Raw genomic sequence first — 72089 nt, 5'->3', positions numbered from 1 at the left:
AGAGCCGGGCTCTGTGAGCAGCAGGCGACCCGACGTGACCACTGGCTGTAATTGTCTATGATATGCAGCCAATGGTGAGGCACGCTCGCCAACCATCCAATAGCTGGGGTCGCTTGCACTAGACGCTTGAAATTCGTGGGTATGTCGGACAGCCCAATGTCAGATAACCGAATAGACGCGAAATGTACAGCTTTTAGAATACGGCGCTACTTCGAAAGTCTATACATCTTTCCTTTTGTAGGGATAGCTACATTACTCTAGCATTTCGAGCCTTCAGTGTGGCGGCGCAGCCACGTGGTCACATGGTTGGTCACGTGGTGCAGAGCAGCTGCCGGCGGCGCGGCGCGTCGGCGAAACTTAGTGGGGGGGGGGTGGAGAGGGGGAGAGAGAGGGAGAAAGTGAATCACGTCCTAGAAAGTTGAAAGAACGCCCAGCGAAACGCAGCAGCGTAAGACTGACCATTCGACTGAGCAAGTTCCACTCGGCCACCTGTAGCGATCATGTCACTCCAGGTTTAACTAGAACCAAACAACACTCATTGTTGATGTGGCGTTTAAAGCTACGTATTTGTTTTTTTTTGTCCACCTGCATACTTAGTTTCCTTTTGCTGTCTCGTTTTGCACCACTGTGAGGCAACGCTCTTCTTGAACAAGTACTAATATCTTAGCTGCATATTGGTTTTCATCGAATCTCATGGGGCATTTTTCAGAAAAAATTATTTTGTCTGTAATTAAGCACGCGCATTAAACGATGCCCACCACATGCCCATCCGCTGCTGCCCCATTCCTGGTATAGCCGTGAGCACCTAATATGCACAACCAGTCAAAAGTACACTTACCAAGGGGTTTCCTTGTGAGGCCTGCTGTATGAATCTTTATGCATCCTCAGCGACCCTAACCTCTCGAAAGAAAAATAGCTTCGCGTCCTCAATCGTACCAGGATTTAAATTGCTAGTCGCCGAAGGCGAGACTACTCATGCTGCAAGTTTCTTGTAAAGCCGGCTGCGACCAGCTCTCACAAAACGGTTGTTCTGTAATCACCTGTGCAGCGATACGTGCAGCGCAGCTCAGGCTCGTTAAAACTAAGCACAGTAGATTTTTCGAATAAATCATGGCTACTCAAAGCGAAGCCAGACATCTGCAAAACTGCGTATTCCTATAGTTTTCGGCGTATTATGCACATTCGGAGAGAAATGCAGGAATAAATGTTACAATACCTGCGTAAAAACTATATCGCCTCGACGCCTGCTACATGGACGGAAGCCATTTGGAGGAACATAACTCGAGGAATGCCAATATGGACAAAACATTCATAGGGCACCTAAATCTGCTTACGTGGATGAATGATGTGCTTTGAGGAAAGGAACAGATGCAGTAACTCTCAGATCTTGAGATCTCGGTGGACACCTCAGCCGCGCCATAAAGCATGCAACTGTAGGTGCATATGTAATCGGCCGAAGCCATCGTCCATTCTATCACGTGAGTTGAAAATTGCATGAACTCTATTACAATTATTAATTAAGCAGTTGTTTAATTACAATCTTTATTTTGCTAACTCTCACACGCTGTACCTTGTCTGTCCACGACTTAGACAGTTGCATTAATTTATATGCATTAAATAATAAATAATTAATATTTACATTTTTGCCAATTTAACCGCAACAAATTTTCTTTACACACTAAATATTTTTTCACCAACACATTCACACAAAACGACGCTTCGAACGGAAACATAAATTGTTAAATCAATGACATTAACTAATAATAATTGGTCAAAATCACCGCTGCATACTACATACTCATTAATGTATTACCCAACACCAACAAAGTGTTTTACATTCATCCATATCAGGCGACGTTTTCGAGCCGACAAATTTTGCTGACACATTTTGCTTACACTTTGCCCCGGCAGGATGCGGCCATATGATTATTTCGCATTAATAAAGGCGTCCCTCACAGTTTATAACAGCCACCTGCTGATATTCTTCAGTCGGTTTTCTTTCAGTACATCCAGTTGGGATTTAAATTCCTGGAAGCTACGCCTGCATATCTTTGCGACAGTATCTTCGAAGTATATAAATCTGTTTTCTATACCCGGGAAGAATGAATTGAGAAAGAAATTTCACTGGCTAAATACTGAATACGGCACAAGCAGAAAAGCCGGTGTGGGCGTGGTCGACGTTGGAACAGAAGAACTTAAAAAAAAAATCTTGTGCAGATACAGTGTATCGGTCTTTGAGAATGCGAGGCGAGCACCCGCAGAACACGCTATGAAGGCTTTTTTTTTCTTTCAGCATGGTGTTTATTACAGGCGTTTATATGCAGAAAAGAGCTGTATACATTATTTACAAAGTGATCACCCAGTAGCCAAGCAAGTGAAATGGAAACAACACCACACCTGCTCGGATTGCACAGCCTGTGGAAAACGCGCACGTTGGACCGGAATGCTGAACATATCGTCTCCTTCAGCACACATTTCGGCCAGATGGTGTACCGGCTGAAACACACGAATACACTGACTATCAACCGCTCTTGTTCCAGTTATTTATCTCTTATCTTTTCTTGCCATCATTTTAGTTGAGTTGTGTTGAGACATGTGTTTTAGTAGTATGGTGTTGTGTTTCCACGCTACGAAGGCTCCTTAGCTCGAAATTAGTAAAAGTGGATCTAGTGAATGCGTTGTGGTCTTTGACTTCGGGAAGTGTCCTGTGTACTGATCTGTACTGTTTCTTACTGATATATCAGTAATACCCTGACAGCGCCACAACGAGCTGTCGCGTTCCACTGCTAAAGGCGAAACTTAAGCGTCCTCCAATTTTTTGAACCAAACAAATGGGCTACATTGCGTGTTTATAATCATCGGCGGCAGAAGAATACAGCGAGCAATCAACATCTCTACTTTTTTAACGATCAAGTTTGCCTTTTTACACGTAGAAAAGAATATTCTGAGATTGATCTGTACTCAAAAGGCAGAAAAGAGAGCACTCCTTAACCGAATTTTTTAAATATTATTTGCCATTTTTTAAATAAACGTTAGCAGTTGGTGCTACCTGACAGAACTGCCTTCGGTCTCCTTCCGGAAAGGTTGCATTGAATGGGCCCGCTTCCCTTTTTAAACATCGCAAATTCGCTGCCATGGTAGACAGACCGCGTTGTGACAAGCGCATATACTCTATAATACATCTTCACAAGCAGCAGGATACGTGAAATCACGAACGAACGATCGGTCGCCCTTCAAACCTCTGCCTCTCGTACGAGTAACGCGTGCATCTATATTGTCATCAGATACCCCGTACAATCTGATCCACTTTTTTTACATTTCCAATAAAAGGCATCAGCTCTGACGCGTAAGTACCTCCGAAAATCAGCACTGTTCTTAGGCAGTGTTTATTCAAGAACTACGACAAAAGCTACGCTCCGAGCAGCTTACCAAGATTAATGTTTCCGAATTGGCTTTGTGCTTTCAGCTGTTAAGTAGCACTCAAATGTCTCGCGCTTTGCCATTAGATTATTTTTAATATCCATTCAAGAAATAAATTATTGGGCATGTATTTATATATGCCTCATAAGAATGCCTTGCATGTTTATAAAGGCACAGAGCCCAATTAAATAGCGCAAAGAGAAATTCCAGAAAAAACTTCTGGGCTTAGACCTGTGGCCCTGAGTTCAGATGCATGTTTTTATGCGCTCCAAACAAATCGAAACTTACCGCGTGTCTGACAAGGTTGTAGGTTACTTAAGGGCTATATTCTGATGTATTTTGTCATACACATAGAACCAGGTACAGATGCGGCCATAGTAATACGGAGCACGCGAAAGGCTGCAAAACTCGAAGAAACTGAGAAATTGCAGATAAGCGCCAGCTAACGACGTCATGAAGGAACACCTGGCTCCGCGCGCAGCAGAGTGCCCGCCACTGTGCCCCCCCTCCTTCCTTCAACCCTGACGTTTTCAACGTTCGAAAGATGCCCAGTTGTTTCGAACGCCAGCAGTAGTTTCCTTCTAAACGTGTTGACGTTAGCGTCGATGTCGAGCTGCGTCAGCGTAGGTGAAGGGATGGCCGCACGGTTGCGAACGGGCTAGATAACTGCTACTGCCAGACGGTAGTCTAGCGCGCGTTTCCAGCGCGAGCCGCTGGATTCTTAATGGGAGCGACGAACTGCCCGCTGCTGCCAACGGAGTATCATATAAGCGGCCATGCCGGTAGGCCTGCCGGCAAAATGTACATAGGTCCCTGCCACCGAGCCCTCTATGCATGTCTAAGCATAGATGGCTCATGACGCCACAACTAGGCAGCGCGTTGAAACAGTTATCTGTAGTTCTGCGGCAGTTCCTGCGCTCCGTATTGTTCTGGCCGCTACCGTTCATAGCAAAGTTGAATCCCAAGTATCTACCAGGCTAATCACGACCGCCAGAAAAAATGCCTGTGACTGTACTTCAAGTATCTGTCGCCAAACGAAGAAACATTACTTAAGTGAGCACATATTACTACAGATTGTGAGATGAAAGAAAGAAGCAGAGGGTGCCTTAATTTTTTAATTTTCATTGTGTTATATTTGAAAGTTTGAAAAAAATATTTAGGGACTAAGAATTTTTTTAACGAAGGTTTCACAAAAGAATAAGCGTTTTTAAAATATCCTAAGAAAAACAGGAATCTGATGAAGTTGACAAGCAGCACTAAAACAAAGCAAGTCATAATGTCACATTTTTCCGCCACACCGGCGCGAAAGATATCTTATTTGTAGCAGATACAAGCAGAGTAAATATGAGACGGTGTAAGAGCTAAAACTTTTATTAGTTAACGCGGAGAGAAACTGGGAAACAAGCACTGGAAAACAGGTAAGCATGGGAATTTCCTTGGCATTTTTAAAATAAGCATAAAACACGTACATTGCGTAAACAGAGTTAAAATCTCAGTAAAGTAATCGTGGACTTTGTTCCGCGGACACAATTTGTAAAGGCAATCATGACTGCGAGCATTTTTGCCATTATAGCAGAATTTTCGGTGCCTTAAGCGAGCACGTCGGGATCTAGAGTTCTGAGAGCCTCCTGCAGACCCTTGTACTGTTTAGAATAGCGATCCTCCTCTTCGTAATAAACGGCTCGTACACCCTTGTGCAACGCTTCGAGGCGCTCATCATATCGCCCATCGTAGGGTTCTGAAAATGCGTGCTCTGCAACCTCACGCAGCCTCAAGTTCTCGAAGACGTTCTGCGTCTCCTCGTCCACGTCGTCGGAAGTTCCAGCCTCTCCTGCTTCGGACAAAAGACCAGCCGCAAGTTCTTTTGTGAACACAAGTTCTGTTTCGATCTTCTCAGTGCTCCACCCAGTCAGAATCATTATCCCCTTTCTAAGTTCGGGCAGGTCCTTAACTCGATTAAACGTCCTGGAGCGAGGGCGAGTGAGATGCACGTCGTAGCCAACCTCACCCCTGCCTTGGGGCAATTCTCGTTGCTTAACCAGGTCGGTGACAAGCTTCGCGGCGTCGCAAAGCAACTTCTGGTTACGTCTAAGCACAGCTAGGACTTTATCAAGGAAAACTTCTTCACGTCCCGTGCCGTGGGTGACACGGAATTCAAGCAGCGAGGAAATGTACTTCAGTGCATTAGGCAACTGAGCAATGAAAGCGCCATTGCCTTTGTCGGCCACATTGGTCATGTGAATGTGCAGACGCTGCAGGGACTTGTTTGCCTGGCACATGTGTTGAAAGAAAAGGGGAGCAGGAGAAGCAAGGCCCCAGCCACTCATTGTAAGCGAGCGAATGGACACGCTGTCGGCCAGCCCTTCAAACAGGAGGATGGAGGTGATCTCGGAGGAGCTGTCGCCGAGCGTCAAGGTTAGGTCCACAAGGGTCTTGCTCATGCAGGCCAGCATGGCGAGACCCACGGCTCCTTCATCCGGTATTTCGAAGGAATTCGATTCGATGGATACTGACTCAAGCGTGTTCAGTGTAGTGCAGTAGGGAATCAGGGCAAGTAGGTGTCCGAACTCCATTATTCGAGTGCTGCGATCTTCATCAGGATTAAGGAGGAAAACAAAATTTAGTTTTTGGAAAGTAATGTCCCTGCGAAGCGCCGAGATTAGGCGCACAAGTTCCTCGGGGAAGTGGTCTTTTACCACTCGGAAAGGGGCTGTAGGACTCTTCTCTGAACGGGCAGATCTTTCCAGCAGTGTCCCTGTCAAGTCGTCCACTATGGTCTTGGTGACGGCCCAGTGAGCTGTGCGCTCCGTTGCAGAGATTGCGCCGACATCCAGGACTTTGAGGTATCGGTTGTACTGAAGGCTTTCTACTAAAATACTGAGCTCGTCGCAAGAGAGGTTTTCACCCCTAAGGTGAAGCTCTTTCAAGAACGGTCGCTTTTCGGAGTCTTCCTTGGTTGGACCGGAAGTAGCCTGAAGCTTTCCGTTTGTCTTCAAGCCTTTAGCTATGGCGCGTATGCCTTTCTCTGTGAACAAAGTATTGTGGAACTTGAGCACGTCCAGTGCTGCCTCCTCTAGGAATGTAAGCAGAAGAGCCTCGTACGATGCGTCTTTCAGCACAGACTGCATGTCAAGGGAAACGACTAGACGCTTGAGAGCGTTCTCCAATCCGGAGTTTTCCAACAGAGGTATGAGGTCCCGTGCCACTAACATCTTGCGAGTGATCTCGAGCTCCGTGATGCATTGGTTTATAGCAAGGTCTTGAAGGAAGTTGTGATACGATGTATCAATGTGGAAGCGCAATTTTTTGAGGTAGGGAGGCTGGTCCAGCAAGCTTTCGAGCTTCGGATCTTCGCTGCTAGAAGCAGGCTTCTCAATAGACAGGACCAGCTCTTCGAGGTCTGGCAGCCGTGAAGCAGCGTGGACGATCTGTTTAATGTTGCTAGAAACGAGGAAACAAAAACAAGTGAAAAGAGGCTTGTTGATTGTCGGCAGGACTCAAAATTGTACAATTGTTGGCTTTGGCTTTCAGAATGTGAGCTAATACATAATGAAATCTTGGCGCAATTACGCAAGAGCACCGCTGATTGATGCAAGTATAAAGGAACGCGCATGCCTCATCCGCAAATATTTATAGGGCGCGACTTGTTTACGAAAAAAGCGGTGCTATAAATTTCGCAGACTAACTTCGTCCATGCGTATGCAAGCAAACAAAGCCATCGCGTGAAATTTTGTGGTTAATATATGTATCATTTATACACCGAGATGCAAGCGCCATCATTTGGCAACTATCATGAAAGTCCTTATTAAACCAGTACTGAAGCATTCGGTGTCGAATGACCTGTTCTTTCAAAGGTATGTAAAGACCATGAAATTTTCTATTATCTCTGCTTAGCCAACGTTACCAAGTTCACGATATATTAGGCATTTTCAGCACTAAGCATTGAACGTGACTACTGTCGCGATTGTCTTCAGTGCTCATTTCTGATCGGAGAAAAAGTTTTGTTTCCGTTTTATTTTTTGTATATCATTACAGCGGTTGCAAATCAGCAAAAAAGCACTAAAAAGAAACCGCTGCCGAGTTGGGTTGCTCTGCCTTTCAGTCGCGAGCTTCTGCACGCCAATTGGCTTACCTGTTACTGTACCTACACTGACAGTACCCCATCGTTAAAAAGTCCTTTGTCTGCTTTAAGCACAAGATTACAAATATCTGGCTTTCAGCTACCTTTTGCCTCCTATAGAATCTTCTCAGGCTTATCAAAGACAGGAAGCCCTTTGGCAATTTTTAGTGCAAGCCCCATCGTATTACCTCATTCTCCCATATGTGTCATAATACAAACACAAACCACCCCAGTGTTCTCTTCTAGCGTCCATGACAATGCGATATCCATGTGCGAAATTTTCGCTAGGCTATTAATTTCTGCAATATGAGTAAGCTGAGCACGTATTAATAAAAAATCCCCGCGTAACTTCGCGAGCCATTCCTGATTTCATTTTCTCCACCAAGAAGTCGCAGCCTCAATTAAACAGCCGGAAATGTATTAATACAGCACAGCGGTTTGAGGCCTGAGGCAATTGTGGGAGGATGAGAGTCTGTAGCAAGAGGTCTACGCTTAAATTAACCGGGGCTTAAGGAATTTGCTCTCATACGTCGGGGTGCACTGGCAGTTTGGTATGGCGGCCTTTCGTTCGGTCTCTGCTGCTCGCACGACTATCTTGGCTACGAAGGCCATTCGCTTCAACCTCAGTGGCGCAATTACTGAAATTTTGACGTCACCGCTCTTCGTAGGCAGCATTCCTAGCTTAATCTGGGAGGCGCCGGCACTTAGCTTCAGCGCAATTACGCGGCATCTCAGAAGAGACTCGCGCAACTTCTCGTGGCCTAAGTGCTACTGGTAGGTGTGAACTTACGGCGCTGATGAGAGTTGAAGTTTATATAAAAATTGTAACCATGTTTTTAATGCTTACAACAAAACAAGCGTCGCATGGGTCGAGTATGTGGCACGTGATAACGAGATCTGTCAAACATCGACGCTAGACCCGGTAATCGCGCTCTTAACCACTGCGCTGCAAAATTTCTTCCGGTCCCTAAAATAACGGGGCAGCGGTTTCTTCATTATGCACCCGATCCGACCAGAGAGTTTACAAGGCGACCACGGTACCTCTGATGATCGTGACACCGCTGAAAAGACAGCTTACGAATCCGACTGTTTGATACCACTACGCTGCGGATCCGGACACCATCCTCTTCGTTGAACATGTGGATCCCGAACAGTGAGAGCTCCAAGAGATCCGTAGTGTCGCAGAGGAGATTCGTGAATTGGTGGCAACGTGGCGATTCGCGTCCGGAAACTCCAATGTGGATGCTTCTGTAATTTCTGTGAAGTCTGAAGGCATCGCAGAATTCCGTTGGAGATTCTGTGATAGCCGTAAGGTCTAGGCTGAGGCAGCGAATACAACGGTGAACACGCAGCAACCACTTCACAAGGGCCTCCCGACGAAAGTCCAGTGCTGCATAGGAAAAGGTTCGTAAGAAAGTTAGGTTGACACTCTTAAGCATTTAGGTATTACTAAGATAGTGTATGGTAAACTATTTAATGATTTGTGCTTTGCGTTCTGTCAAATTGATGTGCTGCACAGTGTCGACACTTGTCGGGTTAATTGCCAGTGCCATTCAAAAAGAACAAGGTACTGCTACATTTAGGTTGAACTGGCATTTGTATTTCGGGAAAGCATTTATGCCGATGCTTTCCAATGTCAGGATGTCTACTCGACATTTTAACTTTCACAGCGAAGTGTGGCAAGCAATAACGAAATATGCACAAAATGCTCTGTGCACTTCTGAAATAAAACTTGCAAAATCTATGAAGTAAACGTCCTCCCAAATTTTCACTAAGTGACGAGGTTCCCATTGCGCAACGCAGAAAGAATTTCGACCTTCATGAACTCCACACGCTCCCTGTAATTGCTGCACAAAGTGTCGATGAGAGCAGTTATAGGGCTACTTCGACGGCTAGTTTGTATGTTGTAGCTGCTACAGTCTATTCCCTTCCATTTTTAAGCGGAGCATAGATTAAATTTAATAGGCGCAGAAATTAATATTGCCTCAAAGTTTTATTTGCAGTATTATATCTTAAGATTTGTTACGGGACTACAACGTCAGCCAACTGGTGGTTGCAATTTATTTCGCGTCATGCGGGAGATTGTGGGAATCAGTATGGCTGGCATCAGTGTGTGTGGCTACCGGCGAGCTTACTGTTGAATTCTTGTTTAAAGCATGCTGAATGCATAACATAAATTTTCTCCTTTTCGTGGCTGCAGAGCAGGAGGCTACCTATAAGATTCTCTATGAGGAGGTATTGAATGGCACGGAAAACATGTAGGAGAGTTGGCATACAACTTCTACGCAGTTAATAGATTTACCTCTGGAGATATGGAGAGAAAAACTACGTCACTGCAGTCGTCATTCCCCTCTTCATTAACGGCTTTGCCAGGGATGCATTGTTTGGCCGTAAATGTTTCAGAAACAGCAAGAAAACAAGCATACGGCAAGCCATGTTCAGTCTCCAAAGATGAAAAAGACTCCGTCAAAGAGTCACTATTCCTTGACCATCGTAGCTGTCTAGGAGTTGCAGTTAAAGACAAATCATTACCGGCGGTGTGCTCAAATACAGTGGGAAAGAGGGCCACAATCATTTGCTCTATTGGAACAGTGCAAAAGTGTGAAAATTTGTGTTAACAAAATCGCCGCTCACGTGTGTTGGGGCTACCTTCCGATGTCATGTCGTGTCCCAGATGCCGCAGCGTGTAAGTGTTACGGTGCAGCTCGACGATCTCAAGGTTGTGCAACACCAAAATTTCGTTCAGGGCGTCCTCATGCCTTAGGAGCCAACAAGCATTGTACAATGTCTGGGTGCAAAGGGAATCCAGGTCTTTGTCATCGCGCTCCTCCATGGTATGACCGATGTTCAATATGGAGCGAAGGGCACTCTCAGGCTCCGGGAATAGAAATGTTTGTTCCTTGTGCAGCAACGCCGAGAAACTACCCAGGTTCTGCATCGTCGCATCTGACTGTTTCTGAAATGAGATATAAAATTGCACCAGAAGCAAATACTGGTTCCTTTGTTTCTTACAAAGCCGCGAGATGTTTCGCACTTCAACAACTTTGAAATACTGCACATTTAAACGAATATAGGATGGGTTTTTTAGATACCCAAGAAAGCTCTCTCACTTGCACTGCCTTGAGCTTAGGGGTACTTTCCATAACTGCATGACACTTTCCATGTGAACAAACTGATATCCTGCTCTGTCGATTCTAAATCCTTAAATACTTTGCTTATTGCTCAACAACAATCGCCGCACCACAACTACGCACTACGAAGGAATTCCTGTGAATATTAACTACACCGGGTTCTGCTTATGGAACACGCAGAAAACTGAAACTTGGTGCAGTTAACGCAAAGCTTTCGGAGAAATTGATAGACTTTTTCCAGTGCCCAGCAACGGAGTCGAGCACTGATAGCTGTCAGGGCAAGCCTTCAGGGTAGAGTCATGATATGGCAGTCAGCGTTGAGATTATTCAGCTCGTGAGACCGCGGTTGCTCTTCCCGAGAAAACTCTCGCGAGAAATCATTAATTTAACTGCCACCTGTCACGGTGGGCGGTTTGCCGACAATCTGACGGCAGGTGGCTCCCGGCCACCTAGGTAGTTTCTCTTGAAATGTTTGGTGGACTTCTCGCGCACAGCCAACCACGACGATGCTGGTTTTTAGGCTACACAGCCTTCATAACGCTTTCGCATTAAAAAAAATAATGGCAGATGGTTTAGCCTAGGAAAGCGCGGAATATAGTGCAGTAGTACTACTTATGATGGGCACTAAAGGCGCTTACGTGATAAAGACATTTAAACGAACGGCCTTTTATTTTAAGGCCTTCTACGTAACGACCTTATGCCTAAAAGCCTTTACCAGCAAGGCATTTACCATGAGGGCCTTAACCCTAAACACATTTACCATAAGGCATTTGACCTAAAGGCATTCACCTAGAAGGCATTCACCAAGTTTGCGCTTCACCCATGTGAGGGCCTGACACGTGTACCTGCCTTTCGTTGCACAAAGATTTCGTTGGCTCAGTTTCATGAGTACCGGCAATTTCTCGCATGTATATATTTGCAGTATGCCGAGGAGTGCTTTCGGCAGCAGCCTAAAAAGTCTTTCTTAAAAGGTGCGAGATAAGAATCAGTGCGTCATTACGGTACAAAGAAAGGAGACGGACGGACGAGGCGCTGAATTAAGCAATGACCAATAATCTTATAGTAACGCCATCAAAGTTGTAAGTGTAAATGGAATTTACCAGGCTTCACACAAAAGAGAAATACGGCCCGAATATTTCCTTTACAAATCTGTTTTCTTTTCGCTGTAACTACACAGCCAGGTGCGAGAAGACTGTGCGAGGAGACTGTATGCGGCGATTACGGACTACAGAATACAGTTTATGCACCTCGAATTAATGAGACTGGTCACTGGGTGAGGCGAGCAAAGCGTATAGTGAGTGCACGCGATAGTTCAGCTTCTCTTTTTCTGCAAACAAATTCAAGGCTCACCAGATCGACTCAAAGATTGCCATTCAACCAACATCTTTCAAAGCATTCTGCAAAAAATCGCCACAGCCCTTCCTTACCGGAACTGGCACGGCTTCTTCGTCACCCGACCACCTTCGCTTTTGAGGAGAGCGCTGGAGGGAAGATGGAGAGGTCGAAGGGCTGCGGCGTGTACTAGACGGGACGGGAGGCACAGGAAAGGGACGTTTGAACACTCCATCATCGGAGGCGGGTTCAGGCGTTGTCGGCGGTGTTTTTGCTTTCTTAGCTAAAGCCCCTTCTTGGTCCTTGTTGGAAGCACTGCTGTCGCGTTCGCTAGCGGCATTGCTCTTCAGTGGACCTGGAAAGCTGAGTAAAAGATGCATAGTGCGTGAAAACCTACAACAGGTAAAGCGTTTAGCTCACTGTGCATAATTGGGGGCAAATGTAAGAGACCTCCCCTCTAAGTTCTGGCCCGTGCCTCTCTGCTTGTGGGCGCCACCTGACAAACCACTTCTGGCGTCGAGACCGGCGAAGTGAGCCCGTTTAAACTCGAGTGGCTAGATTACGCAACTGTGGCAAATTCTGTCACACGTTATTGACAGTGACGTCAAAATGACGTCAAGATGAGACGTCACCACGTGACGCAACGAGAAATCAGCCAATTACAGCAGGGCAGCGTCCCGAGAGCATTCGAGGGACCGTCTGCTTATATTTTGTAAAAAGAAATCAATAAGCAACGATGAAAATAACTAATATTTTATTTGGTCAAAACATTGCGTTGAAAGTTCGAAAATACTAAGCAAAACAAAAATCGTTCGAAGTTGTGCTGTTCAATTAATTGGTGGGTAACTTTCGTTGCCGCGGGGGTGTGCTGACGGCAGTAAAATGGCCGCTTTGCACGAAAGCAGCTGTTTCACGCCGTGTTATTGTTTTTTTGCGCGGCGTCTGGAATCGAGCTACTGTGCGGTTTACCCAAGTGCGCAGAAAAATTTCAACGAATGCAGTGAAGGCTACGTGACTACCGAGCGAACTTGCGAACTTGCGAGAAGCGCTTGGTACGAAATCGACGAAGACAACTTGTTGAAGTCTATTGTACGGCTCTTTCGATCGATGAAAGAAATACAAAAAGGTGAGGTGTTGCAGTATGTGATGTGTGGTTGTTTCTTTCCCCTTGGGAAACAGAAGACGACCACGAAGCGCCATTTGCTGGGAAAATAAAGTGCTTTGCCAGCATAAGCGTGTCTTATTTATATATCTGTGGCACAGACGTGACGACGGCACCCACCACTTCTGCGCACTAACTTTACAAATTGCCTCCAATAGCTGCCGCACGCATTTGCTCACCATCGGTTGTGCGATGCCGACGTGCGCCTCTCTACCAACGTCAGCCTGAAAGCAGCCCGTGGCAAACAACCGCAATGCACGCAGCACCTGCCGCCGTAACGACAGCGCGCTCGCACGCAAACCTCCCAGTTCATAGGTGAGTTCGTCGCACAACCACTCCACAGTCTGTTTCTCCAGTCGAAAAAGGCGTCGAAACAGCTCGTCCGGCAAGTCAAACGCGTCTTCGTGCGCCCTCCTTCGCCGTTGATCGCGCCAGCGCATCCGCCTCTGTCGTATCGCTGCGTACACCGCCGCCATTTTCTGTCACAAACTCAACGGTTAAATTGACAGCCTCAAAACTGACAGAAAACTGTCAAATAGCGGCTGCATAATTAGGTGTGCAACGTCATCGCTTCTGCCATATCCGTGACGTCATTAGCAGCCACCCTTGACACAAAAAGCAATGTGGCCGCTGGTCACAACCGACCTATAGGAGCGAGGCTTATTAACACCTTTGTGACAAGTTTTTGACAATTTTCTAATTGACAGTTAAGTAATCTAGCCCCAGAAGTGTTTTGTGAGATGGTGCCACTACGCAGAGTGATGAAGTTGATAGATTTTTGCGGCGCAAGGGCATCTATGGCCAAAGACCACCATAGCACAAGGTATTTTCGGCTTCTCATGAAAGGTGGGGTCAAAGACCCATTTTCCATATATTTCACCCTAAATAAGCCGAGCTCCATACGAGGGGAAAGCTTGTACCCATTATATCACCGGTGGGTACCCGGCGGCACTGGAGATCGAGCCCCTCATCTCCCACATGCGAGGCGGATGCTCAAACACTTGGTCACCGCTGCTCTCCTACGTAGACTGGCTCCTGTCGGAACTTGGAGGCAAGGGGGGGGGGGGGGGCTCTTACATTAGCCCCTGCTGGTGCACGTTGTGTCATTAGAAAGGAAGAGCTGATCGAATAAGCCAAGTAGTAAATATTCTACTCTTCACGTTGAAGTGTTAGTCTTTTGAACAATTAATTACACTGAAAACTCTGAAAAGCTATTTTGCGTATAGTTGTCATCTTGCACTACAAGAATATTGTGAGCGACACACGCGAAGGCGTGGCTGCTTGTCATTGTTATCGGCTTCGCGTAGCAGCTTGCGTGACTTCAGCGATATTTTATTTTGTTATCAGTTGGCTTTTTACCGCGGGGTTTGGCCCATTTTGTTTTCAGCAGCACGTGACAGCATGAGGACAGGGCATAGAAAGACAGAAAAACAAGCGTTAATATCTTGTCGCATTCAAGGATATCTATAGTTCAGCGGGTACATTTTAGTTCTTTGCCTCAGCGCTTGTTTGCCTTAGTGTATTTCTGTGCACTGTCCTCGTGCTTCCATGCGTTGCTGAAAACGATTTAACACCAACTAGCTCGACAGCTTGTCCTTTCCCTATTTGTCGAGGTTATACAGTGCGACTGGTCCACCTAAATTAATTGAGGTTGCACTGTCACCAGATGCCCCTGCAAGAACCCCGGTTACCACGGTTCATTCTAGGCGCCTCCCTATCTGCCTAAAAACGAAGCTAAATTTCGCTTCGTTTTAGGTCTACAGTTAAATCAGCTTAAAATACCACGTCGCAAATTGCCAACTGTGCTTGTGTAAGATTTGCAACGGGCCGATATATGCGGCGCGACCTCGGATCTTTAAACGAAAGAAATAAACTTCCTTTAGGTGCCGTTTATGGTTTATGGGGGTTTAACATCCCAAAGCGACTAAGTCATTGAGGGAAGCTGTTGTGAGGGGCTGCGGAAATTGGTACAACCCGCGGTCCTCTAACGTGCTCCGGCATGGCACGGTACATGAGCATCTAGAATTTCCCGTCCATCTAAACTCAACCGCCATGGCTGGGATCGAACCCACGTCTTTCGGGTCAGAAGCTGAGCGCCATAACCACTTGGCCACCGCGGCGGCTTTTAGGTACCCTGAAACTTCAGTCGGAGAGGTGACACTTTGAAAATTGTGCTTTCTGCTGTTATTTAAGTTCCCATTCTTGCGCAAAGGAAATAGCTGAGCGTCACTAAAGATCAAACAACTAATATTAATTATAAAAGCACAGGTTTGAGAAAAAAATTCTCAAAGTAATGAACATTAATAAATATGGTTAGGCAGCATGAGTTCCTTTTCGCAATTTGATTCGAACAGAAAAGACACTAGCAAAAGTCGATCAGCCCTTCAGGCCCTGCTGGCGTGAGTTGACACAGAAATATTCCGCTCGCGTCTAAGTAACAGAAGCAAATTCTAATGATTCTTAATAGGATAGTTCGTCCGGAATACTCGTTGCTACCCACATCGCTGTTCCAACCTTTCCATTCAGCTATGCGGTCGAAGGAAGAAGCGTATAGCGAATTTACAGATTCGGTGAGCGGCGGCAAAGGCCAATGGGCTCCTGGAAGACGGCCCACGCAACCATTCTTTGCATTAAATGTTATTCTCCCTTTTTAAATCTCAGTAGCCATTCCTTATGTTCTTGTCAGAGCGTTAACCGTCTTGTGTTTAAACCGATTATCGAAGCATATATCCGCGTCGCAAATATTATTGAATGCGTAGAGCCTGCACTGCAACACGTGGTTGACGTGCGCGATTATGACACCACCGGGGTTCAACAGTGGATAGCGGCCGCTATTGTCTGATAGCTTATCTTTCTAGAAGGAGTTTTGGTACTCTTTTTGCGGATGCCCCATATACTGAAAAGTTTGTTGGACTTCTGGAATGAATTTTTGGCGCGGAAAGTAGACGAAAGTTTTTAGCTTTGTGATGAATTTGAAAATTTTAGCTATCGTAGAAGGTGAGCTTTGGGATCTAACCTCGAAATGACAATGCGGATGTCGGTGAACACTAGCCGGAGCAAAGAAACTGGGGGAAAAAAATGTACGCCTGACCTTTGCGCTTTTATTTCTTTTTTCTACCGCTTTCCCCCTCCTGTGAGCTGCAAAAAGCTAGGGTGGCATTTGCACTGCAACTCAAGCACCGCTGCTCATGCGTCACAAGCGGAGCACCCTCAACGCTGGGAATGATGGTGCCCGTTTGGCTAAGCGTGCCGCTTTCTCTTGCGCTCTTTTCCATCATTCTTCATTTGACCTTGCTCTTATCGTAGACAGGTTAGTGTACACCCTATTATCCGTTACGTAAGCAACAGACCTGCTAAAAACGTTCTTAGCCTACCTGGAAAAGTGCATTGCAACGAATGGAGGCTTTCCGAACATCTATATCGACCTTTTCTCTCGTGCTTTTAAAAGAGCTGCAGTGGCATTATGCATGCAGCCCAGCACAGCCACGTGCTCAGCAGAGACGAGACACAGTGCATGTGGCTCTGGCCTGTATTCGAACCAGGTTGTCACAGTGTAGGAGTTAAATCAAAGGGAATACAATCTGCAGTGTCTGCATCTGGACCGAATGATGTGTAGTATAAAAATGCTCATTTATAGCCATTATAGAGCGGTGGTATTCTGTGCACAAGACGAAAGCAGAACGTGTTTACGAGAGCACCGTATATGCTTGTAGGCAGCGTATGTAGCGGTTTGTAAACAGCCGAATTACTTTGCATTATTTACAGCGTTGAGGTTGCACACTTGATGCACGAGCGGTATTGCATGAGCTGCAGTGTACATAGCCACGCCATTTCCTGCAGCTCACTGGTGATGATCGCAGGAGAGGAAAAGAGTGGTGTGAAAAAATTAAAAGCAAAAGCCCTCTGGTTCTTTCATTTCAACTATTAATTATCGCCGTCCGCCGACGCCAATATTTGCATTGGCATTGCGTAGCCAGACTCAATTGCTTGTTTTGTACCATACCCTTTCGCAGCAATACAACAAACTTTTAGTACCGGAACGTATGTTGAAAGGTAAGCAGAAAATTCTCTAGGACAGACGGGATGTCACCATTTAATGGCCACCAGTGGCAACCATTGAGTCCTGATGGCATCAAAACCGCGCATGTCAGAAATGAACGGAGCGATGCCATTACATATCCGAGCACATACATTTTGCCATTTTGAGCCTCGGAAGTTATTAAACACAACCTCCAAATATAGACGGTAAATTGGCCATCTGCTCACACTTAGACTTATCCCTTGCACAGGAGTGGTGCTCGAGTGCTCCTTCAATCTTTTGTCAATATTCTGTGCCGACATGAACTTTCTTAGAAGTTAGAACGCATATAAATACTCCGCAGTATGAACAAAAAATCGTGCGACGGCTATGCGCCTCCAAAGCGAACGTGAGCGTTAGCTCTAGTTTGAGAGCAAACAATTTTTCAAACGTAGCTCTCTCAAAAACAGCAACGGACGAATCCGGACTAATCCAGGACTGTAGTGCTATGCTGCAGTGGGCTCCGTTGGGTTTAGAACCAACTGTCTCCGGCAACCGAGGCTGAAGGCCAAGCCACTAGTCCCTGAGTCACTTCAAACCCTCTGTTCGTTTTTCCTCCCTCACTTTCTATCTCCTAGGCCCTAAAATTGGTGAGGAGGACTTGCTTTCTCCAAGTGGCTACTTTCCAAGCTAACGTCTCAAATTTATTACCACATGCGGGCAAATTGAGATTGAAAGAAATAAGCACGCGGGCGGCCAGTACTAGGAAGCAGCTGACCATTTTAAATCGAGGAAGGCATAAAAGGGTATATGACAGATTCCGCCATTGTAAATGTAATCTGTGAAAACGAACTGAATTTAATATAAAAAAGCTGCTGATCAGTACTGAACGCAGGGTTTTGGGCAAACAAAAGGATTTTGAACTAACCCACTACGGCGATGGCGTCCCCTGTTCTTAGAGGACAATACGGTATGTGGTTTAACACCCGAGAGCTATGCAAGGTTTATGACACGCGCCAAAGGTTAGAGCTGCACCATAGTTAGGCCACCGGGGGGGGGGGGGGGGGGGGTATTCAACATGCACGGACATCCAACCACATAAAACAAGGAGTTTTTTGCATTTCGCCTATGTGTGGCCGCCATGGCCGGGACTCTGTCCCATGTCATTGGGCTAAACGGCCGAACGCCTTTGCCACTAAAGCACCAAAGCTTATAGCTTATCTTAGATGACAGCCATAAAGATGTAGGAGCGATGATGTCCAGCTCAATACATTTAACAGTGCAGTCAGCATGCATATGTGTGCATTCATAAGCTGCCCACAAAAGCAAACATAGACACGCCTAAGCATTGAGTGCCAACTCCTGAAAAGAAAAACAGACCGCGGAAGCACCAAGTCCACTCATAGTAATAGGGATTGGATTTAAATTATTAGAGAAGGCTTACATGAAACGAGCTTTCTGTACATGTAGCGATATGTTAGTGATGCATTGAAAATCACGTAAAATTAATTTACAAAAGCTTGCACAAACCGTGTGGCTGCTGCTTCTGCTGAAGGAGCCTCCGCAGCGGATGACGGCCCTGACGCATAGAGTGATGGTGCGGTCTGAACTTGCGGGACGCCAGCGCCTGGCGACGTCACAGGGTCCGGCGGGGAGAGTGATTGCACTGGTTCTGTGAGGCCGGTACGCAGGCGACTATTCACTCTTTCCAAAATCGCGTGACCTTCCCGCCAGCACGACAAGAAGCGCCACAGCTTTGTCATGTCTTCCCCGTCGGGCAAACCTACCCTTTGTTGAATGCTGCAATAAAAAGGACGCCGTTAAGATTCTGACGCCTGTAACTTACGATCCACGTATATAGCATATATAGTGACCCTTGGATATGTAAATTTTTTTCAACATTTTAAACAGCAGAATAGCAGCCTTTTAAGGACGTTTAGTGTCGTGAAAAGCCATTCGGAGACTTCTTATTGAAATTCCTTCATCTATAGTAGTTACGGTCAGAGCACTGTTTCCTCTTCTTTTCAGTAGCTGTGAATAAGTTGCGAGTCAGTGGGCGGGATGTTTGTGCACATTGTGCAAAGAAAAAAAAACCAGCCGATTGCTAACCACTCAGAAGGGAAGTAAACAGTTTTCAACGCTTTAACGTTACAAACAATACTGATCAGTACAAACTGGAGAAATGAGGGTGCCTGCTTTTCCTACCTTCTTTGAACGTGTCATTTTATTAACATAGAACATTAACCAGCCCACAGAAACAATTTTTGTATGCTGCAGAAGATGTTTCTACCACATTTCGGAAAGTGATGCTCGTTCAAAAGCGTTTAATTGCAGAACATCCGGCACTCAATTTGCCCTCCGGGCGCAAGGCGGACAGCTTGCAAGTATTTGGTCCGTGTACTTTACCAATGATTGCAATTTTGATTGCTTCCCTAGCTCATTAGGCCCCATTTGAGTCCTCAACGTAAGACAGAGACATGCATTTGTATGGAGTATCTCCTCTGTTCCGCGAACCGTTTTCTGCGCCGACGATCCTTAACACCTCAAGAAATTACCTGCCTGCCCAAAATTCACATGCTTCAACTACACCTTGGTGGTTCCACGTAAGATTGTACAAAGGGTGGCTGGAAAACCTCTTAAATTTATTTCATATTTTTACGTATTGTTGCCTAATCACTGGAAAAAAGCGATTCGCAATTTTTTTTGACCCTGAAATTTTTTTGAAGTACGCGAAATTATTAATGAGGGAGAGGTGGAGTTCCGCTGTTTTGACCAACATTGTTTATGAATTACAGAAAATATTACTAGGTGCCTGAAAAAAGTCAGTAAATATACTGATGTTTTTACTAGCTCTCCGCTATTTTTCTGTCTCAAGCTATAGAAGTTTTTATAAAAGTTCTCAAACTCCGCCCAAAGAACATTACTCAAACCTCGTTTACATGTCGTTATATCCAAGACGACTTGTAGCTTAGTGGCAGTAATTATGCGTTATCTATGCAAACAGACCTATCAGACTGCTGAAGTTGATATTTATAGCTTTTCGATAGAGAGATATGTTCGCTCAAATTGCAGGAAAAGCACTACAAGAAAATTTGACAACCGTTAAAAACGATTTTTATATTTTTAGACCTTGTTCATATGTTCTCCTTTATATCAAACTTTGATATCATTAAAACGCGTTGAATAATTTTGTTTGTCTAGTTGGTGCAACTTTTCCAATGAGACCCTTGAGCAAGGATTGGCAAATGATTAGCTCATGCTAATAACTCGCCTGTTTCTACCACCTGGAACCTACGATGTATATTGGAATTCATGTTCCAGGGCTAATTGCGGGCTAAGAGGTTGGAGATGAGAGATTCAGATTATTTGCGACAACCCGGAGTTCTTCCACGCACTGACATAGCGCAGCAAGCTACAAGGCCACGTTGAAATAGAACGCTGCCGCTGTGCCTAGAACAACGCTTCCAATGAGCAGGCACTAGAACGACTGCACGTTTCGAAGCCATGGACTGCGCTCTTTTACCTTTTATACTATTGTCGCTTCCATAAAATGGTGACTGTATGCCCTGTCTTCTAGGGGTCTGCACCCGCTCTTCTCTGTGACCCGCATTCCTTTAAAAACTTCCCACTCCGCGTGACGATGGAATTGCATAAGCCGTCCCGGTGTATACGGCCTGATCTCCGTGACCAGAACGGACAACGCACTCCCTCACCAGAGAAGGATTTGGCTACTCCGGTGTAGTACTTGGCCATATCCTTCCATGAACAAACCAATTACCCTCGGCCCTCAGTACCCAGCGGCTGCGGAGCAAGTTACCAAGGCGGCGGTTAGACCTGTGACGCCGCGGAGGGTGATAACAATCTCTGTCTCCGGACAGACCACAATTGGAATCTTAACCTGGCAAGGTTGAACGCTAGAACCTTGTCTAGTGAGGCTAACCTAGCAGTGCTGTTCGAACAACTAACGGGCATTAAATGGCATTTCAAAGAGCTTAGTGAAGTATGGAGGACAGGTGAGGTGTATACAATACTTAAGACGGGCACGTACTGTGCTATCGCGGATTAGCGGATAGACGAGAACTAGGTGTGGGATTCCTCATTAATTAGGATGTAGCTGGCAACGTAGAGTATTTCCATAGTATTAACGAAAAGATGGCAGTCATCGTAATTAGGCTTACAAAGAGGTACAAGCTGAAGGTGGTGCAGGCCTACGCGCGTGTAAATAAAATTACGATGACCAGGTAGCTGAAAGCTTCTATGAACACGTGGAATCGTCAATGAACAAATTAAAATCATTGCACACTGCACTGATGGCTGATTTTAATGCGCAAGTGGATGGGTGAGATATTTAAATGGGCAAGAAGATGGCTGGAGACCAGGCGGTAGGTGAATATGGGACAGGTTTTAGGAATAGCAAAGGAGAGCTATTAGTAGAGTTGGCAGGTAGATGCAATTTACGGGGCAGAAACGTAGAGGCCAACGAAAAGGGTTCAACTTAAGGACAACAGAACGAGCCATGGGAAAGAAAAAAGATAGGTGTAACGTTAAGAGACCGAAAGTGGGCAGAGTGGGATGTCATTAACGAGCGCGTGTTATAGACATCCTAGTCGAAATCAAGAGAAATAAATGGCCTTGGGCAGGGCATCTAATGCGAAGGCAAGATAACCGCTGGTCCTTTTGGGAAATGAAGTGGATTCCAAGAGAAGACAAGCGTAGCAGGGAGTGGCAGCCGACTGGGTAGTTTGATAATAGGTAGTTTGCAGGCATAGGATGGGCGCAGCTGGCAAAGAGCGGGGTTAATTGGAGAGACATGGGGGAGGCCTTTGCCCTGCAGTCAGTGTAGTCAGGCTGATGATGTTCTGATGAAGAATCACGCCAAAAATTTATCGCGAAAAATTAAGCTACCTGCAGATTTTATGAACTACTTACTTGTCTTCCCGGGGTTCTTCCAGCATTCTTTCTGCCAACCAGGCTGCTTTAGCCCCTTGAAGGTAAGGAACTGTGCTCCCTAGTGAGCCCAGATCTGTGGTGGAGGCACCTGCCGGTGTCAACAGCAGTAAGAGTTAGCACGATAATCCCTACAACTTTGGTAATGTTGAATACAACATCCAGAGAAAACAGCCTCTTCATTTCGGCACTTCAATGCGTGTCGTTTGGTTACTTTGTCGCGCTTAAGAATAAAAATATGAAAAATTCTTACTAAAGCTGGAAGAGCTTGTATTAGGCACGTCAGAGCGAAAACGCCGATTAAGTATCACTTCTTGAGGTGACTTGAATCGGTTCATATCATGTGAATGTTGCTCTGAATGTATATCAACTGTCATGCATCAATTACCATGCAACTCTGAATGCATCAACACACTGGTCCACTTAAAGGGACAACGCGATGCATTCCTCACTGCAACAAATCTCATTAAATTGATTCGTCATGAATTCAAGAGAGCAGTGAAAAAAGAGTAACTTGAAACGGAGCTTGAATACAAACGAAACTTTACAAAGTTATACAAACGAAACGCTTTTCACTCACCCAGTACTGAGAATGGGCGCTACCAATCAGAACCGCATCTAGCACACACGCAGAGGAACCTAGCATGAAAATGTTGCTTTGCTGGGGCAGTCCACAGCCGGGCATTTTGAGGGCGTCGTCCCCGTTGCAGGTGCCGTAGATAGGGCCCGGGTGATTAACTCAACAAAGGAAGCTCCCTGATGTTTCTTTGTTGGTAGAATTGGAAGGCTGCCCTCCCCCCTCCCCCGCCCTTGCCTCCTGTCTGGCATTTCTTTTCCCATTTTTGGGCAAGGCGTGCGGACCAGATTTTTTTTTCGCTGATTTCTTAGTGTGGTTAACAGAGCCTGCACCCTCAAAAGTAAAGCGGAATAGATAGTGTCACCTGTGGCGTTATTCTTGTTAGTTCTCGTTCCCTCTCCCTGCTTATTTTCAATTTTTGTGGCATGCGAAGAGCTTGCAGCACTCGGAGACATACTTTGGATCCATTTCCAGTGTATAAAGAAGCAATATTCAACCTAGACGTCCATATAATCAGAAACGCAGTGCCCAATTTTGATGAAACCTCATTTCCGCTGTCGAAAGTGGTCGCTGCGCTTCGACATCATCGGCTGGAAACGAGCGTTTCTAGAGAAATTAAAACATTTATTACCATTTCGGTCATCTCTTTGGACATTCAGGCGCCACAACACCCCTTATTCTGCGTAGAAAGAAGAAAGACTTCATGCTTTATCGACGTCGCAGGGCCCCTTTACGTTCTAAGGGACCTATAAATACTCAATGTATGAAAGTTAAGGCAAGACTATCAAAGTATCATTTCAGCAGAACGGCACGTTTACAAAGTGCCTGGGTTCAAGCTCCAGTTTTGTGACGTCATTTAAACATACACTCTCTTGATAATTTCGGACTTACCTTTATTACTTGTACGGGTGGTCTCCGACGTGGGATCGCCGAAACATTCAGAAGGTTCGCTCACTTGTTTTGGGTGCTCTCCACCTGCATCATTTCGTTCTTCGCTCTCCTGCGGTGAAAATGAAAAGGTTGCCATCAGCTCCCGTATCGCGAAGAGCAGTATTCACGGCCTTGTGTTTCGAGCGTTAAAAACGTTACGCTGTACGTAATGACGACGTTAAGAAGCTGAGAAATTGCCAAGTAGCTCGGTGTTAGCTGGTACTTGTATGTGCTGGCAACATAATGACAATGTCATCTCAACGTATTCACAACAGCTGCCGTGAAGACTTGAAGGATGTCGACCTTAAAATTATTTTCTGAAGTGAATTTTTGCATTTATAAATCATTCAGAAGAGAAAACGGGAAGAAAATAACTAACTTTTTTTTTCCTTTTCAGCGGCCCTGTGCTCTGCTATAGACACTGACTTCCGGATCAGTGAATCAGCTCGAATTGAAGCTGTTCGTATCTTCGCAGTCATATCTTGACGATAATGGAATTTACTAGTCAAAGGCAGCATTAGTCAAAGAGCGCCGTAGTACAAAGTATTTTCGTCTGCTCAAGGTGGGGAAAGAACTATTTCAAAAGATTTCGGCCCAGATAGGCGGAGCAGCAGGCTCAACGAAACCTTGTACCATTCTATCACCAATGGGAATCCGGCGGCAGTGGAGATCGAGCCCTGCACCTCCCGCAAGCCAGACTGATGGTGAAACCTCTACACCACCACTGAAATAGACTAACTCATATCTTGGCACTCAACTCACCCTCTAGATGGGTCTTTATTAGGCAAGGATTGTACTTTGACAAAGAACGTTGATCCTGTAATATAATCAAAGTATACAACAGTCCCCCAGTGAAGTACTCACAACAAGTGCGCAGATGCAAGTGAAAAAGTCGCAAGGAGAGCGCAGACTCACCACCGTGGTTTCGCAACATACTCTTTATTCAACCCCTGGTACAAACGTGAGAGAATGTCATATTGATTGCGTAAGACAGTAGAAAAACAACGCATCCTTAGGGTCGGCACGCTGAGGGTTGAAGGTGACCGGTGACAGACTGCAGCGATCAGGAGCTTATCCTGGTAAAATTCGATGCATAGGACTGCTGCCGCAACCGCTGCAGATATTGGCGATGGCGAAAGATATTCGCGAAGGCTGTCGATGCGTTAAGCAGTGCAGCGGTGTTTGGCTTGCCTACCTGTATCACAGCTATCGAACAGTAGCGAGCGATCCGTAGTTCTTGCGTAAGAGCACGATGAAGACGTCTTCTGCAAACCCCGTCAAGAAGAGGCCGCATTATCGGCCTGCTACAAGGTGCTATTCAAGGTTGCTGGTTTGATGTATGCAGTTATAACGTCCCAAAGTGACTCAGGCTGTGAAGGACGCCGTGGTGAAAGGCTCAGGAAAGTTCAACCACCTGGGGTTCTTAAACGTGCACTGACATTACACAGAACATGGGACAGTTATATTTCGCCTGCATCAAAATGCGACCGTGATTAAATACGCGTATTTCAGACCAGCAGGCGAGCACCATAACCACTTAGCCGTCGCAGCGGTTGTCCATCTTGCGGCTGAGACCCAGGACATCACGGATATCAAATGAAGGACAGCTTGGCGGACTGCACACGAGAGGCAAGATCTTTAAATGGTGTGCTTTCGGTCAACGTTCTCGGCAAAAAAAAAAAAAAAGCTTCCAAAGGTTGTCCTTGCAGACGTCCCAACCAGTCAAGGCTTTCTCAAGCGCACCCAGGCGAGCGTGCTATCATCCAGTTTCGAAAGGACATTCTCTAGCATGACTATAGCGTCCAACCTGTTATGTCTGCGGACGCATTCATACATGACAAGGCAGCCGTCTACATTGGTGCTACAGAACGGCATCGGATTCTACAACTTGTAGCGGGGTTCTGATATGCGAGTCTGTGGAGGTCTTGAGGCCTCAGACGGAGCTCAAACCTTCGGAAGGACATTATCACAATTGTCCTAAGGTAGCGACCTTCCCAACCTTCAGGCTGTCATTGTATAGTGCACGTAACACCTCCATCAAATTACTACTCTGAGTTATCAAGGCAGCAGGTAGGGCAGCCCGCCGCCGGGAACATAGAAAGCCTGTTTACCCTGTAAGTAGTTCCAATGTCGCGTATTAAAGAGCACAGATAAAGACGACGGCGTAGTCTTGTGACTCCGTACCGACTCAGTATCTTTCGCTTCCAAAGTCATCAAATATGTTACAAAATATAACCATTCTTTACGGGATTGAAGACAGGTAGTGACCGGAGATTCGTACCAAATGTGCCCATACAATTAAAGCAAAATCCTCAACAACAAGTGTACAACAGCTGTGTCTTAACACTACTCATCGATCGGACAGAAACAGGCTAAACCAAGACAGCACAGAGAGGTAGGGAAAAGAAAATTATAGGTGTATCGTTATATGACCGCAAGGGAGAACAGTGGATTATGGAGCAAAAACTAGTCAATGATATTCCAGTCGGAACGCAGAAGAAAGGAGCTTCGGCAGGGCATGTATTGCGATGGCAATATAAGCTATTGTCTTTAAAGATGACGGACCGTATTCTAAGAGAAGACAAGCCTTGCAGGGCATGGCATAAATTTATGTGGGCGAAAGAGATTAGGAAGCTTATGAAGATAAGGCAGGTGAAGCTGGCACAGGACAAGGTTGTTTGCAGAGATTAGAGAGGCGTTGGTCCTGCATTCGATGCAGTTATGCTGACAATGAAGGTGGAGTCATTACATCGCTTGTTGTGGCAAGAGTGAGCTGTCGTAAGCGTGCTTCTTACAAAGTACTTAAGCGTTGCGAGCCCCCTAAGTATTAAAAAGACTCGTTGGGCTGTGGCAGAAAACGAAGGTGTCATCGACATCCAGCATAAGCTTACATGCTTTTGTTATATGGGTTAGCCTCCCTTAGCGACTCTCGCTATTAGGCACGCCGTAGTGGAGGGCTCCGGATAGTTTCAACCACCTGGGATTCTCCAACATAGGACTCTCTTGTAGAGCAGTTGGGAGGACATCGTGAGGAGCAAAACCGCAAAACAGGACGGGACTGCGTCAGTCCCGTCCTGTTTGCCGGTTTTTCTCCTCACGAAGTTCTCCAACATGCACTTATATCACACAGAAAACACTTTCATACAGAGTTACCTTCACTGAAAGTCGGCCGCCGTGGCCTGGACACAACCCAACTCTTTCGGGTAAACAGCCGAGCACCATAACAGCCATGCCTTCGCGGCGGCTTGGGTGAATGCGATTTATATATTCGTTGATTGAGAAGAACGATAGCAGCCAGAGTACCAGGCTTTGCATGCTTAGGCATGCATAGGATCAAAAATATTTCTCACATAGGATCGCAGTAAATCACCGTACCATTGTTACCCAAGCAAGCCCCAAGCTAGACTGCAAAAAAAAAACCATTTCGGAGAAGTAAATGGGTAAAAGAGAAAGAAACGTGACAAAAGAACATAAAGGCAATCAAAGTTGACGCCATGGTATAAAAAGTGAACAAACAAGAGCACACTGAACGCACTTCGATTTTGAGAACAGGCCGCGAGAATGATACACTTGCACAGTTAACAACAACCATGGATTTGATATTCCACCGGCGTGCCGTTCTAGAGAAACGTTTTTTTAAATGTATTAGCTTCGCAGGCATATTATTCAAACTTGCTAAAGTGACCGGAACGGGTTGCATGCAGTTAAGCGGCTTAAATGTGACATGTTTTATAAATTCCTAGTCGGTCATAATAAAGGAAGCAAAAACGTTTACTTTATCCGGTTCTCTTAACGCCTTGAGGCCAGGCTGGGAAAGTTAGCGTCTAGTAGTGGCTATTCTGGGGATGCTGGCCAGTTACTGTTGATGTCATAAACGAAGAAGGTAATGTTATAAACGAACATTATCTACTTACGTTGTACAATCGGCCGGAAAAGCAAATGGATCACCACTCAAGTTGGCGGAGCGCCAGTGAAACGATACCTCGGCGCTGCTATCTCGCGCCATTTGTTTTTGGACGGAGTGCGCACAGTGACTGCAAACTTCGCCCTTGCTCTTTCGTGGGGGATTGTTAAGCTTGATACAATTATAGTGTAGACTGGGTATAAACTGTAAGGATTAAAGCCAACGAAAAATGAGGGTCAAGTTCGACTTGTCAGTGTTATAAAAAGTGTGGTCTGCCGCTGAATGTAGTCTTAAGAATGCCGTGCAGCCTCGCTTGTCCCCTCACCGCTTGACTTCATATAGATGCATTATCGAATACGAAGTGGTTCATTCTCTCGTGCCATACACAAACCTCAGCAGAGTTTTGTACTGATTATGCTTTTAGCCTTGAGCTTCACTTTTTTTTTGCAACAGAATTTGCTATCTTTGTATTGGAATGCTTTCTGTATTCAATTTGAAAGATATATTTAAAAATAAGATTAAAAAAAAGGTCTTCAATTTCTAGAGGCGGCATGAGTTAATGTTAGCTGTAACATGCTTGCTCTCAAATGCCCAGGTGTCGAGTGCGCCTGCAGCGTGGTCTGCAGTGGGCGCTGCTCGTTCATTGTCTAGGGCCCTATGAGTCGCGACAGCCTCGACCCACTCGTGCGGATCGAAGACTCGTTTCAAGCTGAGTTACGTCGAATTTTCATCGAGCACTTGATTCCATGTCTCCTGGACGGCCTGTTCCCAGATGGCTGCTACATAACGAGACGACATTAACCGCATCTAGAACATCTTAGGAATCTTGAAGTAGCTGGTATAATGCTTCCTTTGTGGTAGTTGAATCGATCAGCTGCGGCATGCCGTCAAGGAAGAATGGCTAGTGGCGGCGCTCTAAGACTCGATGCCAAGCAAGGAATGTTGCTGCTCGATTTGGCTGGCATTTTTAATAGAAAGCATCACATGGCTATGTCCCGAGTTTCGTGTGAGTAAAATTGTATTCCTATTATCACCTCGTTCCATGAAGATAATTGTGCAAAAGTTTGGTTGTGTTAGGCGCTGTGTGATGATATCTCGCCGTGGGAAAAAATGTGGTCGATGTTGTGTAATTAGTTAATTAAACGCGAAAATTACACTTCGTCACAGTAGTCATGGACGTTGACGTAGCTTTTTTGCACGATTGCGTCGTTCTATAAAATTATATGCGTAAATGTTTGGCTGTTTTAGCTAGTGCGTGATGAGATCTTGCCGTGTAAAAAATTTGATGCATGAATTGTAAAACATGAAGCGCGAAAATTACACTGAGGTCACAAAGCCCTTGTTTATGTCCCGTGTTTTTTGTCAGCGAATCTTTCTATGCATTGTTATACGTCGTTCTGTTAAGATAAATGCGCAAAAATTTGGTTGTGTTATAAAGTGCGGGATACGATCTTGCTGTGAGAAACATTTGGTTGATGAATTGGATTACTTAAGAACACTTCGACGATACAATAGCCACGGACGTCGACATAGCACCTGGCCGTGGAAAGTGAAATTAATAAAACATAACAAAGACAAAAAAAAAATAGAAAAAATGAAAATAACAGAAAGATTGTGTACTGGCGCCGAGGAAAAAAACCCCGTTCTAGAAGGTTCCATGCTTTCGCATTCCTCCACGTAAGCAGACGAAAGTGAACTGGTAATTTTTTTTTTCTTAGAAAGGCAGCGCTGGCGGACGGCGCACAAAGACAAGAAGTAGGCAGCGCAGTTGTGTCCACTTGTCCACCGTCCGCCAGCGATGCCATTATTAGATAGATGTCAAGACGAGTAAGCCGTCGACGGCAGTTTTTCTTCGCACTGAGGACACTCATGCCAGTGGATGCAATTTTTTGTATCGGCTTCCGCAAAAAAACTTTCATGAGTAATTTTTGTGATTCTTCTTCTTTAAAATCTCTTGACGATACTCTCCAAAAACGAGTTTCATAAGAGACCGAGTCTAGCTGGCAATAAAAAAAAATTCAAAAGAACACACTGAACAAAATATGAAACCGACTGCTGGTGCCAGGGCCGAAAAGACATTATCGAACGAGCAACTGCGCCTGCAGGAGAGTTCGCTGCTTTTGTTACTTTACGCACGGGCGTGAAAAAGCACGCGTCACGGTGTGGCCGTGTATGCTAAAATCGAGGAGAGGCGGACGCAGGCGACAGGCATATTATTTTACATGATGGCAACATAAATGGAGCGAAACAAAACGGGCTCCGTTACATCACACAGCAGTGGTTTGATACCATGCGTTCGTTTACTTCCTGTGTTAAAAGGAGACAGCAGTGTACTGCACGAAAAACGATGCGTGATCCTTTCGCCGCGACCGTTGGCAGAACAGGTGCCTGCCGCACTAGGAATTTCAAGCATGACAAGCACCCACGCGAGGGCGAAGCCGCAGTTTGTTGCGACTCGGGGCACTCTGGCTGCAAGAGCTGCGCCGGCCGGAGCAGTGGTCCATTTACTTTCCGGCAGATAGTACGCTTTTCAGGCTAGTGATGTTCCTTTTTGTGTAGGTGTCCCAAATAGCTGCAGTATAATCCAGTATCGGCCTTACGTATGCTTTAAAGGCCGAAAGTTAAATGTTTACTGCTGATTTTGCCTAGTGTTCTCAAGTGCAGTGAAAAAGAATGTTTAGGAACAAGGAATGGGCAAGAAGCGTCGAGGGTTTCATGCTCAGTGGAGCAGCAGTCTGCGTAGGAGTTATCTAGCACCGAGATGACGCCCACAGCGGTGACCCGGAACTTCTGTCGCTTACGCCTACAGAGCGCCTACTTGTTTGTTATCCACCCTGCTGTACGATGTCGCACACATGGGTGCAATGACTGCGAATATATCTCACACTAAAAATATTTTACATGTGGGTTAAACACTGCACCCGCCTATCCTGTTCTGCTGTACGTTTTTTTTTTTACTGGAACTGTGTCGAAATATTACTGTCGTCAAAATTTACTCCTTACGGCAGCACAGCATGCGGTTCGGATATGACAGATTATGCATTATGAATGCTTCCTTTTCAAAAGGTACACGTAACAGACTTCAGTTAACGTCTCAATACAGTTAACTAATTTTCGCGTTGCATAAAAGGTTGCACACACCTTCACATCGGGTGACCGTTCCCTGGATGATGCGGATTCCGTTTCTTGTGAAACAGTTGAGCTCGATTCTCCGGCGGACTCAGCCGTCGCCGCCGTGTCCGTTGGCGGGGAACGCTTCCGAGGGCGCTTCTTCGGACTAGCGGCAACAGCATCGGGGTCGCCTTTCTCCATCTCGGACTCTTGGTATACTGACAACGCCCAAGGCACAGCTCTTGTCCCGGCGAAAGCGTACAAATAACTAGCCTGGAAAGCTGCTCTGTTTATGCGTGAGCGAGAATAGGGCATGCGCACTCAATGACCGTTTGATTGCCGTTTTGGGCGATAGACGCACAAGCGTTGCGCATCAAATCACCATGAACTATGACTTTATCTCGCCACATGTCCGTGATTCGTGGGTTAGATAAACGAGAAAGAAGACGCTGATTCAACGAGGGCAAATGTTGCATGTGGCCATGTGTCTGCGTATTACAGCATTCTGATCATTGTTGCTTTCAGGTTAACTTCCTTGTCCTCAAGCTCAATGCCTTCACTCATGCTTGTTTTCTGGTAAAAAATTCTTGGACTGAATGAACAGACCCATGGAGAGGAAGGGAACGGCATGAGAAAGCATTTTTTCCCTCCTACATTTCCATCGTGTGAATTATTTGCCTATTAAGTGCAACTAAGCGATAATCGCGAGTTTAGATCAATTCAAGTGGCGGGGCACGTCGAAATTTAGGACCATTGCGTGTCGATCGATCCAATATTTTATTAGCACATTTAGTTCTTAGCTTTTGGATTTCTTGGAGAAGTTTTCTCAAGCAAAACAAAAATCAAAAGCACCACTGCGTTGTGCGCTGGCTAACTCGTTTAGCACCTGGGGTCAATACCTGGAAGCGCTTCCCGGCCATGGCGTCAGCATTTCGTTGAGGAGAGAGAAATCTCTGTTCCCTATTATGTCATTGTTCTTTGATTAACCTAATCTGACTGAACTAAAACAGAACACGCATGACGGCGCGCCTTTTTTCTGCCATAATTCTGTCCCATCTGCATGCATTTCCTTTCAGAGCGGTTGACGTGTCTACTGTCGGCGAGAAAGTTATTCCATCTTTTTTTTTTCGTGTCGACCATTTAGCATTTTGTTTCGCCCGTTAAATGCGTGTAAAGGCTCGTTGCATAAAGGCTCCCAGCTCTCAGTATTATTATACGGAGTATGTAAGGCTATGAGGTCTTTTTTTATAGCAGCCTTTCTCACTTCTTATGTATTGCTCCTAAAGGTGAGAGAGAAAGCAGAACAAGGCTTTTATTTTTGCACGCACACATATTCATGTAGTGCCCTAATAGGCTCAAGCTTTAAAAAAAAATGAGGGGAAGCTATTCAGCGGTATTTGCGGAACTGGAAGCTTATAGTTTCATAAATTAACGAACATGTTCGCCGCCGCGGCGGCTCAGTGAGTTTGGTGATAGGCTACTCACCCGAAAGAAACGAGTTTGATCCTGGCCGTGGTGGTCGCATTTCGATGTAATCAAAATGCTAGATGCCCCGGTACTGTACGAGGCCAGTGCGTATTAAAGAACACTAAATGGTCGAAATTATCAGAAGCCCTCCACTATAGTGTCTCTCATAGTCTGATTCGCTTTGAGGCACTAGACCCCGTAACACCAAAACTATTTACCAACGACTCGTTGCCCTTATACAAAATACCTTCATTCTAGTATATTTTCAGAAAGAATAAAAGTGAAAATGCACCGCTTATATAACCTTTAATTCACGCTTTCGGGCTCTTTTTTGTCTTTGTGCAGCTTGGCAAGCGTATAGGGTTTTACACAATTTCATACCAGTAATTTTTAATTATCAGAAACCGAGACTGCCTCATGAAGTTGTTGCCTATCTGTAAAGCCACTCAGTGCTTGCTTTGAAGCTGCTACTTTCTCAAGATACCGCGAAAAAGCTTTAAAAAAGAAACGCAAAGGATGATTGCGCAGGGTAACGCGTACATTTTTGCATTCACAGCTGGACTTCAAGTGACGTAGCAGAAGGAACCACAAAAGGGGCGTATTCTGTTAGCAACTGATAGTCGAAATCACCGATTCTATAAATAGTTGAAGCAATTCCATAGCTACCCTACATTCGTGCATTTCCCATCAGCGCATTGTACGGCGTCTGCCGCAGGCGAACAGTGTCAACGACTAACCTCTGCCATACAGTGTTCAGACCGCAGCAACTGCGGCGAACAAGAGTCCAAATTTCTAGCCGGAGTGCTTACGCGCTTGCACAACAAGCCGGAACGCAGCCCAAAGTTTCCAAGAGGAAGGAGTGATCAATTTCGCGAACTCTCAGCAATGTCTGGTGAGGATGACAAGCTTCGGCCGCTCTCCCCCGAGAGCGAAGGCCTGCCCTCCAAGAAGACTAAGGCACCTGAAGGAGACGACAGTAAGTCACCAACGGAGCCGCCGCAATCTCCCGATCCAGCCGAGCCCATGGAGGATGAACCGAAGCCATCCTGTAGTCGCACTGTTGCCTTTAAGGAACCTCCGACCAGCCCCAAAAAGGAGAAACCTCGCTCGAAGTCCCCCTTGCAGAAAGTCGCCGAGTTATTAAGGAAGAGCCCGAAGCCTAAACCGCCACAGGAAGGTGGAAAACCGGAGGATGTGAAGCAATTGACGCAGCAATGGGTGCAATCGAAAAGTATGTCCCCGCCGCCAGATCCAATGGAGACTGAACCAGTGAAACGGCCCTCGATAAAGGAGAAAAAGCGAAAGGGACCGGTGCCGCCCCCCCTCGTCATCTATCCCCTCCCGTATACCCTTGAAGAAAAACGAGAAGTCCATGAATGTATGCCTCAGGACATACTCGACCAGGAAGGCATCCCGAAAAAGCCCCCAATAGCCTCGGTCGAGACCTTGTCGAGCGCGTCTGGATCATCTCAAGAAAGCGCGAAGCCATCGACATCATCCGGCGCAGTGCGCCCGCCGCCACCGACGGCGACACCGCGCCCGAGCGACTGGCCCGGTCCCGAGACCGCTGAGGAGGAACCGGCTTCCGAGGCTTCCCAGAAGCCGAAGGAACCTGAAGGGGACGACAGCAAGTCGCCGCCGCCGCAATCCCCCGATCCAGCCGAGGCCACGGAGGATGAACCGAAGCCGTCCTGTAGTCGCACTGTTCCCTGGACGAAGGGACGTCCAGGCACCCCGAAGAAGGAGAAACGTCGCCCAAAGTCCCCCTTGCAGAAAGTCGCCGAGTTACTAAAGAAGAGCCCGACGGCTAAACCACCACAGGAAGGTGGAAAACCGGAGGATGTGAAGGAATTGACGCAGCAATGGGTGCAATCCAAAAGTATGTCCCCGCCGCCAAATCCAATGGAGACAAAGCCGGTGAAACGACCCTCGACGAAGGAGAAAAAGCGAAAGGGACCAGAGCCACCCCCCCAGGTCTTCTATTCACTCCCGTATACCCTTGAAGAAAAACGAGAAGTCTTTGAGTGTTTGCCTCAGGACATACTCGACCAGGAAGGAATCCCGAAAAAGCCGCCAATAGCCTCGGTCGACACCATGTCGACCACGTCTGGATCATCGCAAGAAAGCGCCAAGCCATCGACATCGTCCGGCGCAGTGCGGCCGCCGCCACCGACGGCGACTCCGCGCCCGAGCGACTGGCCCGGTCCCGAGACAGCTGAGGAGGAACCGGCTTCCGAGGAGCGGAAGCTTCGACCGCGACGGAAGGACCCTAAGCAGTGAGCCCCGTAACGTCACACCAGGCAGTACTTCGGCCCTGGAATGTTACCGGTGCCGCGATGCTGCCTCTATTCGAACGTGTTAAGGGCATCCTTGCCTTAAGATTTTCACTGCATGCAATGTTTATTTTGTGAGGTTGCGGTCGGCAGCAGTTTTACACAGCAGGAAAGAAAACCCTGTTAGCTTGCACTGACTTTTCGATATGTGTTTTTCTGCAATGCGAATAAACTTGATAGTTTTCCACTTTCTGCGGCTGTTCGTCTCATCGCTGCAGAATTTCTACCTTACACATCGCATATGTTGGTACGTTTCTGCGTTGTATTCGTGCATTTCGAAAAGTTCTGCCTCCGATCTCTGAACACGAGCCTAACATATTGACGGTCTTGTGCGAGGTGACAAGTGTATCTAAGCAGCACAAGTACCATGTGCCACCATAGCGTCGAGCAATGCTTAGAAACAAGTTTCCGCATAGATAAGCTCTCACATTTAAGAAGCAGTGTTTCAAACACTGCGCCATGCTCTTGAACATATTCAGGAGCTAATTTTGAAAACGTATGCTGTGATCAGAATTTCCAATTCACGTGTCAGCCACTGATAAATGCTCTTATATCATAGGGTGCTGCCTCTTTGTTCAGTATAACTTCCTTCTATAGTTTCGAGGCACCGTTGTCCAATTGCGCAAGTTGCGCATCCGGGTATTTTGTTCATAATAAGCCAGACTACGCTTACTGCAGAGCAAATATCTTTCTCAAATCGATCCAATTAGTCTTGTCTTTTGCCAGCTGCGCCCACATAATGCTCGCAAACTTCTTGATCTCATCCGCCTACATAAATTTCTGCCGCCCCCTGCTACGCTTGCCTTCTCTTCGAATCCACTCCGTTACCCTTAAGGACCATCGGTTATATATCCTGCGCATTACAAGCCCTGCCCGAGCCCATTTCTTTCTCTTGATTTCGACTAGGATCTCATTACCTCGCGTTTGTTCCCTCACCCACCCTGCCCGCTTCTGGTCTCTTAACTTTACACCTTTAATTTTCTTTTCCATAGCTCGCTAAGTTGTCCTTAACTTGAGCTGAACCCTTTTCGTTAGCCTCCACATTTCTGCTCCCTAGGTGAATACAGCACAGAATATGTGTCGACCTGCTGGAGTTTGGGACCCTCATCGCAGAAAAAAAAATTGGAGGGGGGGGGGGCACTTACACTGCGCTTAAAAACTATGACTCATTAGCGTAATGGGTTAATTTCCATATATGCACAAGGTCATTCTTCACTTTATATTCATAGATACCTTGAGTCCTCATAGAGATGCTGGCCTAGCGTACTCAGCAGGTGCTCTCAACGATGGGCGCTGTGCGGCCCATGTTGCCTTCCCGAGTAACCAATCATTTACTGCCACCTGCCACGGTGGGGCGGCGGCACGTTGTGGTGACTCAGTAAGGTGACGTGGCCAAAGTGGCCCACCTGCATCTTAGGTTGCTCTCTGGGCATCACCGGCCAGAGGCATGTTCGTAATTTTTCGCTCAGGACGCCGACGTAACGAGACGTTTAACACTGACGTGTTAAAACCTGCGCGAAAAGGCTCGTTCGCATCCACATCATACCAGCTTGAGCGCAGTCTTCTAAGTTTTGCCTGCATGTGCTTAAAAGAGCTGCCGCGGTAGAACTATTATCTGCCAATTGGCAATAGGCAAACTCCTGAAGGGTGAGCTGCACACGTAAGACTTTGTTGCACTGTTTGCTGCTTTGTTCTCACGCACAACAACCGAGCCGAACAAAAAAACGTTCATAAGTGGGGCACACAGGAGAACGCGATACTAACAAATAACTCATTGAAAGATAGATTGAATAAGCGGGCAGTAAAATGCTTATCAGCTGCGGATAATATCAAAGATCTAGGGGGCCGTAAAATTATTGAAAGCAATACGTTTTAGAAGAAGATAGGCTGGAATTGAAAAAAAATGAGCAATGCATCATTAAACGTAGCTATAAGTAATTTGATTGTAGGGAACAGCTGGCGAAAAACGCGACAGCTTAGATAAGCAACAGGCAAAAGCGCTAGCAACTGAAGGTTTATTGCTGTGCTGGCAATAAATACTTGAGGAAGTATTAAAATAACACGCTTGTGTGTGTTTATTCTTTTAGCTGTGCTGTTTTTCGCGCGTTGTTGCCACTATAAACATGTGCCAACAGACCCGGCTAATTAGCGTAATGCTTTTTGTCATTTGACACGTCTTCTGTGGATGAAAAGAAAGATGTCTCTTTGTATGAAGTTTGGGAGGCATACAAGCTAAATTGGATTAATTAAATTGTGAATGAAAGCAAACAAAAACACTTAAAGACGTATAAAACCTGTAGAGTTGGCTGGGTTTAGTTAACTGTTCTTAACTGATAGGGAGCAAGCTACGTACACAATATCATGAACTCTACTGCATCCTTCGAAAAAGCCTAATTCAGTCCTATACAGGACAACCGAAGCTTTACCTAATACAATGCAAGCCTTAGCCGCCGCGGTGGCTCAGTGGTTATGGCGCTGGCTGATGACCCGAAAGACGTGGGTTCGGTCCCGGCCGCGGCGGTCGAATTTCGATCGAGGAAATACTCTAGAGGCCCGTGCTCTTTGCGATTTCAGTGCACGTTAAAGAAACCCAGATGGTCGACATTTCCGGATTCCGTCATTATGGCGTCCCTCATAGCCTGAGTCGCTTTGGGACGTTAAACCCTTGTAAACTAAACCAATTCACGCCCGTTTTTCATCGCTGGACCCTCGCAAACCACTGTCGCGTATTTGGCATGTAGCCAGGAGCTTGCGTTCACCCCCGCAGGAACGCTATCCTTTCCATGCCCTGTCTATTTACCAACGCCGTAATAATGTAGATGTAGCAGAAGAATTCTGCAAAATGGTTGTGGGCACAACTATGGTACCATCAACCAGTTTGAAGGCTTTTGTACCACCTTCACCAGATGACCACTACGACATGCTATTCACGATGCCTGAACTAGAAGCTGCTCTTTCCTCGTGTAGGCGTCCATCTGCACCTGGTCCCTACGGGATTTCGTACGCGTCCCTCTCTCACCTTGGCATGGAAGGCCGAACTGTGCTGCTCAGTTACTACAATGATACATGGGCTTCCGGAATCGTTCCAGAACACTGCAAGATCAGCCGCCTGGTTGCACTTTTGAAGCCTGGCAAACCTCCGTATGAGCTTACCTCATACCGGCCAGTTGCACTAGCAAGCTGCGTCGGCAAAGTTATGGAGCGAATGGTGCTGGCGCGGCTCGAATGGTTTTTAGAGCAGAATGCTCTCTATCCCGATATGATGACCGGGTTCCGGAGGGGACGTTCTTCGATTGACAGCGTAATCGACCTCATCTCGACAGTGGAACATGAAAAACGTAGTCGCCGACTCGCCGCCGCTGTCTTCTTGGACATCAAAGGGGCCTACGATAATGTACTTCAGACGCCATCCTTGATGCCCTTGACGACATTAGCGTTCGTGGATTGGGAGCTACCTCAACGGCCGGTCTGTTTACATGTCTACGCCTGATGGGGAGACTACCCGTCATCAGGTTTGCCGTGGAGTTCCTCAGGGAGGAGTTCTTAGCCCAACCCTATTTAACGTGGCATTGATTGGACTGGTGAATGAACTTCCCACTAACATTCACATCAGTGCCTATGCTGATATCTGCATCTGGGCGTCGGGTTCGACACGTCCGCAAATGCGTGCGAGATTACAACGTGCCGTGTCATCTACTTCAAGGTAGCTACGGCGTCAGGGTTTGCACTTGGCAGCTGAAAAATGTGCTGTGGTCGCATTCACGCGCAAGTCTGTATGCCACTACCCGGTAACTCTTCAAGGGGTTGCAATACCATACGTCTCCCACCACAGATTTTTGGGCATTATCATTGACCGCGATATGTCATGGTCGAGGCATATAAACATGCTAAAGAAAAGACTCACTCTTTTTTTCTATGTGCTTCGCTTTGTGGCAGGCATTAAATGGGGCCCAACGGAGCGCTCCTTGCTTCGACTTTACTATACTTTCTTTATTGGCTACATTCGTTACAGCCTTCCTGTACTCTCTAACATGAGTATTTCCTGCTTGCGGACATTAGAGAGTGTCCAAGCACAGGCGCTAAAGATATGCCTCGGATTACCACGTTGTGCCTCGAACAAAGGCACGACTGAGGAATCTCGTGCGTGCCCAATATCGGTCTACCTGTCACACGAACCACTTCGTGCATATTTACGTGCGCTTACACGGCACCGCTGTCACCCGCTGACGAAGATTTTTGATGAGCGACAGGACAGCAGTTTCGCACGCGCACTGCGCTTTTATCGCTTCGAATTGCCATCAGACTATGCCCTGCCGCATCATTCCTTGCAGCCCCCATGGGTAATGGCTCAGCCTTCAGTCTGCCTGCATGTCCCTGGCATAATCAAGAAGTCTGCGATGCCGGTTAGCGGACTGATGCAACTCGCACTTGCCTACATCTGGTCAGAATACCACAAATGTGTGCACGTCTACACGGATGGATCTGCGTCTCCAAATGCATCAACAGCAGCTTTCGCAATCCCTGCACAACAGACGACCCGCAGATTCATTTTGGGACACAAGTCTACTTCAACCGCTGCAGAGCTTGTGGGCCTTCGGGAATCGATTCGCCACATCTGCGGAGAACCGCCTCAGGAGTGGTGCATTTTCACCGACTGCAAACCTGCGCTACACATTTTAGGATGCTTCCTACGCCACACAGCCTACGAAGCTCTGGCTCTTGATATCATTAGTCACGTATCATTTGCTGAGGGAAACGGCCACCGTATAGTGTTTCAGTGGATCCCCGGACACTGCGGACTCGATAGAAATGAGACCGCCGACGCTGAAGCAAGGAGCGCCTACAGCAGGGGCCTGCGTACAGCTGTACCGTTCTCTATAGTGGACACAACTTGTCTCCTTTCGGAATTGATGAGGAGGGCGACGGCTAGGTACTGGGCCCTGCCAGACACCCGCCACATCCGCCTTAAACGGCTAGATCCGACGATGACTTTTTCAGTTTCTCGCGGAATACCTCGCCCTATTGCATGCGTTATCCGTAGACTACGTTTAAACGTGGCATTCACGCGCAAATACTTGCACTTAATAGGACAAGCGGGCTCCCCGGAATGTACCACATGTGGCGCGCTAGAGACTATAGAACATGCTTTAGTGGTGTGTCCAGCGTATGCACGTGAAAGACTCATACTCGCATCTGCTCTGAAGCCTATGGACACATCGCTCCTCTCTGAGGATTTGATCCTCTGCGCTTGGCCAGATAGTTTTAGAACTGTAAAGGCAACGCGAGCGCTCTCACGCTTTTTGAGCGACACGGACCTTGTCTCGCGTTTGTGATGTCAGAAAGTGTGCCTTGTTTTTTTTTTAAAGTAGTTTTTCATCTGCCTTCTCCCATCATCATCATCCCTCATCGTGACCTTCTTTTATCTCCTCTTCCCGTCCCCCAGAGCAGAGTAGCAGGCCAGATATCTATTTTTCAGGCCAACCTCTCTGCCTTTTTCTATCAATAAACCCTCCCTCTCTCTCTCCCCACGCCCGTTTTTCTGATCAAGAGCACTGCCTTCCAACAGATGTGCAACACGGAAACGGCTTCCATGTACAAGCTTCCCCAAGAAGCGTCGTGTGCAGGCGGTCTCTTCCATCCTTATAGTGTAGAGGCAGATTTAATCCCGTATAGTTCTCGGTAGAGCGCTCATGTTCCCTGAAACACTCATTCAAACAGCGCCCAGTTTGACTTATGTAAACGTTACCCCATGTGCGAGGAATCTAATGAATAACTCCTTGACATTCTGCGAACTTTCGGGTGTGCTTTGTTTCGTAAATCTGATTTCTCCTTTTCTGCAATATTACGGATCATAAAGCCTGGTAAGGTTACATGAAATAGAAAGATCAACGGAACCTTGCACTACGAAGCTACATTTTACAGTGTGTGCTACTTTATGGAGCCCACCGTAGAAGAGGTGCGTCCAAGGTGACGGATAGAAACGACCTGGAGAGAAAGAAGAACGAACGAAGACAGGAGAGGCGACGGGAGAAAGAAGGAAAAAGGGATGCTGGAGCGAAGAGAGAGATAGGAGAGACAGCGGCGCTCAGCTGCCGCGCCAGGTTCGTACTGGCAGCCGCGAAGTCTATCGATCACGTGAGCCAGTCTGGTTGTTTCTGCGGTTTTTCCTATCCCCGAGCGTATGCAGCTCGGCACCGAAAGTTATGGGCGAGAAGATACTGAGCCATGGTTAGATCTGCACCTGGCTGGGGAAGAAAAGCACTCGCGATAAGATCTAGCAGTGTAATCCATGCTATTTCAATGCAGGCTATCCCAATGAAGGAATGACTGGGTGCTGGCGCGTGTTGTTAAGTTTTGGAGTGAATTTTGGAGAGTCAAGTCGGAGCGATCCATTCAACTCTGGCGCCGGGTGATATCTGGGGAGCGAGCACTTGTTTTCAAAGAGCGTATATTGTGCGCTGGTACCCAGCAGCGCAGGTGCTGGGCACGTGCCGAGAAAGTGTCACGGAGCGAGAACAATTTTAGGGTGACTGGTCACGGAACGTTGCCGGGAGGCAATGTATGCATTAAGCAGTGCACAAAACGAGGACGCTAGTTTTGACGCAATCATAGCAGTCGTTTAGCATAGTACGCACAGCTGTCGTATCGCGCGCCGCCAGCAGGCATGGGCGGTATAGAAGATACGCGTATCTAGATACTATTTTTCGGCACATTTTGTGTATCAGTATTAGGTATCGTTTATGAAAAAATGAAAGTATCGGAGTAGTGGTTTCGAAAACACATTTTTAATTGTCTTTTAACTTCAGTCGATACTGAAAAAAAATATGAACCGATTTACCTTACTTGGCAAATGCAAAGTATGTGCGCTAGAACGTCGCGTTTCATTTCGCTTTCAGTTCCAGATTAGGTTTCAGGGTCAGGGTTCAGGCGAAGAGTGGCTAAATCGGGGATCAGGGACCTTAGTGATCAAGCCCTATAAAATTTTGGGACAACTTAACACAACTTAAGAAGGAACTGTGACCGCGGTCTGCTCGGGCTGGACTGCGTGCGGATAAAAGTTGAAGAAGGCGACGACATACTATCGCGATCGAGAGAAACGTGGATAACGCGGGATCTACACATTCCGCTGTTCGAATTTCGTTTCAGTTCAGTTCAGTTTATTACATTATCGCGCTTTTACTTCGGTGATGGCTGAATTACTCTAGAGTCGTCCGTGATACCTTACAGGGTGACTGTAAAGTCTTTTTGGTACCAGCCAGGTAAAGCACGATGAAATCAAATTCGAAAAGCATAGATTGTAGGCACAGCATTGTTCGCGTCAAACACGAGGGGTAATCGAGGCTGAACTGTTCGTGCTGCAGTGGGCTCGAAGCTCACTCACGGCCTTACCGCGGACATATTATTCTTACGTCTGCAGGTCTAGCCGGCTTCAAACACACAAGCAGACAACGAGTCTTTTCGGGAATGGTAGACTTAGTGCTAGCGCTCTAGAAAAAGATGTGTGCCGCAATTTTTGAGGCTGCTGTGGGTCAGACTTCTTTCCGGTGGCGCTAGCTTAGTTGGTGGAAAACTCAAAAGAGGGATGCAGTAGAATTAGAAGAGACGATTCCAATGTCATTCAGACTTTTTTCTTGTAATGGAACCGTTGTAATGGAAACAGCGTCCCTCCACCCGTATTTCAAGTTGCAGTGGATGCAAACAGAAATGAAGCACTTTCGCTGTTTTAATGTTCAGGAGCTTAGGGAAAATTTCTTGCTAACTTTGGCAAAACGATAAAGGTCAAGCCCACTTCAACACGCGGGTCAGTAGGCTGATCAGCATTGGCAGCGTCTCATTCACCAGGGGAATCATTCCTTACGTTTGTGGAAGCAAGCGCTGCAACAAGCCGTGGTTCTCACGAGCCGCTAGTGAAACTTCTGCTTTTAACGGGCTACTCCGGCTTTTTTTTCTTTTTCCCCGTAATTTGCTGAAACTTCTACGGTACGTTCACCGCAGTTTTATAGTCCTTCGTGCCAAATTTCGCAGTGAGGCGATGTTTGATTGCAGCGCAGACAAATTTTAAAATTCCCTCTTTTCCTAATTCGTGGCCTCAGCCGGATTGATTTCGGCATCCACGACTGTCGGTAACCGCTCTGAGTTTGCTGAAGGACAAAATTTTGATCTTGCCTTTGGTAATTACAGAAAACTGTGACCCAGGCTGTCACTTATAGTGGCCAGTTTATGGCATCAATCCGCACAAAATATATTTTGGGAAGTAACCGCGACTTCAAAAATTCGTCTACACTGACGCCATCATATTGGTAAAAATCCAGTTTTGGTTTAGTGATTTTTGGCGTTTTAAAATACTTCTACTCGGTATATTGAAAAAAAAAGTTATTTCGTACCGTAGAGTTGGGACCCTAATGAATGTGATGTGATTACACATTCGAAATGTTCAAAAAGCCCCTGCGTAGATATTTAACCGCGACTCTAGGATCCTCGAGTCAACGTAGCTATGCTTTACTCTTATGCATTGATTTAAGGCGCATTCATCAAATGCAACACGACAACATGCTCGCCTCCTCCTGAAGAGAACCTTTCTTTCAGTTATAGCACAGCCGCATCGCGAGGTTCTTTTGGACCGGCGATTTGAAGAAATGCTGTTATTTAATACCTTTTTTAAAGCTAACTCCTAAAAACAGGGATGAGCAAAAGATATTTTGATGAATGAAAACTTTGAGACTTTTTTTTTCTTTTCATAGGCATTTAAAAACAGAATGTTCAACTTCAAACGTGTGATAAGCACAGTACTGTGTAAAAAACTGTTCGCCTTACCAAGCGCACGGAGCTTCGACCTTCGGACACATGGGGAAGGCAGAAACTCTCAGTTGGCACTGCATTAATGAATGAAAAGCATGAGAAAATTTCTCAAGTTCAATTGTATGTACTAAGGGGCTCACAGATTAGCTCGTGCGAAGGGTATTGCCTTAAAAAAATTGACTTTACTAGGCTACTTAGGGAGGTGAGCGTTTCAATGTTAGCATGGCTTATGTCAATGCTTAAGTTCGAAAGGATCCTGCTCCAGCTGAAAATAAAGATTTTAAAGATTGGAGCTTAAAGAAATTCGTGCAGCCGCATTCGTTCATTTATACCATTTCAAAAAGAGTGAAGTATCCAGAAGTCACATAGAAATTTGTTAAATTAGGTAATCATATTACCAGGTTTATCATCTTTGGTGAATATTTGAGTAATGTTTCAGTGACATCTGCCTTTTGCTTCAGAGAGTTTGCAATATTAAATTTGCAGTTTCGCGCCTTCAACTACTTCATATGTAAATTATAACCCTTCCAGCTTTCATTAAAGATAAAATAAAAATTCACTGTTTCAGCATAACTCAGTGATTACTATTAACGAAAAAACAATTCCGGAATTGTCGGCATATCTGGAACCCTTAGAACTTTCGCCTTATCAAAACGATTTTCCAAACTTCGGTCAACCAGTTAAAAAGTGTTGCTTAAACTGACATGACGCACTAGCCAAACGAAATAACTTCTGTATAACAGAATCACTAAGATATAATTCTTGAAATGACTCCAGCGGTAGCCTAATGTTTTGAGCATGCGCTTCGTAAGCACAAATAGCGTGGGTCCAATGCCCAATACTGCCGATTTTAGACACGGGTGACAAAATAGGCAAAACCGTTCTCATGGTGTTGTGCTCGGCTTCTTTGGGTAAACTGTTTGAAGAATGTGTCTATAATCCCACCTTGTGTGCAAGAAAAACTATTCGTGTCTTGGCGCTGTGTGGCCAAAGCTGCACCTGCACCAATAAAAAGAATCATCATCATTAGAATTCTAACAACATAAAAATATCGTCACAATGCACCGTAAAGCTGTTAGGTTTGCCTCTAATAATTTTGGAGAGACTGGCGTCCCCAAAAACTTGGTAGAAATTAATAAAAACGAAAGGCGAAGCTGTACCAACAATTTAGGTTACAACTGTTTGCTCTCTTAGTGGATATAAACTTGGTCTTGATCCCTCAGTACACTTAGCGACGTTATCTACTAGACAAAGTCGGCATAACTTGTCTTGTTCTTTGACTCCTATATTTGTTAAAAACAGCCGCTTATAGTCGCGAGTAAAAAAATATTAGCACAATGACGCCACCGGTACGGTGAAAATCGCGTAGTGCGGCTGGCGGGGCGCAGTGATTTGCGGACACACCTGGTACCTTTGTAATTTGGCTTGTTCCAAACCGCAGCGCTGAGCGTTGCAATTTACCAGCGTCACTTCACTTGTTTTCACTCACGACTGTACAAGTTTTCTTTTTTTTTCCGGCTCACAATGGAAGGACGGAATCAGACCGCTAAGCCATTGCCCCCTGAAGTCTGACCAGCAAATACTATTTGTGCCTCTCTTGTCCAATTTTTCTTCTTTGTGCGCCTTAACTTGTGCACTCGCCCTGCTTGGGCTAAGGCTACGCAACATTTCAGCGCAAAAGCGCTGCTCCGTAGGATAAACACCGAACAAGATCTTGCGTTGTTTGTACGTTTGCGGTGTTTGTATGCTTGCAGAGTTTGTGGGCTTGTGCTAAGTGAAATAAACAAATAAAAATAAATCAAATAAATTAATATCCGCGACTTGGATTCGAACCCCGGGCTGCGCGAACAGACCAGCTTCGCCGCGGCCGAATACGCCTCGTGTTGTTGTTGCTGTTGTAGTTGCCTCAAAAGCGATGGCACATACCCACGGTGGGAGAATGGCCACGGCTTGGTGCAGTTCCAAACAGGCCTGGAGTTAAACTGCAACTTACTCTAGCTCTGTGCATCCTCTTCCTCATCGACTAATAGCACGGCTTCTAATGTCAAATGAGAGCTAGGTGGTTTTTTTTGCGCGTGTGCAAAATACGAAAAGACCTGTCATGCAGGGCGTTTCTGCTGTGCCAATATTCTGTACGAAGGCTCAGTTATAAATAGGAAGGGTTCCAGATGTCGCAAACGCGTGCCGATTCGAATAAGGCCCGCAGTCATCTCTGAGCGGGTGGTTCGCGGGATCTTCAGGTGATTTTGTGGCACGGATAGGACGGCGAGGTTATGCAATGGCGGGTGCAAGCTGCATGATCCGGATCGTCAAAACCAAGAGAAGCGCTATAGGCTACTTGAAAGAGTTTACAGATTACTGTCGTTGTTTAGTTCAGCGCACACCTGATGCTTTCCAACTTACTCGTAAATAATGGTGGGCAACTTCAAGTGCGTAACCCTGACCAGGGGGCATTGAACAAACTCTATGGAGAATTAGATATTTATTACTGTTTCAAAACGAATTGAAATCAGACCATGTATCTTTTGTATCTCGTCACATACCACAAACAAATTGATGAGAGCATGCTCTGGATCTATTCCTACATTCAAGGCAATCCATATTTTGAGCATGGGAGTCCATTAGCACATGTCCTATTAAGTTCCTATGTTGGCAGATTCGCGTGTAGTGTGCAGGTGCTCGAAATTATTCGGAGACATCGACTACAGCGTCCCTCATTCCCTGTGTCGATTTGGGACGTCCAGACCCATAAACCAAATCATAACATGAATTGAAATATTCCTTTCGGCAGCTCAGATAACGGGCCACTTCGTGGCCATTCTTACTAAAGAAACTAGTAAAAATAACGGCCTGGATCAGAACTATGCGCAATCTATTTTATTGGTGTTATAAGTATTTCGTGGCATCCAGCAATCAACTTCTTTCTTGCGACACGAGGGACAATTTCATTCGTAAAGTTTTGCTTAGGGAGACCAAATGCTTGGATTTTCATCTGTAAAGGGTACAAACTAGGTGATGTCCACATTTCTTATACTGCAACTACGAAATACTATTCTGTTTCACTTTTACTAACGGAATTCACCACTATCGACAGCGCATTTCTGAGATGTCCCATATGTTCTTGAGAGTACACAAGAGGCCGCGATCACGTTCATGTGGATGCTGAGTTCTAAATCACATAGTGCTGGTTGCAGGGCACACCAGCAATAGCAGAAATTTTGTTCCATGAAGATGTAAAGCAATCAAAGGGGCCGAAGGCAAACGTCCAGTCCGTTCCTTTTGCCTATTGCGCTGGCTTCGGTCGCACGGAATGGATGAAGTGGGCGACATGGAACGATCCGCAAACAATGGCAGTGACCTGAAAAAGAGGCGACGGTACAAATATTGAAATATTTTTAATTCTTTGTTTCACTGGGAGAAAGAAGGTTACTTTAAAACAAAATAACTTGAGGTGGACGTATTCATAGTTGTCGCACTTTCCGGCTGTGTTTTCAAATATTTCACAAATCCATGGTACTGGAGCTGAGCTAAATGCAAATCAAGTATTTAAAATGAAAACTTAAGCTCCGCTCTGAGGGCATGGCTCGACCTCAGATTCATAAATCCCTCGTTGTCCTCGTACCACTCCTGGCGCAGTGGTGCAGCGGTTTAGCGATGCGCCACTGTTCTGCGATGGCAGGTGCTGTCACGGGTGGGGCTTGCGCGACCTAGTGTTCCTGTATATGCTCCCGCAGGGAGCAGAGTTGCACGTCTGTTTTCCCTTGCCACTCCGAACGCCATTCGCCGAAATGCGATCACATGATTTTCGTAACGTCAGGTGTTCAACTTCCCGCGGGGAAGCTGACTACACAGGCATAGTGTTGCTGTATATGCTCCCTCAGGAACACTACACAGGGGGACAGCCCCTCCTATCTTGAGCACAGTCTGCTTTGTTATCCGATGGGACGGTATTGTGAAGGCCCCATCTGGCTGAGGGATGTGGCCAGGGGCTCCCCATCTTGAGTGCTGTCTGCTTTGTTATCCGACTGAGGGGGTATTGTGAAGCCCCCACAGGGACGAGGAGAGGTGCCTCTAAACAGCCTGCTCGTGAGGCTCCTGCCACACGAGAAGCAGCTTTCCCGCAGAGCTTGGAACAAAATTGCGGACCTTCGCGCCACTCTGCTCCGTGCGGGAGCATATTCAGGAACACTAGTGCGACCCAGGTGCCTCTTCCCGAGCAACCTCACGCTACCAGTTATTAATTTCTCTGCCACCTGCCACTGTCATCAGTTTGCTCACAATCCGGTGGACAGGCTGTGATGACGCCACAAGGTCGCGTGACCTAGGTGGACCACCTGGGTTGCTCCTCCGGGGATTTTTCCCTCACAACGCCCACCTCGACGACACAGGCGACGCCGCACTATCTGCAGAACGGCAGCCTTAACATAATCACGTTAAAAGACGTAGCTGTATTTGCAAACAAACAGCGGCACGTATATATGACTGGCTTATTTTCCTTTTTTGTTTCGGTTATGTTAAAGTTGAACAAGGGTTGATCCTGACGTGACATAATGGAAGCTGCCATGTGAGCCAAGTAAACCTCTTGAGCCGCGTCATACTTATGAGCTAAAGCTTAGAAGCATGCTTTTTGTGATACCAAAATAATAAGATAAAAGTATATCTAATTCTTGAGAAATGGCAAGTAATCGAAAGTTAAGAAGGCCTACTTGTATACAGCGTCTCCTGCTTCCAACTCTTTATTTAGGCAATTCCTTAGCCTTAGTAACTGTAGGAAATCTGGTCGCGCTGCTACCAACATCAACAGCAGTGTTACGTTCACAGTATCAAAAATTCGAGGACACTAGCGCTCCGCCTTAAAGGTGTCACGCGACGGCGTTTGTGTTCCCTTCAGCGGCCAGAGGTCGTCTTTGCATATCACTTCGCAGAGAGGGAGACTGTCTTTCATGTTACCTTAAATTATTTTGCTTTGATATCTATTTTTATTTACCACAACAAAAGGCCTCCTTTTAACCAAGTCGAATGTACGTTCCTCTGTGGCCTAAGGGTTGCGCACCCGGTGCACGACCCAAGGGCTAGAAGTTAATCTTTGTTCCACCATGTTTCTTTTGGGCGCAATCACATTTCTTTCTGCAAGGTAACTACTTGATGATAGTGGAATGACACCATGATCCTGATTAGTTCTCGGTGCAGCAGTGCGTGCCTCGTAGAACGCTCCTGGAGCAAATGCTTTTTAAGGCGATAGCTGTTATTAATGAAGAAGCCTAGAGGAGGAATGTGCGTTCACTTGGCTACTTCCGGGTAATGGGAAAGGCAGAGACATGAGGAAGGAAGACAAAAATAAATTTTGACAAAGCAATCAAAATCGCAGTAATTACCTAATCGACGGAACGGAAAGTTTAAAGAAGGTAGTTAAAAAAAGGAGCAGAAAGAGGAACTTAGGGGAGTGTTCCGAAACAATTTCGACCGCAAGCGGTTCTTGGCCGTGCATCGACATAGCAAAACTAAACAGAGTCTTTTACATTCGCCTCGATCCAAGCACGACTGCCGCAACCGGGATTATATATCCAGCGCCCTTGTCCTCAGCAGCTGATTGCCATGAAATAGGCTGCCACAACGGCAGAGCGAGTTTAGGCTGTGCATGTATATAGCTCACACGAATGCAACGAAGAAGAACCGCACTTTATGGCGGTTGGCCTCGGCAAATGGGCTTCGCAATGTATATTATTTATATTTAGTGCGAAATATCAGACAAAACGACCCTATTACTTGCATAGTCTTTCCATTGAAGAGCGCTCAGTGATTATAGCGTCGGCAGTGGCCTCTTCATTTTCTTGACACGGCAAGCAACCGGAAATTTTTCCGACCTTGTCTTGGCTACCAAAATTTTAGAGATTCTGTTTATTCTTTTGAATATTGCCCCTTTTATATCGGGTGTCGGCAGATCTCAATAATTCAGCGCTGTTTAATACGATAAATATGCGGTCCGCACCAAACATTCGCATAACCTTACCATATCTCATGGCTGAGTACAATCAGAATTACTGAAGTGAAACCCAGTATGCAAGTAAGAGTACGAGTATTGTGCAAGCATTTGTACTGAGGGTCACACACTAACGGGAGAAGGTCAAGTTCTCGTTGCCACATCGCACATTACCATTATCTTATCTTCCTTTGATAAAGTGCCATAGGATTCTAAAATAATTCGCAATTCAATAAATTTACCTCAACTACCAGAATATTTGGCAGTGCAGTGTCCTTCCTGAGGGGCGCTTCGTGTATATAAGAAAACAGCACTTTGCCAACATGACAAAGTGGACGTCAGTGCAAGGAGAAGGATGTCATGTTGCAGGTTTGGCTAGAAAAAATACTGCGACAAAGTATCCAATTACCTCATCCCGCAGACAAGTTCATTTCAGATTAGGAAGCACGATGGCGCAGTTTTATTCGTCAGGGTCCTTTGTTGGAGGCAAGTAAGAATTGTGGAGGAAATGTTTTTTCTGCCATCTTTACTCTCGACGCTTTACAATATGCTCTCGTTACCCTTGAGAGATCCGGTAACTTAGGAAGGTTGAGGAAAGGCAGAGCGGTACAATTCCATCACATGGGATTAATTCTTTTAACCGTAGTCTATAATCCTCATTCTACAACTGCTGAAATAACTAGATGTGGCATTGGTGAGTGGACACGGGATCACAATAATGCTTCTATGTACTCACGACACCCACCTATAATTGTTCATTAACGATACAAAATGTATGTACAGCACCTCGTTAGAGTCCGCAGAAACTGGGAAAAATGAAAGCCTCGCTAAATTATTTGTCTAGCACGCACAGGCAACGTCCCTGTGTCTCGAAATATTGCGTGCAATTCGAGCTTTCTTTACTGCCTCTGCTGCCTTGAAAATCATTTTTGTCAAAAGCCAGCCATATTCATTCTTGGAGGAAAGATGTGGTCTGCCTAGAGGTGAGGCGAAAAAAGTAATTCGCTTTTATTTTGTTCTGAATAATACTCTTCAGATAGGACACAAGAGCTTAGAATGAGGACCCATGGTTATGAAACTAGGGTTGAAGTATTCCTGCGTGCCGAACGTTTCTCGCTCACCTTAGTAGTGTTACTATATAGTAATTCTTTAGGGATATTAACTTTTGCTATATTAAAGCATCGTCAAACAAGCCAAGGCAATTTGAAGTCCCCATACCCTCTGAACACGTGAAATGTGCATAAAATATAACTCACTCCGTCAGTGAAGGACTCATTTCGGACACTGCCCACACCGCCGAACATGTAGCAGGAGGCAGCTACAAGATGGAATACGCTGTACTGAAATGAACAACGAAAACAATATTAGTGATAATGCTTAATAATTGTGTACGGCCGTAAATTATGCAGTTTACATGACGCCGGGACTTAAATGCAAAAGCAGTTTGAGATATTCTTTTTTTTACCGCTAAAATGATAGTAGGGCAAAGGGCAAAAAATTACATGTTGCATATGGCTTAAGGAACCTTCCGTAAAGATGTCAGAAGGCTATGGAAGCGATTGTTTCTAAAAATGCAAAGGCTTCTTATAGGCACTTCTCACGTGTGACGTCAATGTTTCGCCTCAGCACGGCCTCCCGCAAAGGAGTTCAACCCGTTGCTGTTTCATTTCTTGAGCAGCAGATGCAGATTGTGCCAACGTCTTACAACTAAAGCTTATATTGCCTTGTTTTCCAAGACCGTAGCGTCATCTATCGTCCTCGGAGTGAAGCAGCTCGAGAAGGTCAGGGGAAAAATGCATGCGGTCATTGAAGGAACAACAGGCCCTGGCCACTAGTCGCCGACCGGCGCCTGCGTGCCAATAAGGCAGAAATTATCGCTTTTAGGAAATGGCAGGCACAGTAATCGAACCCCACCTTTAGGTGGACACCTCGACCGCCATGCTTCTAGAGGAGAGGGCGAAGAAAGAAACAGGAAAAAAAGTGGAGTACTCGAAGGCTCCTCAATAAATGCGACCACCTGAGGATCCTTAACATGCGCTAAAATCACACAATACACGGGTGACTTTCTCGGTTCATAAAAATATGGTTCTGAGGAAAGGGGAGGGAGGAGTAACTTTCTCACTTCTCGATGGACACCTGAGCCGTGCAGTGGAGTAGCGGCGAATGAGGGAATGAAAAAAAAATAAGGAAAGAGGCACCATGTAGAAGGACTCCAGGATAACCTCAAACACCTGGGGACCTTTACTATGTGCTAACATCACACAGCACACGGGTACGTTTTCCTCTTCGCCTCCATCAAAACACGGCCGCTGCGGCCACGGTTGAAACCAGCTGCTCTGGCTCTGTAGCCAAGCGCGCTAACCACTGTGCTACCGCGACGGGTGATAACTGAAAAAGCTAATTTGCATACTCAGGGCTCTCTCTGACGTTTCTAGATGAGGCTGAGGTTTAACCCGGCTATTCTCGCTGAGTAGACGAGCACGCTATCTTAAAGTGTCCCCGAATCGGATGATGCGCGAAAAAGCTCATTTCCATACCCTGTACTCTTTCGGACATGTCTAACTGAGGCTTAATGCTTGCTTATTATATATTCCACCAATAGTCGGTGTTTGTAAGCTAAACAGTGGGAAAGCGGTGCTTTTAGCGTGGTCCACGCTCAAGCTCACTCCGCTGTATTGCTAACGTTCTAGATATTTCAATTGCTGTGCGAAATGAAGAAACAAACGCAGGGTAACAGCTTGACGTCGGTGGTGCAAACGCTATCTTGAATAGGGTGTTCCTTGCTAGCGGAGCCTTGTTTTATGCGCGAGTAGGACTTGTTATCTGTTTTGTAGATATTGCTCACTAGCGCAATAGCCGGATCAACGCACATGAGAGACACTGCACACTTTACTAGCGATCACAAGAGACATGTCTGAGCACACAAAGCATCATTTGTTTCGGGATGTTCAGTAAAGTGCAAAACGTGTTGCATGTGTGATGTACAGTCAACTTGGTCTAACTACAGGGTTGTTATCAGCCAGACCAAACTTCGACCTTCCAAATTATACACTTCAGGCACCCCCGCTCCCTACTAGCCATCGCTTTCGTGACCGGCAAAGCAGCTCCGGAAGCCATGGCACGAATAAAAGCACCATGACAGGAAAGGGAGTGAACAAGTGCACAGCAGTCCTCACCGAATACCCCAAATTGCGCCACTTGGCTTCCTTAAAATTTCGTCCCCCTAATGTAATGTCTAGAATGGCCTCCAAAGCAAACCCTTATCCTCCTACATGAGCAGTGCAGTTAAAAAAGTGCGCTTCTACAATGTTCCGCCCAAGCGTCGCATTAAGATAGGTTCTCTCAAAGTCGCCGTATCACATGGTGTTACAATGATTACATGCGATAGTAGACCTGTATAAGCGGGAACTCACGTAAAGAAGCCTGGGAAGCATGAGGGCCGTGGGCACGCTGAGCGAGGAAGACATCAAGAAGACGCCGCCGTTGGAGGTGATGGCGCAGGAACAGGTGTAGAGGAACTCTTCACTCCACGTCGAGGCACCGAAGGTCCCGTACATTGTCCAAAGAGCAGAGCCAATGACCTGCAAAAGAAACATTAAGGTATGCAACCATAGTTTCATGAGAAAGAGCACCCGGGTGAACACAACAAAGTGCTCACGGCAGCGGCAGTGGGGTCACGTAGCCTATGTAAACGCTGCAGCATTTCATGTGAGCGCATGATGAATGCAGGATTAACGTGAAATAAAACCCGTTAGGTTTTGTGCAGTGGGAATTTATTTCTTTACAAAATATTTCAGAGAGGAGCAGATAGAAAATATTGAGAAACGAGGAGAATGAATTTTCTTCAGAAAAGCGTAGTGTCAATCACATGAGACCAGTGCATGATACGCTCATTTACAGCCCCAAGAACAAAAGCGATAGAACAGTAATCGGCGACAAAAATTTTTCAGGTATTGTCCAACAGCAAGAGACTTTATTAGCCAAACATTCTTGTATTTTTTCTTTTGGGGGTGAGAAGGGGTTGTTTTCTGCATGTGCGCGTTATAAGCGCGTCTTCAGTTACTGCATGGCAGCGAAATAAACAATGTTATTATTAATATATTTAGGTTTGTTTGCATTTATTTTTCTCAGAATAGCAGTGCGGCTATTTGGACCGTTTGACGCGCACTTTAACGAAGACGGAAAAACGAGAAAGCTGGATTTCGAAAGACCAATGTCAAATTCGGGACAAATGTAACCGAGTCCCCATTCATGTTCCGAACAGTGCCGCACAGCATGTAGGCGTCACGTGACGCAGTCCAAGCGTAGAAACTGGCGACTGCCGTGGGCAGTTTCTTTCTATGAAACAGATTAACACAGCGCAACAGAACGAGGACAAGATCGGAGAAACACGAAACACAGGACGGGCGCTGTCCTGCGTTCCGTGTTCCTTCTATCTTGTCCTCGTTCTGTTTAGCTGTGTTAATCTGTTTTGTAGAAAGTATGAACGAACTAGACCACACCAGAGTCATCTTAGAACGCAGTTTCTTTTTTTCTTCATTCAGCCTCTTTCTTTATCCGTTTCCTTACGGCGCTGTTTGGATGTCCACCGTGATATGAGGTAGTTACTGCGCCATTTCCTTTCCCCATAAACTAATTTCAATTGCACGCGTAGACACAGGAGAGTTGCATTATGTGTGAGAGCAAAGATTGAAACAAGAAACGCGCGTCAAAACGACAGCGTCCGCCGAAGCAACGACGACGACATTAGCAAGAGGAACCTCCTGTGGCGAAGAGCCCTCGCCACAGTCGGCGAGGGCCCCTAAATCCTGGCCTCGAAGGACAAGGAACCCACCTTGTACGTCTGTATTCACACAAAGAGTGCATCACCAGGTGGCGCCATGCAGTGCGGCACGGTTCGCAACTTGGCGTGGGGGTCAGTTACTTTGGTCTCGAATAGTACATGAGTCTTCCGCTGCTCGTGACATCGTGCGCCTGTTTCAACACCATGAGTGCATCTTTAAGTGGCGCCTGCATTCAGAGCTGTTGCGGAACTTGCGAAACTTGGCCGCTGGCCGTTCTACGAAAGCCAGCAGCAATGCGAAGCTCTGTCGAGGACAGCGCAGGAGGTACAATGCTGGCAGCACTGCACCAGGCACCTTATCAGAGCGATGTAATCGCGGCACATTCAGGCGCGTGGAGCGTGTTGTCACGTGGTATTTTTAACAATTTCTCAGGCTTTAACTTCTGACGAATAAAACGGGCTACGCGACCGTTACCTTAACGAAAGGACCTGGGTCGGACAGTTTTGATGGCGCTCGGCACTTTTCCTCCTTACGCCTGAGTGTTTAAAGTGATATTCAAAGAGGTAAATACATATTGTTAGCTACTTAACAGTACGTGGAACAAAAAATACTGTTGGGGACATTACATTAGAACATTCATTTGATTTCAATTAGGAAGAACTGACCGGAGCGGTGGCCGAGTGGTTGAGCATCCGCCTCGCTTGAGGGAGGTGCGGGGTTCGATCCCCAGTGCCGCCGGGTACCCATCGGTAATACAATAAGCACAAGCTTCCCCTGTTCTGGTGCTCGGCTTATTTAGGGTGAAATGATTGGAAAATGGGTCCCTGACCCCACCTTGTGAAGTCGAAAATACCTTGTGCATGGCGCTCTTTGGCCATAGACGCCCTTGCGCCATAAAAATCCATAGTTATCGTCATCAATTAGGAAGAACCATGTTTTCTTTAAAATTCTCATCCATTTTACCTGGGACAACCTATGCCGGATGTTCGCCTAAGATGTTCTGAAACGTTTATAAAGACAAGCTTTTTCAGTTAAAAAAGCGCTTTTGTCGGCATAGCGTTCTCATTGATGAAGCGAACAGAATACAGCTCAGACGTGCTTACTGGTAGGCTGGTCAACAAATACTGAATAAATGACTTTTCGACTAGTACCGCTAGTCTCCTCATTCATTAGGAGGCGAGAAGCTCACCGTGAGTCATATGCCCACCGATTTTTAGAATTTCGAAAACACAGTTACCCTCAGCGCTGTGGCGTAACATATTTTGGCTATTTCTACGAGTTACTTGTACTGGAAGAGTTGATATGCCTGCAGGCTTCTCGAAATCACATGTTTTTTGATGCGATGTATGCAGAATTCCATGAAGAACATCGAAGATGGTAACTGAGGTTTCGAATTTCTAAGAACCGACTTAGATATTATATACATTGGGCCACACGCCTTCAAAAAATAAGGAGACCTAGAATTTGAAACGGCAACTTTGAATGTTCGCTATACCAGCCTGCTAGTTACCACCACTAAGCTGGATTGTGATGCGCTACACCGCTGACAGTGTTATACCAAAGAAACCACTCTTCTTACTGAAAATGCCAAATCTTAAAAAGGTGAGAACATATAAGATGAAATAACCGGTACACAACAATCAGAATGTCATCAACCAGCGATGAGGGTAGGGCTTCACATGAGTGAAGCGTGGCACGGGTGGCCACTTATCGGCATACTGCAACAAACCCGTTCACGCTGGCACACTGCTTTTTTATTAATGCAAGATCCTGAAGCATCAGTATGAACATAAAGCACTTCAGGTTACGATGCATTATAGATTATTCAGAAAGGTGTTTGATGTGTAACCACTCCGCCCTTCTCACTGCGCCCAAAATAGATCGTCTAGCTCTTAGAGTGATAGTACCTTTTCGATTTCTTTCTTCTTATTTTTTTGTATGTCTCTACACGTCATCTGTATTTTTTCAGACATTATGCAGAGTCTAATTATGGCTGATCACGTCGGCTGCCACTAAATCACTTGCTCAGTAAGCGTGCGCGTGCATGTGTCTTCCGCTGTCCGGATATCGAGGAATGCTACGTGTTCGTGATATCTTGCAGCTTCGTCTTCTATCATATCTTTATTACGAAGTCGCGAAAAGTAACGTAAGCAGTCCTAAAACGTCCTTCGAGATACAGTGAGTGCTCAGTGTTACGTGGCAACTGTAACGTAACAAAACGCAAAGCGAGTCAATCTACCTATAGTCGGGCGCACTCACCACTTCCACAAAGTTGAGCCACCCGTCTGGGCTCTTGAGGTACTCTCGGATATATAAGGCACACATGGCTCCCAGAGGTTAGCTCCCCTCTGAATTTACTCGGGTGAAGCGCTGGGCAGTTGCCGCCGGATCCTTCTGTAGAGAAGAGCCAGCGTCATTATTTGCAAGTAGCAGAGGGTTGCTTGTTTTTTGTATATCAGATCAAGCGAGCCTCACTAATACATTTTCTTCTTGTGCTGAGGATATTAGCTTTAAATGTTAAGAAAAATTGCTCTAAAATCTTGAGGTAAAAACCACTTCTTTCGATCTTTCATTTATGGCTAGTGAGATCATTCTAGAACACAAAGGAAAACACACAGTTTTAACTTTTTCTTGTCTTTTGGGCACTTAATGTGAGTAGGTGTTTGCCTAACATTATTGTTCTCACGTTGTTGCAAACATGACACTGTGCATTCTTTAGTAATTCCGAATTTGCGGTGATCCCGACTGAAATTACCGCTGGTTTGAGGTGACAAAAAATAACCGAAATGCGACTTAGGTGATAGACTGACATCAGGCAGTGTAGTGTTGGATATGTAAGGGGTGTAGAATTGAGAAGGAAATGTTTATGAATTAGGTACCTGTAGCGCCTGCTTGTGACGCTCTCAGCAGGCAGATTGGAAGCAGTTTACTTCACGTCGACAGAAACCGACTGCATCACTCCATTTAAATTCCAAAGTCTTGTTAAGAATCCAATACACTGGAACAGCTGTACGCTTAGACGTGCACAGGTTAGCCTCAATGTACCGACGATGATTGCTTGAGCTGTCGTTTATTGAGAAATGGAGCCGGAATACATGCATACGTCCTAACTTTATCTCCGCCTACTATGGCACAGACAGATATCTGTATGTAGCACGTTCTGTGTTAGAACCGTTGATTCTTCTCATAACTATGAAATGTACGAAATATCCTTAAAATGAATCGTGGGTACACCAATGTTATTGCATTTCGCTAGAATGAAATCATAGGACAGTATTTTTAAACGAATCAGCGCCTAGTTAGGACGATTGTCTTGTATTGAATGCTGAGGCAGCGCAAAACAAGCCCAAAATTAACTATTGTCTAAGATATTCATACGCTCTTACCCTTCCGTATCTCGGGTGCTGCTTTCCGATAAACCTAATCGTTGACAACTAACTGCAACAGCGTCTGGCAGCGAAGAGCCCGTGTATTTCGAACCGAAACTTAATTTACGGTGCTTATAGTTTCGTGTGCCTATATAGCCTTCTCAGCTTATGCGAAAGCATTTGGCTCAATCGAAAGATTAACGCTGAAGCAGGCATTATGAAATCAGGGTGAAAAAAGGCAAAAATGTAAAGGCACTAGAAAATACCTATACCGGTTGCCCAGAAATCATAGTCCTTCACAAGCAGAGCGATAAATATCAGTCATGAAGGGTGCCGGTCAAGGAGACATGATGGCTTTGGTACCATTAACCGCGTGCTTGCAGGCGGTATTGAGAGAACTTGGTAGAGAAAAGTTGGTTATGAAATATAATGCGAATACCTTGGGAATCTCTGATTCGCTGATTAAATTATCTTGCTATGCAACTGAGGGTTCGAATTGCTAAGCATGATCGAAGGCCTAGGGAGCCAAAGCAAAACGGTGGGTCTAAATTTGTATGTAAAAATATAAAATCATGTCCATGCACTATCGGCAGGCAACAACTTTTCACAAACAACAGCGAAGCATTGGAATCGGTAAAAGAATACACCTGGCTCAGAATGATCGAGACCGGAGATCTTCACCATGAGAGTTAAATAACAAGAAGAGAAGAAGAATGGAATGAACCGAATTTGGCTGGAAATCTCGGGGACGAATAATAGTTTAACAGTGTTCTCCAAGAGAGAAGTACGAAACAGCTGGATGTTGCCTGCCCTATATGGGGCAGAAACGTGGAGATAACTAAAAGCGTGAGCGGAGTGAGTAGCTGAAAGGGAAATGCTAGGCGTAACGTTAAGAGACAGGAAGAGAGCTGAATGGGGCAATGAACAAATGAAAAGTAACGGTTGAAATAAAGCTAGAGGTTGGGAAAGAGAAAGACATGAGAAGGGAGGGTAATCGATGGTTCGATAAGGCAACTCAGGGGATTCCAGCTAATGACAAACGCAGCAAGGAGCGTCAAAGTCATGTGGGTGGGTGAAATAAGGAGCCTATCAATATAAGTTGGCAGCCTTTTACAGATTACAGAGGTAATGGGAGGGATATGTGTGAGGTTTTGACTTGCACTGGACGTAATTAAGTACATATGGATTATGCTGGTGCCATTCTGGTTATCAATAATGAAAAGAACACTGGACGCCTTATGTACAAAAAAGTTAAGTTAGACTCACAAGTAGCAATGTATCTGGGAGTTCTAGCACTTTTCGTTAAGAATAGTAAGTACTCACTGGGGCTCATACAAACTGCAACCGAACAAAGTAATTACAGTAATACGTTTCAGTGAAGTGCTGTGTTCTTCTTATGCGTGCCCTACCCTACTCTAATCGTCTTTGCATTGCTCTTTCTCATTTTCAGTGATAAGTGGAGACGTTTGGGCAGCTTAACAAGATGTCTGAGTTTCCTTCAAATATGCGAAACGCTGAATGACACGGACGCCTTTCTCGGTGGTGGAACACGTGCTATATTACATGTGCTGTACGTACTTGTTGTGTAACGAAGTGAAAATGCTGCACACACAAAGAGTAAGTGCATGAGAGCCTATTATGCAGGGCACGGCTTTTCTTGTTCTGTAACAGCCTACGATGAGAAATTGTCAAAATTTATCGCAGTTTCTGCTTTATTGCAGGAAGCCGGGTATTGGAGTTGTTAGGTTACATGATACCCTGGAAACTAAAGCTTTCGCCATAAACGCTAAGGTGCAACAATTTTAACATACATAATATGAAATGAAACGCGATGAGCTATGCACAGGGCCTATGTGCGGTTTCAGTGGTGTAGTTCAAAACTTCCTGACCGGCCAAAGTAGAAGCCTGGGCGAATGGGTGGGTACTCATTCTAAAACAGCGCAAATAAGACAAGGACGAAGGATGGGTTGTATGTTTTCTTCGTCCTTGTTTGCGCTGTTTTAGAACGAATCCCTGACCGGCGTCAGTCTACCAGTAATACAGAGCTCGAACAATAGAAAATAACAGCAGCAACACAGCAACATGGCATTTAGATATTGAAATAATGAAGTGAAACTGAATTACGCCCCATTTTTATACCCTTTAAACACATTCTAAAATCAGCTCAAACAAGACAAGGGCGGCGGAAGGAAACGACAACACGAGAGCTGTGTTGTCCTTTTGTTGTCGTTTCCTACTGTCGTCCTTTTCTTGTTTGCGCTGTTTTTAGAATGAGTACATACCAACTCGTCCAGGCTTCTACTTTGACCATTTAAACGTGTGTGTAATTTGGTGTAAAAAACCTTGAATGCTATAAGTAGTAGCTTTGCTTGGAGTATAGGGCTTTTTGTTATTTTCCTTTCACGGTTCACATGCGCTGTTAGTGCAATACTCAGAAAATTCCGTGCGATCACGCGGAAATATTGTTAATTCAGGCTTGACTATCTAACTTCTTTGAGCTGTGCATGCCGCTTTAATGCCATTACACTTTGAATGGTTCTGTTGAGAGTTCTGACTGCATATTATATGACGCAACTATTTGCGCAGAGCGTCACACTCTTTGGCAAATTCCACGAAGAACGACATGACTGTTCTTTAGTGTTTGGCAAATATGTGGACAAATAATTACTGTGATTCATTAAGAGAGATTAAGGAAACGGCCACGGAGTATATATGAACTATATGTGCTGTCGAGATCGACCACAGTACGGTGCAGGATAAACCACATGAAAACTGAGTTCTAACAAACACTACGTGCGAAAATAAAGCTTAGTTTTGTGAAGTCTACGGCAAATAAATGTAATTATTGCGCTTACCTTTGTCCTTCTCCTTTTCTTCTTCTTAGTAAGCATGGGGTGTTTCTGCTTCTTTCTCTTCTGTTAATTAGCACACATTTATTGTGGGACACTCGAAAAACATGTATAAGGATATGGTTCTTTGCCGCAATTTTTTTACAATGCAACACAAATACCATATTTCGATAATAAACTAACAATGTGTTCAATTTTCAGACAAAAATAAGAAGCACACAACCAAGTGCACTAGAATACGCTACCCCAGTAAAACAACATGGTATTTTTTGTCTCTTTCATTGCAATTATCATTAATTGCATTATCTGCGGGGCAATGGTGCTCAGCGTGAGTTTGCAAGTTTGAATATCAGCCGCGATGGATGTATTTCGACCAAACCTAAACGCAAAAGCATCCGTTTTCTGTGCAATGCTAGCGCTCGTTCAAGAATGCCAAGTGTGCGAAATCAGTAATGGGTGTCAGGGGACTTTCACTAAGGCTTCTCTCAGAGCCCATGCGTAATTTCGGCACATAGAACTCCAGATACCGTGCATTTAAAGCTTTTCATATAATTAGCACGGTCCGCGTGGTCAATCAAAATATAGAGAAAGAAATAAGTGGGGAGGTGGTGGCGGCAAGAACTTTTATTATGTCAGAGGTGTTTGGAACACGCAGGCCCCTGGGCCCCCGCACGACTCCACTGCACTCAAACGTTCCTGTTCGTGCTGGCCATGACGTCGGCAGCCAGGTCCGTGGCGGTCTTCTGCCGGACCGGGTCCTCAGAGCGTATGCTGGGTCTCCCACTACTCCCAGCTGGTGAGGCGCTCCAGGCCCCGCGGTAGAGGATCTGCCGGGCATTGGAATAGATTGTGGGTGAGGGTGGGGTGGTGCAGAGGGTGCAAGGGGGGTGAAAATTGACACCGAAAGGCAGGCCTAGAAAGACTTGAATTTGCTGTTACTTAGCATTGTACTAGAAAATCCTTATTTCCTCGACCTAAGCACGAAAAAGGGCTTGTGTGATTCTGTTTAGTTACAAGACTTCAATAACGCTGCTTTCTTTGGATAAGCAGGCAAAAGCGATCACGCCGGCTTTTCGCGTCATAAGAATTGCGGCGAAGAATTCAACCCCAAAAACAAAAGCCTAGTGTTTACTTACATGATTAGCAATTTGGAGAGGGACACCGACAGAGATTGGCTTTTTTACACCAAAACGGAATAAAAATTATTCCTGCGCAGACAGAAATTTTAGAGGAACGATGTAAATATTTATTACTTCTTTCAGGGAATTGGTACAACGTGCAAAAGAAATACTTTTCATTCCCGCCGAGAGGTTCTAAAGGTAGCCCCAGGGAATTAATTTACAACCAATCAGTGCTTTTCGCGGAATCTATGGGACTTTAGTTTACCCATTACGTACACAGGAAGTTATATTTTGTGTCCGGTACTGCCACTAGAACTTTTATATAACCTTCTGCAGTTTTGCAGCCTTTTAGGAAGAGCCTAGGTGATACCCTGGAAAAGTTTTATTGCAGTGCACATCGTGCATTATACATTATACAGTAACTGCAGTAAACTTCAGCATATTTGTGACGCTTAGAGAGATGGGGATGTAGGAAGAGTAAAGTCAGGCTGGAGATTTCACCTGATGACTCAGGTCGCTACTCTGGGCAAGACAAGACTAAAGTGAAGCCCTAAATCGAGAAATTTAAATATACAATAAGTCAGGTTATACAAAAAACCAGAATACAGAAACAACACTCAGTTGGTGGTCTGCATTTAATAAATAAATATTCCTGCTTAATAGGTGGAGATTTATCTATCGCAGATGTGTTCATAGTGAATCGAGGGCAAAAGCACCCCTAGTTAGTGGCTCGTTCGCTAGAACTTGAAGATTCTTGCTGTGGTGCCGATGAGATCGAGAATAGTGATTTCTCATTTGTCCTGCCAATACCAGGTTGGTAATAAAGCGGCAGCATTACGCTTCCTTCGACTGTCCGCATATTTTTCTGTTCGTTGCTTGTTTCAAATGTCGATCTTTGAAGAAGACGAAACACTTGATCAAATTGATATCTTAATTAAGGGTAATTAAACAAGCCATATTTGCAATAGTATATTTTTAACTCCAAGAAAAGGAGGCCCTCGGTCAAAATAGAAATCTGAATTAGAAGGAGTGGGGTAGGCAAAATTTCCGAAAACTCGGTTTTTTGGGTTTGTGTAGTTTAAAATTCATATTCTTTCCTGAACATAATGCAGTGTTTGATTTACACATATGCGAAATATTTATTTAGAAATCAACATTTTTCAAAACCTAGGCGGCAGCAAGCCACGCTCCCTTTGACATCTCCTAGGCTGTGTGCGTATCCTAAACTAAAACAGATTTTTTTTCAAAGCCCATTTTGTCCACGTTTAGCAGGATGGCTGTCACTCATCTTGCAACAGCGAAAAGCTAGCTAGCATATCTTAAGTTGCCAAAGACTGAAAAAAGAAAAAGGAAACAAGCAACCCGATGGAGAAGTTATCTCTGGCAGGGAACGCTTGACTGGTACAGTGATCGTCAAACTTCAGACATATATTGTGGCTTGGCCATTAGGAGACACGTTGGTTGGGAGCTTGAACGAAATGCGGAAGGTCGTATGGGGCACCTAATTACATATGGCGTGCACTGATGACCATCCTTCCTATGACCTTTCTCCAAAGGGTCCTGACACGTGGTGCCGATTCAACAAGTGTGAGATGAATGGCTATCCTTACTTCCTCAAGGATTCGCTCCCGGCAGCGGTCTTTGAGGCTGTGAAGCCGGTGATTCAGCAACTCTCAAAAGCTGAACTCCTCCAGAATGCCTCTATGGAGAGACTCAGAACGCGAATAAGGCGTTCAACAATGGTGCATAGGAGTGAGCTCTGAATAATGTCTTCATTGGCCTCATGACACAGAAAATAGCGACCATGGGTGCTGTGCTAAGTTTTAATGACGGCAGCGTTGCTCGAGCCGACATTTTGAGATCCTTCGGAATTTCTCCAGGACGGTTCACTGTCCAGTGGCGGCGCGAAGCTGACCGGCGGTGACCGCAATTTGAAGAGAGGGCTATAGGACTAATCACTAAGGAGGCCCGGAAAGCAAGGCAGCTAACACAGAAAAGAAGTGTTGATGATGAAGGAGACTACCAGGCTGGTGGCTATTGAATAAATGCGTCAGCCTTTATTTCTAGAGAAGTATGTTGTAATAAAGTTCTTTCTTCCACTTCAAAGTCAGTTATCTCAAAAACATCAGTTTGCTGCATTTTGATCCTTTCTTTTTCAGAAACTTCAAGAGCTAGGGAGATAATATTTTCATATTATTGAGAAAACATTACAGAGAGTGTACTGAGATGAGATTATGAATAAAATTGCAGAGAATATTCATTTACAGGCTACTTACTGCAGACTTTGGCTTTAAAATTTGGTTGGTTCAGTAAAAAAAGGAAATCGAACACCAAATTTTTACAAAACCATAATCCTTATTCAGTAACACTATCTGAAATAGCTGATTACAATGCTGCCAAGAATATTGCTCTAATCCCAGGAGGTAATTTGAAAAAGAATCACAAACATAGCCTAAAATGCATGGAAATAATAAGACCTACCCTGCCCCCTTAAGTGGAAGCGGATCCTAAACTTGACAAGTATTTTTTTTGCTACCATGAGATAAAAAAGGGGTTCAGGATGGGAGTAAAATGGAGTCATGTTACGGACATGCTCCCTCAATTGGCGATGGGTATACCATCAGGAGATGAAGCGTTTTTATTTCTCTGTGAAGCAATGTCTACAGCATGAAAATTTCATCGATACGTGTCCGTTTGAAGCCACCATTTCATTAGATCTGTGTTTATTGTATGGCCCGGGCATTGTTCGGCACCTATAGGTGCCCCAAAACTTAATCAACTTACAAGTCGACGATCTCCAGTCTTGTTCGAACAGTAAGACCGGTCACCTGGGTGCATGGACAATATGAAATTACGACAGCTCTTCAGGATCAGCGCATCGGCCCAAATGTAGAACGAGAAGCACGAGGATAACCTGACATGAGATGCGTTGAAGAGAAAGCGCCTGAAGGCGTTCACGTACTGTGTGCTGAAGGATGGATTGGTGCTGCTCCTCTAGGCAAGCATGCATCATTCTAAATATCTAGAGTGTTCGTGTAAGAAATGATGTACTTTTCCTATGCCAGGACCTCAGCATCACCAAAGAGCATGCCAGCTTCATTTACAAGGCTTATGGCAACTATTCTTCACAGGCCTCGTACGCAACCCAACAAAAACTGTCTTCGCGTTCCCAGTGATGCGTTGATAATTGGGCAACGCCTTGAACGCTAGGGTCCAAAGATACCACTAGCAGCTGCTTGTTCAATTCGCCCTGATTCGGCATTTGCCAGGCATGAAAATTTGTGCAAGATCAACCCCGAATTTTTTTGCTAATAATCCCCTTCAGGCGCATATTAAATCTGCTGAGAGGAAAATCTTTTTCTGCATAAATGACGATCAGCAGACTAAGCTGAAGTGATGTGCAAAAAATTGCACAAAAATATACATATTTAAGCATATTTTATTCGTGTCCACCTTTGTGGACATAGCGCCTTAAAGCTGATACATAAGCGTAAAGGCTACTACATTTGCTTGCCTTTTCTAACTGATCGTTTGACATGAATAAATGTTTAGCTGTGAGAATGTACGATTCAGGAAATTATTCTGTAGTTCATGACTTATAAAAGCGATAAAAGCAGTCATTCTGTGACGACAGGCAGAGGAAAGTTCGGTATTTCGAGAACCAAACATGGCTTTTAGATGGAGAGCCTTCACGTCGGCACCGTTGTGTACTTAACGTGTTCAGAATTAGGGGCCAATGGTTGCTTCCATCATAAGTAATGCATCAAGTCCGGCTGCCTCGATGGGTCTCGAATGATCTGAGCACAGGTGGAAAGGGAGAGAGAGAGCATCTTGTGGCCTGTTTTGCACATTGTTTTTGCAAAACTGAGAAATTTTTTTTCAAAGCAGTTGTTTGCTGAATTTATGTCGGAGACCTAAAACAATCTTTCCCCTCTACCTATGTGCTGATTGTTGTTTTGTAGCATTGGAGTTGAGCGGCCAGCTCTGAACTGACCATGGTGTGAGGAACGGGTTCACCTTTTTCATCCCCCCTTGTGTAGTGCTGCCAATTTGTATTTTTCTTGTCTCGGGTTTCATACAAAATGTAAAGACTCTTGCTAAAAACCGCCCTGAAATTTTCTAAACGAAAGAGAAAAAATGTTGTGACCGCCCCAGAAAAGGTTGCTTCCTTCGGATTCGTGCATTCTACAATCTAGCACAGGTGGTCTCTGATCCTTTTTGCATATTGGTAGGGGGCCTTAGACCCTCCTAGACTTTCCTGACTTTAAGCACTGGTCATAGCGCGCAGAATTTGTCGGCAGCGGTTCAGCTAATTGGCGGTTCTTTGCGACTCCTTCATTGTTCGGTCGGCCGCACTTTGGAGGTACTTCTCCACCGGCTATTTCATGAAGCACGCTTCAGCACTGGAGTGATACAGCGTTCTCTTTGTACAAGCATAGTTTTCATCGCCCGTAGGCAGTAAGCTCATTTCGTTCCATACGTCCATAAGAAAATGGCGCGTTGTGGAGAGAAAACGCGACTTTGATATTTTCGGCATTAAGGCGCCATGTCCACATATGTGGACGCGCCACTCTTAAAGTCCACCGTAGCACTTTCTCTTCGTCTATGACGATGAGAATTGGTGTGCCGTTTCTCCACTAACCTATCGACATATTCCAGGCCGTAAATTCTATCATTCACGAGTATTTGTAAAGATAGAATGTAAAAAGGAAACCTATATACTCGTCCCGCCAAAAAACGACATGATGCGCATAATTTTTTTTTACCAGCGCATTTCGCTGTAGCTGCAAGAAATGGCGCCTCAGACTTGACAAAAAGGGTCAAAATGCTAAAAGCGCGGTATTCAAAGGTGGAAATTCGCCTTGCGTACGAAAATATGAGGAGGCTTAGGTCATGTCCACATATGTGGACCCAGCGCCTGAAGGGGATAACTGCGACATATATTGCACATCTTCCCCGACCACGCAGTCAAAAACGACGAGGTTGTGAGGTTTGCACATCAGAGAAAGACGCACCTAGAAATTCCCATTACAAAGTTGGGCCTCACATCGTCGGTCCCGCTTCTCCTCTCCTTCGGTGCGAGCGCCAGGGGTTTTGCATTGCATCAAGATTGCGAATACCTCCAGAATTACATAACAGCTACCGGCAGGTTCGCTTGCTAATTGTATGCAAAATTTCCGCATTTAAAAGATCGTTTAGTAATTTTTTGTGAAACTAAATTTATTGACCCAGGGCATCAATGATGGGTGAAGGTGTGATGAATTATGTAGTAGAGAATAAATGAATGGAAAAAGTTTAGCTGATTTGATGAAGTCCAGTAGAGAACGATGGTACGGTCCCCTCGATCAGGCAGTGTATGAAGCAGGGTTGCTTGGTGAAAGACCTGCTATCATCAGGTGCCGAATTTTTGTAGGCTTGAGAGCTGGGCAGTCCCACAGTAAGTGATCAATGTCGGCCTCAATGTCCTCGTGTTTACATATCAGACACACTGGCCGAGGAAACAGTTCTCGGTACTGAGGCCACTTCCGAGTGATGGCTGGTATTTAGTAATTTTCATGTATACAATTTTCTGATCTTCTCTCCCTTCATTTTGTTTTTTTTTCTTTCCTCTTAATTTATTCTGATATATCATCCAACGCAGAACCATTAGCTTGGCTCCAGTTTACAATCTTATTTTTACTCTCCTCACTGAACCCTGGCCTTTCCGCGGCCGTCGTGGGTATGTGCTATGTCACTAAGGCAACAACAACAACAACTACTACTACAGGCGTGCGAAGATCCCCAAGCGTTCAGTCCATCATAAGCCTCTCAAGGCATGATCCACGCCACTCCAGTTCGAAGCAAGATACTCTCGTTTGCGCTCGCAGTGAGACATACGTACCACCTGTACTCAAGCAGAGACGGCCGAATCAATCCTCGATCATACCACAAAAATGCAAAATTTCGATGACTTCTCACAACTACGTGCGCTCCTTTCACTGCCTTCAAAGGCGGTTCGGTCTACGTGCTTATTACTCTGGCGTTCATCGGGGAGTCAAAATAGACGGCAGAGATAGGTCTATAAGCTGCTATAAGGGGCTACATGAGGTGCTATAAGAACCTGAGTTGCAGCTGGCGCAACGGTAGGGACAGGGGAGAAACAGGAAGCAGAAATAGAGGTAGGCGCGATATCGTGAAAGGCAAGTGGGAGAAATCGAATATACAAGGCGCACTAATTTACACGAATACTAAAAAGGCAAAAAATAGGCAATAGCAACACCGCTCAGACACGTGTCGTTAGACAGAATTCCGCACCCTGCACGAACGGTGGCTGTCCCCATACCTGCCATTAAAATCGGAGCTCAGTGAAAAGCGAACACGCATATGCCTTGGTCCAATGAGAAAACCGTGTCAATCTGAATAACCCACAGAAACACACTGTTTGGCTCCAAATAGGAAGAAACTTGCGAAGCCATTCTGATTGGAATAAGCCACTAGGTAAGCCACTATATGCATCGTCTGTAGGCAATCTAACGCCAAAAGTCGAAGCCTATGATGGAAGTTGGTTTGAGTGTCGTTTGTACCTCCTACACGCTAATTACTGGCTTTGGTGACATTTGTTGTATGTTTCCTTTGTAAAGAAGCACACTTCTTACGTGATTTACGACAATACAAGGAATACCGTTCATGGAGCGAGAAGCCATGAAAAATTCCTTCAGGGTGTGTATGCTCATTGATCATGGATTATATATTAAACAAAAAACAACCCAATTGCCCATCACGGTAAGTTTGTTAGATGCTGGTTTGTTGACCTTGACTCGAAAACTACCATGAGCAGCGCGGCGGGTGTAGAACAATTATCTGCGCAGGGATATCCTTCAAACCGTTTGTAAGGGGCGTTTTCAGCTGCGGCAGGCCTCTTGGCTCCCGAACAATGTCTTTTTTTCTGTACTTTTTTGCATTGTTTACGCGCGGAAAAAATATTCGCTGGAAAACCCGTAAGTGCAAGAGACCCCTTGCGCGCTTATCACTGGCTTTTGCGTACTGAACTTAACAGGCGTCTCCTGAAAAATCCATAGCTCAAGAATGTCGACATTCAGGGGACCGTGCGTCACTCAGTGCTATGTCAGCCCTTCCTGCCTGGGGCTTCGGGAAAGACACACATGTCTTGTCGGGTGCATTCTGATTATTTTTAATGCAAGCCCAGACACCCGTCTTTGAAACGTGTGGGCGGGACGTGCAGATACGCTCGTAGATTACCCTGTGAACTCCGCGAATGAAAGAAGCGTAGCCATGGGATTTACGAACGTGAAGACTGCATCGAGTGTGAATCTGTACATATAGTGCCACCTTGCGTAGACTGTGGCTGAGGCCACTACGACTGACGCGCAGCTCGCGCGTTTACGGCGGCTGCGTACTGAGCGCGCACTCTCCGCTGTCTCGTCATTTGTCACCTCGTTTCATTGCTTCGATATGTGTACAACACATGGCGATATCCGATAAATTCAAAAGACGCCCTGAAAGAGTGTTGCTTTCCACGTATATTCATTAGTGGTGCTGAAGCTGCAAACGTAATGTTTTTTTTGATGAAAACAGGGTAGAAGTTGAAAACGTTACTTGCCTTTATTTTTTTCTTTGCTTGTTCTATGCTTGTTTCGAATTTCGATCTTTGAAAAACGATGTTCTCTATCTCGCTTGCACCACGAAGGAGCGCCTCCTACATTCCGATATTTTTGTCGAAACTAAAACGTGTTACTTTGGGGCTCGAAAGCGCCATTAGACTATCGCTCTCGGCGTCCGTGCCGACGGCACCAAGCGCCACTTCTTGTCTCCGCCTTTGCCATCACGATGTGTCGCCAAAGCAGGCGCAGCAGGTGGCCCACGTGCGCTGGCTGGGAGGGCATTCGCTTCTTTACGCAAGTGGCGCAGCTCGTAGTGCAAGCTGTGCATTCTTTGCAGAGTGACATGTGTTCTCATGTCGACGCTCATAAATCAAATGGCTGAACACGCCAGTGTATGCTAGGATAAGTGTATTGTCTAAGAAACGCACGATGAGCGCGTGGCAGGTTTCTGTATTACGCTTGATTTTCTGCTCGAGAGATGTGTGCTAGCGTGTGTGTCCATGGACTTCTGGATCACCTTGGACACTCCGTTCATCTCATAGTATTTTGAAGTCGTGCCTGCCATTGGCACTTTTTTTATTTATGTGAGACATCTTCATTTGCGCTAGATTGGAGTAGCAGGTAAGGGGCTGGTCTCCTATGCGGAACGTCTGCATATATCCTGATTATAAATTTCACTAAAAGAAATCAATGTGAAAGAGTGCACTAAAAAAGAAGACAAAACAAGACACTAAATGTCACTTATTTCATTCCAAGTGCGTTGCGAAGAAGGCTATGAAACCATTTTCAACTAACAATCGTACATCTTTCACTAAACGCAGTTTCGTTTAACCTTCAGTTCAGAACCTCACTGCAGCTAACGTCTATGCAACGAACAACGGCCTCAAATACATCACCATTCTTTTCAAACTCCATAGCTTCGCCCATACTACAAATATACAATCTTTAAGCAGTGAATATTGAACATATAGGAAAAAAATGGAAGAGTTTTAACATAGTTAAGCCACGTAGATGTGCGAAAGCATGTGTTTAGCTTGATTCGCTCATCATTTTGCTTTGCAGCGTCGTGTGCACATATGGCGGCAATATTAGGCTCAGATTAAGCTCTGATCAAAGTTAAGGTGATCTGATCTGTTCACGCCGCAGATAGATGTTGCAGACGGCATGCAAGGCACAGCGCGAGAGCGCGTTGAAGTATAACACGAGGCGTGATGGGCTCCGGTGATAGCATAGTGCTTTTCGAGCAGTGGCCAGCGAAGCTATTCTGTTCGCACCGCTACGTGTTAGTATCCCAGTTGCGACATTTGTTTAAATGTGTATTCAAAGTCATGGTCAACTCTTCAGCGACAAATCGGCTTTTGTAGCTTTGGTATTGAAGTAGAGCTTTCGCTCTAAAAACATTAAGGATCATGAAGTTTAATGTCATCGCGTTAGATGTATGCAGGAGACAGCTGTTGGGCAGATACGTAATAAGCGCAGCAATAATGTTAAACGTCACTGCATGGTGGAAGTCAAAAGTCACCGAAACTAAGGAGCATAGGGGATGTTTCATTTGTGGTGTTCATCAATGGACGATAAATATGGTAATTATTTAAAGATAATTCATCATAAAACAGAAAAACAATCACATCAACCCGGCAGGATGCGAACGCATGACTTGAGAGCGCAAGTAGTACATCGTGTATTACTACAACAGTGACGTGAAACTTGATGGAACGGTGTGGGCGGAAGCTGGGCAAGGACCCTCTTAAGTTACCCATGGCAACAAGACTGACAGAATCGCGGTGCTCGTTAGCTACTGAGCAGACACGGGAAGGAAAAAGAAGGCCTGGTTATTGCAAACATGACGGAAGCCAACAGTCACAGGAAGCAAGGAGCATAGGAGAGTTGTTTTTAATCGTGTTGTTCATTACTGGGTGATTTACAAGGGAATTGAGTGAACATAATTAATTAAAAAGAAGAAAAGCACCCACATGGCGCCAGTTAATAAGCGAATGAATAAATGAATGAACGAACGAACGAACTTTATTCCCGTCGTCATGGGGCCCCACGGTCGTTGCGCAGCAGTTAGGATGGGGTGCCTCCCAGCCGACTCTAAGCACTGGAGAAGGTCTTGCAGTAAGCTATACCGATCATGCTCCGCATTTTTCGCAGAAGTTCTTGTGCATCGAGTCAACCAGAACAGGACGTGAAATTCGAGGGCCTTGTTTTCTGATCCCACCGGCGACATGTCAGGCGGTGACATGCCGCCGGTGAGATCAGAAATCATGGCCTGTGGATTTCGCGTCCTGTTCTGGTTGACCATGATGCACAGGATGTTCTGAGATAAATGCGGAGCAGATCGGTATTGAAAACTGAAAGTTAATTTTTGGAGAAAGGGTATAGTGCAGAAACTGTGTGACATATTTCGGTGGACACCCGAACCACGCCGTAAGGGAAGGGAAGGACTGAGAGAGGAAAAGAAGAGGTGCCGTAGAGGAGGGCTCCAGCATAACGTCGACCACCTGGAGAACTTTAACGTGCACTGGCATCGCACAGATTATGGGCGCCTTTGCGTTTCGCCTCCTTCGAAACCCTGCCGCCGTGGTCGGGCTTGAACCCGACTACTCCGGCTCAATAGACGAGCGCATTGACCACTGAGCCACCGCGGCGGGTAATCGGTATAGATATTTTAAGAGGGGCTTGTGACTGAGCTGAACTTAGGTCACTTGCGACACCCAACCACGGTCGAGGCAAGCGTTCGGTCTGCGAGTGAGCTTCTTCTTCTTCTTCTTCTTCTCCTCAAGTAATATGGCACACCTAATATGGTGAGCTTCACACCTCGGTGTCGTCGTCTTCTTCCACAACGCTGACTCTGCGTCACTGCCCAGCTACAGCATTAATAACAGGGTGTTGTGATTCGTGATGAAATGCTGTAAAAATCAGTGCTTGACGGTTGCTGCAGTGCGTAGATATTCTTTCTAGGTTTTCGGTCACCTACTGTTGCACGCTACAGGCGACGAGAAGTCTGCGTATGCCGCGAACACCTCCTACAAAAAAGGGTGAAGGGGCAAGTAATTGGGGACACGAGGGCTAGGGCGCGAGTGGCGAGGACAAAAGGTGTGCCAGCCCACGTAAACTTTTTTGAAGCAAGGA

At 45.6% G+C, this 72089-nt stretch overlaps 1 protein-coding gene across 1 annotated transcript; it reads right to left on the bottom strand.

Moving 5' to 3' along the window:
* Nucleotides 1-46186: 46186 nt before the first annotated feature.
* On the bottom strand, nt 46187-56405 carry LOC144118639 (uncharacterized). Its single transcript, XM_077651517.1, has 4 exons — nt 56275-56405; nt 52645-52812; nt 50488-50571; nt 46187-46609 (listed from the first exon to the last, which is right to left on the bottom strand). Exons 1-4 carry the CDS (start codon nt 56338-56340, stop codon nt 46535-46537), a joined length of 393 nt encoding a protein of 130 aa, XP_077507643.1. The 5' UTR covers nt 56341-56405; the 3' UTR covers nt 46187-46534.
* Nucleotides 56406-72089: the final 15684 nt, after the last annotated feature.

Source organism: Amblyomma americanum, chromosome 2 (genome assembly GCF_052857255.1).
Source record: "Amblyomma americanum isolate KBUSLIRL-KWMA chromosome 2, ASM5285725v1, whole genome shotgun sequence".
In the NCBI taxonomy this organism is placed as follows: domain Eukaryota; kingdom Metazoa; phylum Arthropoda; class Arachnida; order Ixodida; family Ixodidae; genus Amblyomma; species Amblyomma americanum.
Note: the sequence above shows the minus strand (reverse complement) of the source record. Positions and strands in the feature narration are given on the sequence as shown.

Coding starts and splice junctions, on each gene's coding strand:
- LOC144118639 (XM_077651517.1), bottom strand. CDS start 56,340: ATGTGTGCCTTATATATCCGAGAGTACCTCAAGAGCCCAGACGGGTGG. Junction 52,813..56,274: donor GGCTCAACTTTGTGGAAGTG/GTGAGTGCGCCC, acceptor TTTCTTTTGCAG/GTCATTGGCTCTGCTCTTTG. Junction 50,572..52,644: donor TGCTTCCCAGGCTTCTTTAC/GTGAGTTCCCGC, acceptor TGTTCATTTCAG/TACAGCGTATTCCATCTTGT.